This window comes from Amblyomma maculatum, chromosome 8, assembly GCF_055883805.1.
Source record: "Amblyomma maculatum isolate TAMU_Amacu chromosome 8, ASM5588380v1, whole genome shotgun sequence".
Classification (NCBI taxonomy): domain Eukaryota; kingdom Metazoa; phylum Arthropoda; class Arachnida; order Ixodida; family Ixodidae; genus Amblyomma; species Amblyomma maculatum.
The window spans coordinates 39879171-39951259 of NC_139351.1; the positions used below are offsets into that span (position 1 = coordinate 39879171).

General features: G+C 43.1%; 1 long non-coding RNA gene, 3 other non-coding genes and 1 pseudogene across 5 annotated transcripts; all 5 read left to right on the forward strand.

Moving 5' to 3' along the window:
• Positions 1 to 8134: 8134 nt before the first annotated feature.
• Positions 8135 to 8428, forward strand: LOC146181027 (signal recognition particle RNA). The gene has a single exon (XR_014700514.1).
• An 8893-nt stretch (positions 8429 to 17321) lies between these two features.
• Positions 17322 to 17620, forward strand: LOC146181028 (signal recognition particle RNA). The gene has a single exon (XR_014700467.1).
• Positions 17621 to 35120: 17500 nt separating this feature from the next.
• Positions 35121 to 35420, forward strand: LOC146181029 (signal recognition particle RNA). The gene has a single exon (XR_014700472.1).
• Positions 35421 to 44177: 8757 nt separating this feature from the next.
• Positions 44178 to 44428, forward strand: LOC146181030 (signal recognition particle RNA; annotated as a pseudogene).
• Positions 44429 to 59190: 14762 nt separating this feature from the next.
• LOC146181031 (uncharacterized) lies at positions 59191 to 71374 on the forward strand. 2 transcript variants are annotated; one of them, XR_014700406.1, is made up of 5 exons: positions 59191 to 59279; positions 60155 to 60243; positions 60954 to 61008; positions 64778 to 64869; positions 71267 to 71374. It is a non-coding gene; the product is annotated as an uncharacterized LOC146181031 (long non-coding RNA). The 2 variants fall into 2 exon arrangements; XR_014700405.1 differs by lacking the exon at positions 59191 to 59279 and having other exon boundaries at positions 60010 to 60243.
• The last annotated feature ends 715 nt before the right edge of the window (positions 71375 to 72089 follow it).

Genomic DNA, 72089 nt, shown 5'->3' on the forward strand with positions numbered 1-72089 from the left:
TTTTCGTGCTTTTGTCTTTAGGTGGACTGTATACGTTGTCAGTATAGAGGGCAGATTGTGGTCGTTTTTTTTTTGCTAAGATCTGTATGCTGTCGGCGACAATGCAACGGACCTACTGAGCGCAGCTTGTACGGTGTGGCATCGCCTGTACGATGCTATGAGGTGCTACTGATACGGGGCTGGACAACGGCCTACTCAGAAACAGCCTAATACGACGCAGACACGGCCGACAGTTTGCTTGCAAACAGCATAGATCTTGGAATCACAGTTTATCTTGTAGTTTAAACTCACACTTTATACATTCCTTTGCAGCGATGTGTGGTAGCTAATGTTGTGTTGTTGGCTGCACGAGTTATTAGACGGAAATCAACACAGATTTTGGCCACCGATTTCCTGATGAAGACGAACTTCGTGACTAATTGAATCGTGCGATCCGGCACCCCCTTCGTAACCAGTCGAATCCTGTATTCGACTCCTTACCTCCACTTGCGGAACCACGAGGACGATACCTTCGAGGTGACCCTCCGAAAAATTATGAAACGTGCCCTCGACCTCCCAATCTCCACCTCTAACAGTCGGCTCATGGCCATAGGGGTGGTGAACACTTTCGGGGAGCTTCGGGAGGCACATTTTATGAACCAATATACCCGTCTCACAGAGACAGTGTCGGGTCGCCGCCTTCTTGCCCGGCTGAACATTCAACATAAACAGTTCACAGAGGGGAGGCTCAGCATCCCAGAACTCTGGAGACGCGCCCTCAGAGTGCGGCCTCTCCCTGCCAACATGCACAAGAAGACCATAATGGGCGGCGCATGGCGCGGGCGGAAGCCTTGGCCCGCCATTATGGCAACATATCAGGTGTGTGCTACGTGGATGCCTCGGGCCCCCATCCGGGGGGCTGGTATACAGCCGCAGTCGTTCACAACGGGAACACTGTCGATGGCCTTACATCCAAGGCCAAATCTATAACACGCGCTGAAGAGGTAGCCATTGCACTCGCCGCCTCAGACCACACTTCTAAATATATCATCACCGACTCACGAGGGGCTTGTCGGAACGTCGCCAAGGGTGGACCATCTCCTTATCCTATAGAATATTTCAAAATTGCTGTCGGGAGACGGACCCCACGTGCCGATATCTTGTTTGGGCTCCTAGCCACCAGGGTCTTGAAGGGAACGACGCAGCCGCCCGCGCGCTTTCTCTCCGGGCAGTTTCCTCGGGACTCGAATCGGCTGAGGACATCGATTCCAATCCGGCCTACACATTCAACGATATTGTAATTTTAAAACTCGCATCGCAAATACCCTAACCCCTGCAAACGGTTGGGAAACGCGAACGAGAGGCTGCTCATGCGCCTCTTCACTAATACGATGCTGTGCCCGGCAGTACTTAAACATTTTGACACACTATTCACTGGCCAGTGTCAGTACTGTGGGGAAGTGGCTGACACCTACCACATGGTATGGGATTGCCAGCAAAACCCATCCCTTCCCCCATCCCTAACCCTTCCCGGGAGGACTGGGCGGCGACCCTGCTCGGCTGCTGCGACCTACAGGCCCAAAGGGCGTAAACGCGGCGTGCGCGGGCGGTGGCAACCGCCAATGGGGTCCCTGACTAGGGTCTCCACCCAGTATTGTAAGGCCGAAGCCCTTAAGGCTCCGCGGGAAACTTCCAAATATGCAATAAACGTTTTCACCACCACCACCACCCCCTCTGCACCTAAGAACACATGTATGCTCGTAACGTTTCACGCGGGCCTGCTGGCAACACAGGATGTTTCTCATAGAAGAGCTTGGCCTCGCGAGTGCTAAGCGATGGTTGTAATCGCATGCTGCGTCAACTAACAGTCCGCACACGACGTAAGCTAAACCGCCTGTCGCAGTGCACCCTGCCGGTACCGCGGATTATTTGCGAGCCACCGTCAGAAAACAAAGCATGCTAAAATCTGTTTACCGCCTAAATTATACGCGACTGTATACATTAATGGAAAAAAATTCCTAATGAGGATCACTGATCTGCAACGAGATTCTGGAAATAACCGTGATACAAGCGAATTTGTGTTCGCAGCTCCCAGCTGCCGGAATGTGGCTCACCTCATCCAATCACGTACTCGCTCAGCTGCTTATGCGTTTCTGAGAATACAAATTTCTTTTACTGAGACAGTTAGGTTGACAATAAGGCTGTTCCATACGGGACCATTTACTAAGGTCTAATCAATTCCGAAGCGCCGTTCACTGCGGCTTCGGGGTGAAAACGTTTAGGCCTAGCCACCATTAGCGCGCGGCGCGCACAGTTCAGTTGTCCGCCACTCTCGTGGGCAGCTTTGTTGCGGTAAGCTCGCTGCATTCAGTGTGGCAAATAGTTTGGTTTGGTTTGGTTTGTTGGGTTTAATGTCCCAAAGCGACTCAGGCTATGAGAGACGCTGTAGTAGAGGACTCCGGAAATTTCAACCACCTGGGGTTCTTTAACGTGCACTGACATCGCACAGCACATGAGTGCTTTGCTTTTCGCCTCCACCGAAAAGCGGCCGCCGAGGCCGGGATTCGATATCGCGTCCTTGGGAACTGTAGTCGAGCGCCGTAACCACTGCGCCACCCCGGCGGAGTGGTGTGGCAAATGTTTCGATAGTGTCTACTTTCTTGATGCTGCTGGGGTCGGTCATATTCGGGTGTACCGCTTAACATTTATTACGCCGAGTCAACGATCCTGCGAGGACGGAACGGGGCTACATTCTGCGCCATCGGCGCGTACGCTCGAAAGTTGTATCCGTCGGTCCACACTTCAGGCAATGCCTATATGATTTGTTGGTATTAAAATTTCTTTATTGTGCGAACTGCACGTAGTTCTGCAAATATTCTGCATCCGGGCTCGGCGCACCTTCCGTACCCTTCCGCAAACAAACACCGACACCGCCGTTGAGCTTCGTAATGGATAGTCGTGGTCAGCAGGTTGGTTAAGTATGGCATGTAAGGCGTCCACGGTAATTTGAACGCTCCTTTAGCTCAGAGCGCAGTCATTTTCGTAACATATCGAAGGCCTATAAAAGTTTGTGTACGCTCAAATTTTTATTCATTGCAATGGCCATTATTTGCAAAAGGCATTACTTGTGGTCCATACTCATATACGGCGGCGCGAATAGACACGGGCAAACTCCCAACAACAGGACAGGCGCTGACTACCAACAAAATTCATTGCAAGCGGGGAGCAGCTTATAAACGAAATTCATAATCCCCGTGACATCATGAGAACAAGAGGAACAAAATTATCAACCATGAAACGTCGTTCAGTAAAACACGTTGCTAGGCTAGTTGGTGCATTGCATGAAGAAAGACTAATCAGCCGAGAAAACGCACACAGGAAAAACCGACACAGGTAATGTGTCAGTTTTTCCTGTGTGAGTCTTCTCGGCTCGCTAGCCTTTCTTCAAACGTCATTCATCTGTTACATCTGAAGGACTTTGTCTGAAACTGTTCAAAATTGCTACACAGCTAAACATATCCTGAGGCGACGCACACAACGATAATAGAAATCAATTAATGGGACACTGCGATACCAACGATAACAAAAAGCAGCACAAGCGCTGTCGAGACCAACGAGCGAAGCGAAATCAGAGTCAAAAGTAAAAAACAAAAGAACTAACAAAGAAAAAACAAGACGGAGCGAAAGCTGAATCAAACCTAAAGGCACCGGATCAACAGCCACGGACACAATCAAACCATAAAACAACCAGCAAATCAAAAACAGAGTCAAAATTACAAAGCGGAAGTGGGATCCGCTCTAGCACCGTTCTAAAACGCCCAACTCCTTGTCAGGCATTAACACTGACTGTGTTGTGAGTGCATATGAGTGTTATTGTCTGACAAGGAGTTGTGCTTTTAGAGCGGGTGTTTTAGAACGGACAGCACATAGTATGTTTTACATGATGCCGTACGCGACAGCGATTGGCGCTCGCACACCTCGGCAGAACAGCAGCGGGTGCGTGCTGCGCGGCTGCAGGCCTGTGTCGCCTTCATGTGACGTCACGCAAGGCAGTGCGCAATGGGCCCCGCGCGGGAGTTTCCATTTTGTTTCAAATTTTTTTTTCTTATTTAAAATTATTGCTTGCGTATTGTAAACAATGCAATCGCTTATTTTGACGATCAAGCATTCAGTAATTATTAATCAATCATGAACTCAGCTTGGTCGAAAAATCGCATGAGTGGCCTTTAGTGCTCAGATTTTGCAAAACACTCATAAAGAAGCCATAATTAACCAAATTCTCCACAGTGAACAACCTAGAAGTTAATCAAACACAGAGAATTAGCACATATTCATGATTTTCTTAATACTGAAGGGACTCTGATACTGATGACACAATGCTACTAAATTGCAATATATGCTTGTGGTCGTCCAGTATTCTATTCTTTCTATTCCTAATTCATTACTGCATACACGATAAGCCCAATGTGACACAGCAGAGGATGAAGACAGAAAAGAAAATCAACTACTCAAGCTTGTCAGTTGGACATCTCCCTGTCTGTTACCTTTTGTTCTGTCGTGCCAGAAATTTGGTAGAGGTAAATGATCTACAGAGAGTGATAAGTACAAGTTTGTTTGCTATGAACGGCCGAGCAAACCAATAAACCTCGGCACAATAAAGCCTTGAACATTGAACAGTTCACCGCTTGTGGTGCCACACGTCATCGGCGGAAGTTGTAATGCCTTTCCTAGGATTGAAGGGCCAATGTTTAAACCTTTAGGATTGTTTCAGTTGCGTATTATGCCAGTTAAAGCATTATAGTGTGACTGAAGCATAAGACATCCTGCGAAGCACTGGAATCTTTCCCGAGTTGCTTGGTATTGAAATGAAAAAACCTCTCTCACAAGTGGATGTTCATAAAGAAAAAACAGCATCACATGAGCGCTAAACAGCTAACAAGTCATTTTTGTTATTTGTTAGCCATGGCTTCAGTTCCTTTATTGCTTTTAATTGTGCAGAAGGGATGGAATGAAAAGGATAACTACACTGAACCCAATACAAAACAACTTGGGAACGACGACAAAACAACGAGAGACTTGTGCAAGTTTCTGTGCATGATGATTTCATATTTCATTCACACTATAATTCTCTAACTTGTGTAATACGTAACTGAAACCAAGACAAAATTGTAAAATGCTCAATGAGAAAATATTTTATTTAGAATGAAAAAGATGGAGTCCCTTAGAGTTTTCCTCTGTCACGCCATACCACTGAAGCATTGTTAAATTAAAGAAGCTGCACTTGAACACATTTCCTCTTCGTGCGCACTGATGCACTTTTTCGGAATGGTCTGTTTAGTTAACGCAAAAATATCCTTCCTAATCATGGCACTGCATTTGTATTCCTTGCGGTATAAAGGGAAATTGTTTGATATCGCAGAGTATTTCTGCCTTCGGGAAACTCAAGGTGCTAAACTGACACAACTGCTCAACTCAATTTTTACACCTAATATATTCGCAGGTGAGCATCAAGGCTATAAATAATTTGTGAGAAGTATTTGATATCTTTTACAAAACTGACATAACTAATAGCTCTTCTATTTATTAATGCAAAGGTGATAATACTTTGGAAGCACGCATAACACGAATAACCTGAGAGGCAGAAAAGGCTTATTTCCTTCAACGAAACTTGGGGATTTACAATATTGTAAATTACTTACAGATTATCGAGCGGTGCTCTATCTCTTGCATTTCGAAATATTCAAACTGCGGTCTCGTCAAGAAGAAAATTCTTTCTAACGAGTACGTTTTAGGCTTTGCTTACGCACGTTCAACTATGTTCGCTTGAATAATTTTGAACAAAGCACGCGGGCGAGAGGATCGATCTCTGAGATGTTAAGTATGGCAGATTCTATACTGCCTTAAGTCCATTCAAAATATCGCGCTCACTACCTCGGCCTCCCATCTTTCGAACGGATATCGAAGCTCCAATTTAAGACCGATGTTGACGCCACCGAGCGAACGAGAGAGAAGGTTAGGTCTCTGCGCTTAGCGCGGCATCTGTTGAGCTCAATACAAAATGAGATGCCCTTGCGAAAGCGTATATTTCAGCACTATGACATTTTAGTTGTCAATCAGAAATGATCCCAGAAATTTCTTCATGCGAACATAAAAAGATATATGCGCAGCAGAGAGCATCCAGTTTAAAAAGAGGGATTGTAGCTGTGAGGGAATCAGGCTATTGTGCATATAAGAAGCGGCCGCATTGATCGCTTCTCCGCCGCTCCGCCGGTTGTTGTTGTTGTTCAAGACCATGGAGGAAGGAAACAACTAAGGAGAGGCCCTTGCCATTCCCAATGCATTGGAGAAAGTGTGGCGGAAGCGACGTCAAAATTTAGGGTTAGCCAAGTCGGGCCATTAGCAACGGCGATGCTGTTGCTATGAGAACTCGGGCCACTAGCAACAGCGTTGCTAAGGGCCCTAGGTATGTGAGCGTCGCGGAGAAAGGGTAAAGGAGGAGGAGAGCGTTGCAGCGTCCGGTCGCGGCGCGGCCGCGCCGGCTTCAAAAAAATGACGTCAGGGCCTCTCCTAAGCTTTCCCTCCTCCATGTTCAGCACATTTATTTATTCAAACGAGGGAGTAGATATGACGGCAGTCCTGGTGGCGCCCTCATTCCAGGGCACCAGTTGAGCGTGCAGCCAGCCGTGCCCGCACTATGAGCCTCTAATGGGCGGGCAGGCTGGAGTTGCAGAGCTGCTCTTCCCAGGTTCGGCTGATGTCGGGGGGAAGAGGAGGGAAGAGGAGGGAGGTTGGGATTCGAGGTGCAGGCCCATGTGCCATGGGCGAGGGTGGCGGGGCTGGTGCAGAAAGGGCAGGTGCGAGTGTAGCGAGTGGGGTACAAAAGGTGAAGACGCACAAGGCGTGGGACTGTATTTGCCTGGAGGTAGCGCCAGTCAGTAGAATCTTGGCGCGTGAGGCGAGAATGCGGAGGGGGATACAGAAGCCGAGAGGCTCGGAAGTAAGCGAGTGTGTCGGAGTATGTGGGTGGGACCGGGATTGGGGTGGGATCCGGTTCAGAGGAGGAGGAGGTCGGCGTTGCCCGGTAAGTATGCTCGCGGGCTAGAGCGTGAGCTCTGTTGTTGCCGGCCACCAACTCGTGACCCGAGGTCCACACGAGGTCGACCATGTGGTCAGGAGAGATAGTGGTCAGGATAAGGAGTGAAAGTGGGGAGATTCGGCCATCACGGAAGCGACGAAGGGCAAACTGCGAGTCCGAGAGAATGATGGAGTGCTCCGAGACGGAAGTAGCTATGGCGAGGGCAGTTGCAGTGTCTCTTCAGCAGTTGCAACCTCTTCAGCAGTTGCAGTGTCTGATGTGCGCACACTGGCGAGGGCCTGCGGCTGTAGGGAGGCATTTACCACGACAACGGTGTAAGCATGGTGGTCGGGGTGCGGGGTGGCATCAGTATAGCGGACTTCATCATTACGAGAGTAGTGGCGTTGAATGTATCGGGCGCGAGCTTGGCGGCGGCCCTTGTTGAGCGTAGGGTTCATGGCGCGGGGGATGGGAGCAACCACGATGCGATGGCGTAGCTCAGGGGGGAGCGGGACAGTTAAGTATGATTTGGGCACAGGGTACCGGAGTGCTTGGAGTAGGTGGCGGCCCTGCGGGGTCTGTCCAGGTCGTTCGCGTTGCGAGAGCAGGTGTGCCTCAATGTGCTCTTGGATTGTATTGTGAACGCCCATGGCGAGCAAACGTGAGGTAGCCGCGTACAATGGAATGCCCAGGGCTTGCTTGTAGGCCTTGCGGAAGATGACATTTAGGCGGTCAAGTTGCAGAAGAGTGAGAAGATGGTAGGGAAGAGCATAGAGAATTCGAGAGATGATGAGGGATTGGACAAGGACGATAGCGTCGGATTCTTTGAGGCCATGACGACGATTTGTGATATGGATTATCATGCGAAGAACTTGGTGCGCGGATTTGGTCAGTCGCTGCATTTGCGTGGCTCCCGAGCTGCGGTGATGGAGGTAGAAGCCGAGGATACGCATCTCCGTGACTTGGGGCAGCAACTGAGAGTCGATGAAAAGCGACACCGGTGGAGGAGGGCGAACGTGTCCGTGTTTTCAGATGATGGTCATCACGGCGGATTTGGACGGGGAACAAATTAAGTCACCGGCTTGGGTAGTGGCGTGCCCCTGTAATCCAGCTGCTTGGAGGCTCGCGTTAGAGGACGGGTTGAGGCTTAGAGGCCTTGCCCCACGTCTGCCCATGTTGATGGGTGTCCGCGCTAAGCTGGGCGCCGATATGGTGACCCCGGGGAAGCTCGGTGGCGGCCAGGTCTCCTAAGGAGGAGCGAACCCGCCCAGGGCGGAAACGCAGCAGGCAAAAGCTCCCGCGCTCTGCAGTGGCGGGATCGTACCTGTGAATGTGCGCACTAGGACCTAGCGCCTCTTTTTTAAAATTCGAGTTGCACAAATGGCTACAGCATAAATTTTCCCATTGATCAGACGTTTATGTCAAATGCTTTCAAAAAGGCGGTGGCACTGCGTTAAAGCAAGCAGCACGCGGTAGGAAGGTTCGTTTTGATTTCCGCTGCCCCATTTTTTTTTTCAGCGTCCGCGGTCTGATGCTTTGAAAGCGATGAGAAAGTGTCAGCGGCATTAGTGTGTTCTAGCGTTACAGTCGCATGCACATACACGAGTTTTTATCCTTTGAGTTTGCGCAAATTATCGCATAAGATATGAAATCTCCACATACACAAAGAAAAATAATTTATACTCTCTACTCTGATTTTTGAAGTCTGAAAAATTTTAATGACATCTATTCATCCGCCAGGATGGCTGAAATTAGGTAACCTAAAGTGAAGTCATTTAAACAATAGCACGAGAAATGCGCGTGAAGTTTGCCTATTCTTTTCTAGCTGATAAATATGCGCAGAGCAATAATATTGATACCTACTTGCGTATATATTTACCTGTGACTCCCAGATTTCAGCCGCAATTGTGACGAGTTCATCCATTTTTTAACTTGAGCTCTCTAACCACTGCGCCTCTAAATCTCGTTAAAATGCTTTGCCTGCGTAAAATATGAGAGACGCAATTAGTGGTCCTTATGCAATGCTGGCTACCGAAATGCAGGCTAATCGTCCGTAAAAAAGAAACAAATACATCAAACATACAGCGATCTTCTTGGCATAAAAGAATTCGCGCCAAATCAATCTGGCTCGAATTCTTTTATGCCAAGCAAATCGCTGTATGCTTGACGTATTTGTTTCCTTTTTCCGTTCATAATTATATCTCCCCAATTGCTGCTATCAATAATATTGATGATTACAAGATTTTCCTATCACTTGAGTTCATCAATTTTTTTTTAACTTGGATGCCATAAAGCACTGCGCTTTTAAAGGCCGCCCTAATGATTTATCTTAATTGTAAACTCCGTGAAGTACAACTTACTCTACAGTCTGAATGGCGGCTATTGAAATCCAGGCACATCGCCAGCTGATCCAGAAACTCACATTTGTCCAAACGTTTTTAGTTTGTGCCAGTAAGGCTACTTTTTGTGGGATGTCTACTGCGGTGCTATACCTGACGAAAATGAATATAAATGAATTTGTTTGCCACAGTCCATCATATTTGAAGGCGTTACTTTTTTTGCAAATATTTATCACGCGTAGCATTTTCTCTACCTGTTTGTCGATATATAGTCTGCTTGTACCTTGCGGGGAAAAGGTCGCTGGGGGAAAAGTCTGCGGTGAAATGCGGGGAAAAGTGCTAGTAAAAACAATGAAGATTTACTAGTGCTATAAATCATTACACTGAAATAATTGTCACCAGAAGCCCCGTTTGTACGGGGTCGGTATGGTACAGTTGAATAAGCGTCTTCTGTTTTATTGATGCCTTTCAGGGTCAGTTCTCAAAGTCATGTTAGTGTTGCGGATATTTTCGGTATGTGTAAGGACTAGTTGGTTGAAAGCATTTTTCTCTACCCCTAAGCGGGGCATTGAAGAAAGTTATCCCGAAAGCCGGGTTCAGTTTCGTTTTACAGGCGACAGATACCACCACAGGCGCCATTACCGCAAGGAATGCGCCTGGTGCACAACTTTTCAAATCAGTGCACTACGCTTTCAAGAAGAACTCAAAATAAAATTCGTGAATTACACAAGAGATGACTTGGCCGTAGTCGTCACTTGTGATATTGACGAATTGTATGAAATTCACTGAGCATCTCTACACGGTAGCGGCTACAAATTTTACAGCCTATGTTAAAATGCCTTGATGAATGGCGTTTAAGGCTGCCCAGAGTTTTAATATGAGCGGATGTGTCAACAAAGAGCTTAACACGTGAAAAACAAGAAACATACACAGAATCAAAATATAAAAATGACGCTAGTCTTTTGTTTTCCTCCCAAAACATACAATTGTCGGAAATGCAATTCTTAACATTGCTTCACATGGAGACTTGCGCATTTTTTATTTGTTAAGTATATTTTCAGGAATATTCTGTTGCTAGGACGCACGTAATATACCATCTTCCAATACAATGACTCTTTATCACAAACCAGATACGTAGCATTCAGAAGAAATCAGTTTTGCCATTAGTGGTAAGGCGAGATTGAAGCTTCGGACATAATGGTTCTATGTTGGTTCTTAAAAAAAAAACGAAAGCCACTTTCCTAACCTTAACCAGCACAAGGAAATCGCAGGAGGATTCCCTACAAAGGCGAACTCTGATCTTTAGATGCTCAGGAAGCATGATGGAAATACAACGCTCGCTGGCGAAGTGATCATGTGACTGCTCCGCCAAATTTGAATTGACTTGCGCTAGTGTATCTTGTCATGCCTATTCTAATGGTGTGTCTTTAACTGCATTTCTCTATTTTGTTGTGCCACAAAACGAAGCCAAATTTGTGGGGGCCATTAAGGGGGTCGTGTCTACAATTTATATATCTATAAAAAACGAGTTGTTAATTTTTCTTGCTTGGGAACATGCATGCAGTAAAGAAACTTCTCACCAAGTTTGGTAGTCATCTGTGCAGTAGAAAAGTATCATTTTTCCGAGAGGAGATGCACTAACCGCTGAAAGCGCCTATGAACGCCGATTTCAACACAGAAATCTAACGCGGCGTGCGTGCCCAATTAAGAATGCTAGTTTTTCGCGCTCTCTAGTCAAAAAGGACCTGCTATCGTGAGTCCAGCATGCAGCTAAAAAAGCAAAAAAAGAATAAAAATGGGGCAGAGGCAACAGCGGATGGGCTGGTGAACAGAAAGATAGCTTGGATTGGATAAAAAGCGCCACGTAACATTCGAACGCTCTTTGCTTGGCACTAACCAACCAGCACTAATCAGTATAACCAAAGTGCAAAGCAAGCAGGAGATGGAAATGAAGTCTACTCGAAGAGTCACGCCCGCAAGAAACAAAGGAAAGCATTTCACGAGCTCAGATAAGCAAGGACAGCTGTACAGCTGAAAAAAAAAAGAGGCAACGCTAATTAATCGCTACATTACAGTGTCGTGGTTAAAAGGATGGCCCAACATATGCACCAGGTCGCTTTGAGTTATTATTTTGGTCCTAAATTTGAATAACAAGTTCTCAAATCTCTGAACTCATTTTTCTCATTTTGCTATATTTGCAAGAACGCAACTGTGATAAAAGCGACTATTTCTGAACGTTTAAGCCAACGGCTGCTGTAAAGGCGGTTTCTGAACTAAACTTTTGTTGAGAACAAGATAAGGTACTTTCTTGATTCCAAATATCCTCTAAGAATAAAAAGTATTAAATATGTGCCGCATCGTGAAAAAAAAAAAAATGAAGTTCCTTATTAACGTGCTCAGATTTTACAAAAAGAACATAAAGAACACATATATAGCCTAATTCAGCACATTGAACTACCTGGAAGTTATCAAAACACAAAGGGTTAGCGCAACTTCGTGATTTTTGAAAAGTAGTTTTCCTATCCTGACAACACACCTAATTATTCGTTATGACATCTACAGCGCTTCTCTATTTGTTTTAAGGTGATGAAACAGAGTATATTCCAATGAGAGGAAGGTAAGCCACACCTAAAACGTTTATTGAAATTGGTGCAACAGCTCTAAAGTTGACCATTAAGCCCCCCACCCCTATTAAGCTCCCTTGACAAGACTGTAACCATACCGCGTCCCTTGGGGCTCCTTTCTACAAACACAGTCATCAGCGCAGTATCGGCAGGACCGACTATGCATGTAAAACACCACACTACATGGATAATAATCTCCGCTTGTTCCCAAGTCCTACAAGTGTGCTTTGTGTGAACTGTAGCGCGGCCGGCTCTCAAACCAAAATTCCTGAGTTTGAATCCCATCTCAACTTAAAACAATCCTTTATGCGAAATGGACGCATGTATTTTGTGATATAACTTAATCAATTAAGTTACATCCCACAATACATTCAGAAACCATTAAATTACCTCATTACGCCTAATTTTCGAACGAATATCACTTTACTCCTGACTCACATCTAACGGCGTTGAGGGGTGTTGAGGTACCTGCGTAATGGGACGTCCCGCACCTGTCAAAATATCAAAATATTTCGCTACACCAACCTCACCTGTTCTGTAAGTCGGAACCTTGGCACTATCTTGGGGCAAGAATGAAGACTGCGAGGCTCAAAATTCGATGCAGTTTGAGTTAAGAGCCTTAGGCATTAGCACGTGCCGTTAGCTGGAATCGCAACGTTATCAAAGCATTTGTAGTGGAACAGCTGCACAGACACTCCAAAGTGAAAAAAATAACAGTGCACAATCCCTGCTGGGCTTAGATGTCATACTTTGTCTATTTATGCAAGACATCTTCAGTGCCTTGATGGGTAATAGTGTAGGCCGATGGGATGGAAAGAATAACAGAAGAAAATACTGTAGTGATGTTCGAAATGTACAACAGTTTCATTTGTTCTTAACGTTGTTTTTCGTGTCTCGTGTCTGATGTTATTTTAACTCGGTTTTGTATAAATTTCGTGTTCCTTTATTGTATTTGACTTGTACCGCGTTCTTGTACGATATTCTTGTACCGATTTGCCCCCCTCACCCAATGCTCTTCGGGACCTGTGAGGTACTAATAAATAAATAAATAAAATAAAAAATGGCTAACAAATCAACCGTGAAAAATATCTAACCTTATACAGTCGTACTCTGTGATGTTTGCATATTTCAATACGACTGTAAAGCTGTGAGTAGAGTTAAGCGCAGCAGAAATAGAGGCAGTGATCAAAGTTATTCAAATATGTTTTGTTGCCATCGAAGAAAAGATGGAAGCTCTGTGACACTTTCCATTGGCTAAAATGAACCATGTAGTGACTTAAAAACGAAGCTAAATATAAGCTTTTCGTGTAAAAATCTGTATGCGGGGTGCCCCGCCGGGGTGGCGTAGTGGTAAGACGCCAGACTACAGTGCCGGAGTTCCCGGGTTCGAACCCGACCTCGGCGGTTGCGTTTCGATGGAGGCGAAACGAAGTGGCGTCCGTGTGCTGTGCGACGTCAGCGTACGTTAAAGATACCCAGGTGGTCGAAATTTCTCCGTAGCCCTCCACTACGGCTCCCCTTTATCTCATTCCACTTTCACTCCCACCTTCCTTCCTTCCCTTACGGCGCGGTTCAGGTGTCCACAGAGCAAGTGTGACCGATACTGCGCCTTTCCCTTCCTGTGAACCAACCAACCAACCAACCAACCATCTTTAACTTTTCCAGATATGTATCTTTATCGATGGTTGTTCTTGAGTTAAGGATAGTATCAAATAACGTAAAGTGCAAGTATTTTTCTTAATTTTGGTCATGCGTGGTGGCCACTCTTGACGTGAGGAAAATTCCAGTCTTATTGAAAAGTGACAGTCATCTGGGGTAAAACAAGGACAGGAGTAGTGAAGTGCCGTCGCGACTTGAATTGTTTTTTGTTTTTTTCTTGCGAGCCTGCCTGAGCTGAGTTGAAGGGTGAGAGAAGTAGCATCAGGTTTGATCGCCCATCTGTTCGGTGCTAATGAAGCTAGCTTATAGATGTTTCCATTGCGGAGAAGATGGAGCGGATACCTAATGCTCGTGTGCGTTTTATAAGTATTATATCTGCTTGTGCGCGCATTTATCTTTGCTTCCGCCCCGCCGGGGTGGTGCAGTGGTAAGACGCCCGACTACTGTGCCGGAGTTCCCGGGATCGAATCCCGGCCTCGGCGGCTGCGTTTCGATGGAGGCGAAACGAAGTGGCGTCCGTGTACTGTGCGATGTCAGCGCACGTTAAAGATCCCCTGGTGGTCGAAATTACTCCGTAGTCCTCCACTACGGCCCCCCTTTCTCGCTATCTACTTTCACTCCCACCTTCATCCCTTCCCTTACGGCGCGGTTCAGGTGTCCACAGAGCAAGTGTGACAGATACTGCGCCTTTCCCTTCCTATGAACCAATCAACCATCAACCAAGCACACACGTGCCGACCCTTCCTTTCGTGATAACCTTTCATTTCACTCTACCCTCTCGCCCAACGTGGCCTTATATACTATGCAATAAGCGCCTTCTAGATTTCGTTCCCTCGACACGTACTGGTGTTCGTGACTCTGTCAGACACGATGACTGATACAGTAAATAACTTTTAATGGTTAAGAACACCATGTTTCATATGCATGTAATAATTGCGTGATAGGTGTTATTTGAATTTGAACTAATATTGTCTTTTATTAGGAAATGTTCTGCATCGCCATGATGACAGCAGGTGCGGCGGCCGTAGACGTAGCGTCGTTTGTAGTCATTTGCTTGTACCGGCGTGGCTGCCGCTCCTCAGATCCAGCTTGTCACAGGGGATCGAATGGACTCACCTCCACCAAGACACAACTAACGTTAAAGGCAGCATCGATCTCACCACCCTCTGCATCGTCGTCTTCTGCGAGTCTGTCTTACTTCATCATCTTCAGCACGACCAGCGAATACCGCTAAGTAACAACAAAAAGCACCGTCGCTTACCTTTCGCAATGACAGACAATAACGCATGTGCAGAAATATCAAGGCAAGCTTCGTAAACGCAAGATTTGGTACTTTCCTGACCCACATCTAATTAGAAATTAGATTTAAAATTCACGTCAGGCACTACCGATGATGCTTACCTGCAGCTGCAAATTTTGGTAGAAGAGAATTTAATAGGCAGATGTTCCATGTGGCGTAAGCTCCTGCAACAAGAATGGCTGCATGATTACCAAATCTTCATATTTGTGAAATAGTGCCTTAACGCATATCAAACACACACTGAATACTGCGAAGCATGTAAAAAAGGAAATGAATTTCTTTTTGTGTAGTGCCGAGAGTAGTAAAATATTCAGCAAAAAAGTCATTTTGCCTGCATCTGCGAGAGGCTTGACGAAATATTTTCTTAGGGAAAGAATTATTTTCAGCAATATACTCCATGCCACAGCACTCTGGGTGACATATTATATTTAAAAAACTGGTTTAATTGCTCCACAGCCATTTATTATACCAGGGTAGGGCTTAGTTTTTAAAATGAAGAGATGTTTCTCCAAAACTGTCCAGCTCAATAATTGTCGTCTGAATTTGGTGCAGAAAACAAACTAGGTGCATTAGAAGGACAGGCAACTTGGTAGAAAAATCAACCACACATTTATCGCAATAAATAAAGGTGGAAGTAAGGAAATTGATCGAACAAGGGTGACAGTTCCGGCCCGTATGGATACACGGAACCACTGATTCGTCAGGTATGAATTCCATGGGAGATAAATGGGTCAAACAAATAAGTAATATGTGATTGGATATTCCGGATTCGCCGCTGAAGCGACAGGTCCGGCTAATTGTAAAGGAACGAATTTGTAAATTCGGTATTTCTTAGGAAAGCTATCGGTTTAAAGCTTCCTCCACTCCACCCGTTGCTGCGCGTTTGTTGAATTGCACGAAGTGGGCGGTAAGGTGAGAGGCGTCTCTTAATTTTGCAATCGTTACCGACTCGCTTTGTACTGAAATGAAACAAAATCTCTCACAGGTGAATGTTTATGAAGAAGACAGAAACAGCATGACATGAAGGCCCAGCCGCTAACAAGTAATTTTCGTCATGTTTTAGCCACTGCTTCAGGTTCTTTATTGCTTTTATTTGTGCAAAGAGAATGAAATAAAAGGATAACTGCACCGAATTCAATTTAAAGCAATTGGGAACGACGACAAAACAAAGAGAGACTCATGCAAGTGTTTTGTATGAAGTTTTTATATTTCAGTCGCACTCTAATGCCCCAACTTGTATAATATGTAACTGTAACAATGGCAAACATTTTAAATATTCAATGAGAAAATTTTTATTTGGAATGTAAAAGATGAAGTCCCTTAACGTTTTCTTCTGGCAGGCCGTACCACTGAAGCATTGGGCAATTAAAGAATCTGTACTTGAACACATTTACTCTTCGAGCGCACTGATGCACTTTTTTCGAAATCGTCTGTGTAGTGCACGGAAAAATTTCCTTCTTAATCATAGCACTGTTTCTTGCATCCATTGAGGTTTAAAGGTAAATTGTTTGCAATCGCAGAGTATTTCTTCCTTAGGGAAATTCAGGCTCCTCAAAAGTAACAATTTTTACACGTAATATATTTGCAGACGAGCAGCAAGGCTATATAATAAATAGTGAGAAATGTTTGAAATCTTTTAGAAAAATGAGGAACTCGCTTTTACATTTATTTATGCGAATGTGATAGTATTTGAAAGCACGCATAACACGCATAACCTGAGAGGCAGAAAGGACGTATTCCCTTCAGCGAAACATGAATATTTTACAATAATGTGAATACCTTGCATATTACCGACCGGTGCGCTATATCTGGCGTATAAAAATATTCGAACTGCTGTCTGGTAAAGAAGGAACTTCTTTCCACCGAGTATGTTTTAGGCTTTGCTTACGCACGTTCAACTAGGTTCGCTTGAATAATTTTGAACAAAGAGCAGGCGGTCTAGAGGATCAACTGCCTGAGATGTTAATTATGGCGGATTATATTCTGTGCTAAGGCCATTTAAAACATCGCGCTCATTGCCTCTGCCTCCCATCTTTCGAACGGGAATCGAAGCTCCGGTTCAGGACCGAGGTTGGCGCCACCGAGCGAATGAGAGAGGAGGTTAGGTTGCTGCGCTTAGCGCAGTCTCTCTTAGCTCAAAACAAAACCAAACGCCCTTGCGAAAGCGCATATTTAAGCAAGCTGGCATTTCAGCGATCAGCCAGAAATGATCCCAGAAATATCTTCATGAGAACATTAAAATATATCAGCACCCCGTACAGCATCCAGTAAAAAAAGAAGGATTGTAATTCTGAGGGAATTAGACTAAGGTGCATATAAAAACCGGCAGCATTGATCGCTTCTCCGCCGGGGGTAGTGGCGAGCCCCTGTAATCCAGCTGCTTGGAGGCTGGCGTTAGTGGACGGGTTGAGGCTGGGAGGCCTGCCCCACGTCTGCCCATGTTGATCGGGTGTCCGCGCTAAGCTGGGCGCCGATATGGTGGCCCCGGGGGAGCTCGGTGGCGGCCAGGTCGCCTAAGGAGGAGCGAACCGGCCCAGGGCGGAAACGCAGCAGGCAAAAGCTCCCGCGCTCTGCAGTAGCGGGATCGCACCTGTGAATGTGCGGCGTGGGGTAGCCCAGACAATACACTCGGACCTAGCGCCTTTTTTTTTAACTATACATTGTAATTGCACAAAGGGCTACTTCAAAATGTTCCACATCGATCGGCACTTTACGTCACATGCTTTCAAGAAGGCATTGACACTCCTGTATTCAAGCAAGCTGCAGGCGTTAGTGAGTTTCATTTTGATTTCCGCTGCCCCTTTTTTTTAAGCGTCCACGGTTACAGGCGTTGCCGTCTAATGTTTGAAAAGTCACGTTTATGAGAAGGTATCACCGGCATTAGTGTTTTCTAGTGTTACAGTGGCATGCACATGCACGAGGTTTATCCCATGAATTTGCGCAAGTTATCGCATAGGATCGGAAATATCAAAAACAAAATTGCTTGAGACTCGCTACGGTGATTTTCGAAGTCTAAAAAATTGTAATGACACCTATTTATCGGTTAGGAGGGCTCAAAATACGTAACCTAAAGTGAAGTTATTGACACAGGAGCAGTAGAAATGCGCGTGAAGTTTGCTTCTTTTTAAGCTGATAAATATTCGAGGAGCAATAATATTGATACCTACTTGCGTATATATTTACCTATGACTCCCAGATTTTAGTCGCAACTTCGAAGAGTTCATTCATTTTTAACTTTTTTTCTCACCACTGCGTCTCTAAAGGTCGTCCTAATGGTCTCACTTTTTAAAATTTCAGAGAGGCAAGTAGTGGGCCTGTCGCGATTCTGCCCATTGAAATGCAAGCTCATCGTCCGCTGAACCAGGCACTGATATTGGTGCAATTTCTTTCATGCCAAGCAAATAGATCTATGCTTTATGTATTTGTTCTTTTTGCCGTTCATAATTATATCTCCCCGTATGTTGGTATCAATAATATTGATGACTAATAATTTTCCTATGACTTGAGTTCATTCATTTTTTTTTTAATCTGAGTGTTATAAGCACTGCGCCTTTAAATGTTGCCTAATGATTGTCCTTATTCTAAACTCCGTGAGGTAAAATTTAAACTACATTCCGGATGGCAGCTATCGAAATAAAGGCACATCGTCAGCTGACCCAGACACTCAAATTTGTCCAGATTTTATGATTGGTTTGCGGGGAAGGCTGCTTTTTTGAGATGTCTACTGCGGTTCTTTACCTGACGAAAATGAAAAATAGAAATGATTTTTTTTTTGGCCATAGTGCATCATATTTGATGGCGTTATTTTTTTTTTTTTTTGCAAATATTTAGCACGTATATCATTTTTCGCTTACCTGCGTTGTATGTAGTGTGCTTGTACACTGCGGGGGAAAGCTCGCTGCCTCATTGTTTTACTAGCGCTATATTAAAAATAGACTGATGTAATTGTTACCCTTTAGATGGCATTTTCGAGGCGCTGCAGATGAAGTTATGTGATGTTAGGAAGATAGTGAGAGACCGGAAAGCGTGGCGTGATATGGTCCATAGGGTCACGAAGAGTCGGACGCGACTGAACGACTGAACTGAACTAAACTGAATTGTTACCCTAGAAGCTCCGGTTTGTACGGGATCAGTATGTTACGGTTGTATAAGAGTATTCGGTTTTATCAGTGCCTTTTGTTGTCAGTTCTCAAAGTAATGTTACTGCTACGGATACTTTCGGTATGTGTAAAGACTGGATCGTTGAAAGCATTTTTCTCTACCGCAATGCGCACGCACAAAAAAGTAAGCTTTCCCGGAAGCCATGTTCAGGTTCGTTTTACTGGTGATAGATGGCGCTACAGGGGCACTGACGGCAAGCAATGCGCCGGGAGCGCCAATTTTCAAATCACTGCATTACGCTTTCAAGGAAAACTCAAAATTAAAATTCGTGAATCTCACAAGTGACATCTATGGCCAGGAAGCTGCATAAGATAGCTGCTACAAATTTTACAGTCTATGAAAAAATGCCTCGATGATGGCGTTTGAGGCTGCCCAGAGTTGGAATATGCGCTCTTGTGTCAACACAGAAGTTGACACGTGAAAAACAGAACAAAATACACAGAATGAAAAAAATAAAAATGAAGGCAATTTTACGCATTCCTCCCAAAACCTATAATTGTCAGAAATGTGATTTTTAACATTTCTTCGCATGAAGAACTGTGCAATTTCGATTTGATAAATATATTTTCAGGAATATAATGTTGCCAAGATGCACGTAATTTGCCGTAATAAAAGCTTGCAATACGACTCTATATCAATAAACAAGCACGTAGCTTTCTGAATAAAACAATTTCGCCGTTAGTGTCAAAGACGAGATAGAAGATTTGGACGCAATATTTCCATATTGGTTTGTAAACTTTCATGCATCCCTTTGCAGCGATGTGTGGTAGCTAGTGTTGTGTTGTGGGCTGCACGAGTTATTCGATGAAAAACAACACAGTGATTGACCACCGATTTCCTGAGGAAAAAGAACTTCGCGACTAATTGAATCGTGCTATCCGGCACCCACTCTTTGCACCTGAGAACGCATGTATGCTCTGAAGATTTCACGCGGGCCTCCTACCAAGGCAATATGCGTTTTGATAGAAGAACTTGGCCTCGGGCGTACTATGCGACGTTTGTAATCGGATGCTGCGTGGAAGAACATTCCGCACACGACATAGGCTTAATCCCCTGTCGCAGTGCGCCGGTGCCGGCAAGCGGATTGTTTGCGAGCCACCGTCAGAAAAGAAAGCATCCTAAAATCTCTTAGTCGCCTAAATAATACGCGACTGGATACAATAATGAAAAAATACCCTTACTTAGAATCGCTGATGTGGAACGAAATTCTCGGGTTAACTACGACACAAGCGAACTTCTGCTCGCAGCTCCCAGCTGCCGAAATGTGTTTAACCTCATCCGATATTGTACTTGCTCCGCTGCTTATGTGTATCCGAGATTACAACTTTCGTTTACTCTGACATAGTTAAATTGACAATGAGGCGGCTCCATGAAGAGACCATTTACTATAGGCCGCCAGCAATGACGTTTGCTGTGTCGATCGACGCGCCATAACAGATGTACTAGCGGGAAGAGCAAATACTTTTCAGGCGTTTTTGTACGGCGTTTTCACGCCACCTGCATGAGCTTACAGGGATCAGATTGCGCGCTCTGTCGAAGCTTTGCATGGCCTGTGTTGGATAACAGGGCTACATCGAGAGCGCCTGGGCAAGGACGTTATCTGTCAAACGCCTATCTATGATGCTGCTGATTATGCTCGATCGTTTATCGCGACCCAAGCGTCTGAGGTCAGCATTTTGGAGGCGCGCTGGATGGATTGAATATAGGAGCGTCCGCTTTGAAACGGGGTTGTAGCAGTAGCTACCATGCTCATCTTTCTCCCTATATCTTAATTATTGATTTAGAACGGTTAACTAAACCATCATTCTATTTATTAAATTTTTGTTCCTACATTGCTAACATTATGTCACCTCTGCTTTTAAGCCACCAATCTTCCAGTCGTTTTTTGCTAGTTTCCACCACCGGTTTATTCACCCGACCACTGTTATCTCTAAACCCCAGAGCTTCAGGAACGGTGATTGCGCCTGCATCAACTTCCGGATGGATACCATTACGTTCGAGTATAATATGGTCAATTGTTTCACTGGAGTTACCACATACAGCACATGCATCATCTCCATTGTTCAGTTTCTTTCTGTAGCTGCGTGTTCTAAGACACCCTGATCTAGCTTCAAAACGTAGGGCACTGCCTCTTGAGTTATCAAAGAAATCTTCCGTCCTGATCTGCATTTCCCACTTTCGGTATAATTCCACATTCTGTTTCTTTTCCATTGAATTTATCCAATTTTTACTTTCTGTGTTTTTCACCTGTAGCTTAATGCTCTTTATTTCTCCGTCCTTGTGACTAGCATACTTACTAGTTAGTTTCCTAGTCCTTTTCCTCCATTATGAGTCAACGCTTTTTAAGTACAGGTATTTAAATACTTTAGCTGCCCATCTGTTACTGTCCAATTTCCTCAGGCGTTCCTCATATAATATTTTACTTTGAGCTTCCCGTACTTCGAAAGATGCCCAGCCCATATCTCCCTGTACCGCCTCATTTGTAGTTTTCCCGTGGGCACCTAGCGCTGATCGTCGAACAAATCTCTGATTTATATCTAATGTCGACTGTACCTCTGATTTTAGGCACAAAACCGCATTTCCGAAAGTAAGTCCGGGCACCATAATTCCTTTCCAAGTACCCCTCAAAACCTCATACCTATTGTATCCCCACAATGCCTTATGCTTCATTATCCCGGCATTCCTTCGCCCTTCGGCCTTAAGTGATTGCGCATGCTTTCCAATGTATGCCAATCCTTCGTTGACCCATACCCCCAGATATTTATATTCTGCTACTATAGGTATTTCATGGCCTTGTATTTTAACACCCTGATCAGTTGAGCCGTTGAAAATTTTCAAACCCGACTTAACTGCGCTGCAACTGAAGCCTAGAGCGTCGCCTTCGTCTCCGCAATACTTAACTAGAGTTTGCAATTCTTCCAGACTCTCAGCTAGCAGCACAATTTCGTCTGCATACTTCAAACCGGGGAGGCGCTGCTCTACCTCCTTTCCACTTAATCAATTTGACAGGTTAAAACCTAGGTTACTGTCTTGTATGCTCCGTTCCAGGTTTGTCATATAAAGCATGAATAGCCCCGGTGATCGAGGACAGCCTTGTCTTAATCCTTTGCATACTTTGACATCCTCCGTACTTCTTATCTCTTCCCACGTAATTTTTACTTTGTTATTCCGATATATTTCCTGTAGAAACTCTATTATCTCATAAACGATACCTTCTTCTTTTAATATGTTCCACAGGAGTTTCCTGCTTACGTTGTCGTACGCCCGGTTTATGTCCAGGAAGGCCAAATACAAAGGTCTATTTTCCACTCTAGATATTTTGATGCATTGGGTAAGCACGAAACGGCTATCATCTAAGCGTCTGCAATTTCTAAAGCCGTTCAGAAGTTCTCCGAGTATCTTGTTGCTTTCTACCCATGCTTGCACCTTTAATTTCACCGCCTGCATGGCTAACCTGTACATAACAAATGTTATGGTAATCGGCCTGTAGGATTTTATGTGCATCCTCTCTCCTTTCCCTTTATAAATCAAATTCATTTTACTCTGCCGCCAGCTGTCCGGAATTTGCTTATTCGTTATGACTGTTTCCAGAGCTTTTAACAACGTTTCCTTACTTTTTGGACCGAGTTCATTAATCAGCTTGATCGGAATTCCATCTATTCCTGTAGATGTGCTTTTAGGAATATTTTTTTCTGCCTTTTTCCTGTTTAGATTCGTCAGTTCTAAGCTGCTTTGTATTATGCTACCTTGTGTTGCTTCCTGATTTGCGGAGATTACCCTATCGTCGCTCTTAAATGACTCGGCTATAACTGATCTAATGTAGTTCACTGCGTTGTCTCCCTTTAAACAATTTCCCTTGTTATCTTGAATCCGCTCCTGCTTTCTTCGATTCTTCGTCCCTAGCCAGCTTATATGGTTCCAGAATTTTCTTGCTCCGCCTCTAGAGGCATCGTGTACGTCAGCCATCCAGCGATCGGTGGACTGCCTTATTTTACTTTGTACGAAGGCCTGCTCCTGAAGTTTCTGCGCTGTGAAACAATTGCAGCGCTACCTGGGCATTGCAGGTTGCCTATACCGCTGATCAATTCCGAAGCGCCGTTCGCTGCGGTTTTGGTTGGTTGGTTTGGTTTGGTTTCTGGGGTTTAACGTCCCAAAGCAACTCAGGCTATGAGAGACGCCGTAGTGGAGGACTCCAGAACTTTCGACCACCTGGGGTTCTTTAACGTGCACTGACATCGCACAGCACACGGGCGCCTTGCTTTTCGCCATCATGGAAAAGCTGCCGCCGAGGCCGGGATTCGATCCCGCGTCCTTGGGGACAGTAGTCGAGCGCCGTAACCACTGCGCCACCCCGGCGGGGTCCGGTTTTGGTGTGGAAGAGTTTAGGTCCAGCCACGACTAGGGCGCAGCGCATGGTCAGAGTGCCGTTGAACCCCACTCTCGTGGGCAGCAACTTTGCGGTAAGCGCGCTGCATTCAGTATGGCAAGTGTTGCGAATTTGTCTACTTTCTTGATGCTGCTGGGGTCGGTCATATTGGGATGTACCGCTTAACATTTATTACGCCGAGTCGACAATCCTGCGAGGACGGAACGGGGCTACATGCTGCGCCATCGGGCGCGTGCGCTTGAGAATGTATCCCTGGTTCGCCACACCAGAGGCAATGCCTATATGATTTGTTGGTATTGAAACTTGCTTTGGTTTGCGACGTGCACGTAGTTGAAACGGAAGGACCAGCTCGTGCGAATAAATATTCTACATCCAGGCTCGGTACATCTTCCGTACCCTTCCGTAAACAAACGCTGACACCGCCACTGAGCTTCGTAATGGATACAAGGTATATGTTGGACAGTCGTAGTCAGGAGATTGGTTAAGTATGGCATGTAAGATGTCCACGGTAATGTGAAAGCTACTTTCGATCAGAGCGCAGCCATTTTCGTAACATATCGAAGGCCTATAAAATTTTGTGTACGCTCCAATCTTTCTCCGTGGTAATCGCCATTATTTGCAAAAATTAATTACTTTTGATTCATACTAATATGCGGCGGCGCGAATAGACACGGGCAAACTCACAACAACAGGACAGGCGCTGACTACCAACAGAATTCATTGCAAGCGTGGAGCCGCTTATAAACGCAATCCATATCCCAAGTGACATCATGAGAACAAGAGGAACAAAATTATCAATCATGAAACGTCATTCTTTTATTGCATCTAAAGTCCCTTGTCTGAAACGGTTTAAAATTGCTACACAACTAAACGTATCCTGAGGCGACGAACACAACGCACACAAAGAGTATACGTTTGCGCGAAACAAAACAAAACTACTGGTGCTCTGTGGAGAGCCTTTTTTTTTTTAAACGGAGACCTGCAAAGCAGATAAAAAACGTTCCCTTAGCCGATTTGGCACATATAAAAAAATAACTATTCACTGTCAAGAACCGCAAAATACCAAAATAAATAAACACATGCATATCTTTGGTGAAATATTTTCCGTAATCTAACTTTAATATGTTTTCTGTAATTAATAAAAAATATCGCCAGAACAGAGCACATAAGCGTGGCATTCCAACTCTTCTATTATGTTAATTGCTAGTGCTTCCAAAAAATTATGATGTGGAAACCCAACTGCGAATTGCTCTCCTTCCCAGTTATCGGGCAATATTATATAAAAATTTGATGAGATGTTTACCAGTCATCTTTATTCAACACTATGTGGAATTACCCGCGAAGTTAGCATGGTGATTGTCACCATGATGATGAGCGTATGGTGCGTGCGACTCCATGCGTTCCCCGACCTTGCCATACAAATCAATACCAAGGATATGCCACCGAGGGCTGTCACTGCAGGCCGCAAACCCTAATTGAAAAACTACAGTGCAGGTCTGAAATCAAACTTCTTCATCACTAATACATGGCAACGCAAATGATTAACGACGAGCTTGAATTATTTTCTTTTTTTTTTTATTTAGGAACATGCGTGCACCTCATGCGGTCCGTCATTGTACCACAGGGTGACCATCCCAGGGAAAACTGTTTGTGGCACCATATGAACCGGGAATAAAGTTTTATAATATTCAGCCCTAGATTTTTATCCAACTGCTCTAAGCTTTCTCGCTTAAGATAATGGTTTGAGCTGACGCTCCTGGAACTATCGTCTAAAACATATAGCGCGTCATAACACACAGGAGCAGGATAAACTTGTATTTAATTCCGAATTGTTACACGTTTTTTCCTGAGCAGTAGATGGGCACAGTAAGGATAGGTAGGCTCGCATGCAAACGCAAATAGAAATAGATTGCGAAAGAAAACAGTCTTATCGGCTTCCCCGTCTTGGGGACCTGCATCCAAAGCGGGAAAAGCACGCCGTGCCCTTGAAATACAAACTGCCTGTTTTATTTTTATCTCAACGCGATTGCCGCGCCGATTATAATTTACCACTATCAAAGAGTTGCGTCTTATCAGTTACAGAGCCAAGCAAATTGGTTTCCAGCATTTTTCGGCTAGGGTTACAAGGCAGCTCTCTCGTAAATAACTTATTTCGCACACTACTTGAAAAAAATTCTGTCATCCATAAGCGTATGACGAGTACTATAATTTCAACAAACTTCTACGAAAACTGTTGCAAGGCGCCAAAAGAAGGTCTCAAAAGGCGCGCTGAAAACTTGCGTCAATAACAAAAGTGACTGAATTGCAATGCAATCTTTCTTTGCGCAATATAAGATGTTGTTTGGCAATAGATTTGAGATCTTAAAAATATAATAAAAATACAGGGATCTTCCGCTCTTACGAGAACGATTTAACAATGGTCTATGAGCTGAAGAAATTAACATGCATTGTTTGAAATGACCCAGTATATATTTTTCAAATACTGTTTGGCAGAAGCGCATAGCAAGACCCTAGGTCCCAGTGTATGTTCTAGACTATTCCGTTCCTGCCCTTCTCAGCTGCGATAGCACTGATGCAGAGCGCGGGAACTTGTGCCTACTTGGCTTCCACCTTGAACCCGAACTATCCCAAGCAGATGACACGGTCTCCTCCTCCCAGAAGTCCCCTACATCGTAGCCTAGCTTACCCAAAACTAGCCTCTGGTTATGGGTCCTAGAGCATTGTGCGTATTGTATGTTCGTAAATGGATTTTTGTTTGTTTGTTTGAATAAAAACAGACACCCAATCCACATGGGGAGATATTAATCAGTAAGCATTGTATGGTTATGTAGGCGGGTTTCACTTGGGCGTGACTTTTTCGGAGCTGTTAAAGAGGGACTAGCGGCTACATCGGAAAACGAATGGTATCATAGGGTAAATTTTCAAGGAAAGGTGGGCTAGCGTGAGAATGTTTGATGCGTTGTAATTTTGTAAATACGTTGAGCCAATGAAGTTCTTAAAGGGCAGCCAATATGGCGCCAGCCAACTTTCTTTTCCGGTTCTCAGCTTAAGGTCATGTGTCTTAGTGGATTTCACGTATCTGAGTAAAACGCCCGTTGTCGGTTCTTTGATCACATCAAAGTTCACCGGCATTCTATAATCGGTTTACAGGAAATGGAGGGTGCAGTATCTTTCACTCGCGGAATTCCGTTTACACATCTCGCTGACAACACAGCAAAGATCAGGCTGACGCATTTCTCCACTGCAGATTTTGCTGTGATCTTGTAAAGTTATTAAACAGTTTCCAGCCCCAACTCATCCCCTATAGCAGCCTGCAGCAGCTGGCTATCAATTCCGAAATGCTACTTATGATCAAATTCGAATGCGAAAAATTCATAGAAGCGGTCTTTGGAATTATGCGAGTCAAATTCGAAAGCTTTTCGTGCAGCCAATAATTTGCAAATGATTTTTGACTACTCCTGGCAAACACATCCCGGTACGCAAACCGCACCACTGACAATAGTGGCGCTCCTGGGCGCCGGCTCATTGGACTCTTAAAAGCTACGCAAAAGGGACAGGAGTGGTGGAGTGCCGTCGCGACTTGTTTTTTTTTTCTTTTCTTTTGACCCTGCCTGGACTGAGCTGAAGGGGGAGAGAAGTAGCATCATTTAGGTCGCCCATCTGTTCGGTGCTAATGAAGCTAGCTTATAGATGTTTCCATTGCGGAGAAGATGGAGCGGATACCTAACGTGCGTTTTATAAATTTAGTAAATAACTTTTAATATTCCCTTTAAGAACACCACATTTCATATCCATATATATATAGTGGGCATGAGAGCTCTGCCACGATGGTTACTACAAACCCGTTTCATCCCTACCTTTTGCAGCTATCAACCCTACTCAACGCATGCGCTGTTACGACGCCTTATCGATGCTTCAGCGACGATACGTGCTCTGTGTTCCAAGAAACCGTACCTGATATCTGCCCCAGTACCGTTTTGGATGCTGTTCCGATGCAAGTCCTTGTGGCTCCCTATGGATCGTCCGCTTCATCAACATGGACATCAGCGTCCCCGCCCTGCTTAAATGCCTTCCACCGTCCTCACGACTTCAGTGGGCATGGGAGCTCTGCCACAATGGTTACTACAAACCCGTTTCATCTCTACCCTTTGCAGGTTGGTGATGTGTCTTCGAAACGTTCGAAAGATGTTTTCCTTATTTTGCTCTTATGCCCACAACTGCTTTTTGACTATGCTTACGAGTGTTTTTCTGTGCGAACGCTATTGTTATCAGGAGATGTAGAATTGAATTCGGGAACTAATCATAGCAAAAACACCCGAGCTAACACGCAGAATGACGCCCCGCCGGAGTCTGAGAATAATGACATTCTTTCACTGCTTCGCGAACTCAAAGAACAAACGTCTAATATTGAAGAAAGCCAAGCCCGTATCCTCGACTTAATTAGAACCCTTAGAGATAATCAGGATGAATTAAAAAATAAAACAACAGGCATTCATAGCAGACTAGATTTTGTGGAAATCAAGCTGGATACAATAGAATACTGCCGTAATGACTTACCCTCAGTAAAGGAATCCACCAATAGGCTAATCAAGGAGAACGAGACACTCAGGGCACGTTTGGATGATCTAGAAGATAGGTCCCGCAGGGATAATCTAGTATTCTACAATATTGCAGATGAACCAAGTGAGACCTGGGCTGAATCAAAAGAGAAAGTAAAAGATACAATAATAAATAAAATGTCAATAAGTGTACTAGATGCAGATTTTGTTCGGGCGCACAGGATTGGCGCAATAGTTTCTGAAAAACCGAGGCCTATAATAGTCAAATTTGCCAGTTATAAAGTGAATGATAACGTATTCAGTGCCAGAACCAGCTTGAACGGGTCAGGCATCGCGGTATCTGAAGATTTCTGCCCAGCTACCAGGCATGCGCAAAAAAAGCTGATCGATTTCGCCAAAGAAACAGCACCCAATGAAAAGTTTAGTCTAAGCTATAATAAGCTGGTTCTAAAAATAAATGTTTCTTGTACTGCACAAACACTGATAATGTCCAGGAGATTGAAGGTGCACGTAATGCTACGAATGAAGTAAAGTCATGTTCCTCAAGTTCCTCTCCATAGGTAACCGGCCTTCCGCGTAGATGCACGCAAATGCCCCAGAGTATCTCGGTCTTATTTACTAATATAGGCAGTGTCATTCGTAACCGTGATTCCTTATCCTGTGCAGCTGATACTACATCATCTGACATAATTGTGTTAACAGAAACTTGGCTGCATAGTTCTGTATGCGACAGTGAACGTTTTTCCTCCCAAGAAAACTACAGTGTTTTGAGATGTGATCGCTCTACCGGCCGTGGTGGCGGCGTTTTAATAGCAGTGTCTGAACGTATTGAATCCTACCATGTTAAACTTGCCACTTCATTAGAACGTATTTGCGTGCAGGTAACACTTAACCATCAAAAACTTTTATTTTTCTCCTGCTATCGCGCACCATCTGCACCCATTGCATTCTGTCGTGATCTTCATGATGCCCTCAATGTTATATGCTAGTTTTCCCAACATTCCAGTTTTTTTATTTGGTGATTTCCATTTTCCTGATATCGACTGGTCGTGCACCAGTATTGCGAATAACGGGACATCAGAGTCATCAAATTTTGCAGAGCTTTCTTCTATTTTTTTATTATTTCAGGTGATTACTGAACCAACGAGAGTTACATCTACTTCCAACTTGTTGGATTTGTTATTAACCACCGTTCCAGATTTTGTTTCGGGTGTTAGTTATATGCCTAGAATAAGGGACCATTTACTGTTGCACATTACATTGAACTTACCAGTGTCTACATCGAGCAACAAAACTAAAACTGGCTACATTTATTCTAGGGCAAATTTCACTGCGTTCAATCAGGCTTTAGAGGTTTTTCTGAACCACTTCATTCATAGATTTGAAGAGCGATCGGTAAATGAGAATTGGGTGCTGTTTAAAAGCGAACTTCATGAGTTAATTGATTTGTACATTCCTCGTAAAACCATTTTGACCAATCGACACGCACCGGGGTAGAACCAGACACTAAAACGCCTCGTCAACAAAAAAAGACTATTTTCTAAAATGAAACACTCAAAAACACATGAGCTGTGCTCAACGCTAAAAGTAACTGTTAGAGCTTATAAAAATGCCTCGAAAGAAGCGAAACAAATTTTTTTAATTTCACACTGCCGTCGCTTTTGTTAAATAATCCAAAAAAATTTTGGACCATTATACACGAGCCCAGCCAGTCAGCAATATCGCTTGTTTATTCTAAGTCTAACCCCATTTCTGTGAGCAACAGCGCTAACATTCTGAATCAGACCTTTGCTCAAGCATTTTCAAGCGACCGTAGTTCCCCTCTTCCTGTTTACAAAGGTTCTTCTGAATTTCCAATGGATCCCATTAGATTTGACTATGATGGGTTATTTAGTATAATTGAGCGTTTGAAACTGTCTTCTTCTTGTGGGCCCGATTACATCAATACCAAAGTACTAAAAAAACACTAAAACCTATTCTGCGATTATATTGTCTAAAATATTCGAACAGTCACTACAACATGGGATTTTGCCTGACGACTGGAAAATAGGCAGCGTAGTTCCACTTCAATAAATCAGGCGACAAGCATGCGGCTAACAACTATCGACCAATATCTCTAACTTCTGTATCTTGCAAAATCATGGAACACGTCATTTTTTCACACCTAGCCACCTTTTTAGAATCTTCATTTTTTTCACCTCTTCAACATGGTTTTAGAAAACATTTCTCATGTGAAACACAGTTAGTGGCATCCATAAATGATATACATTCTTCACTTGACAGTGGGTATGAAATTGAATGCATATATTTAGATTTTTGTCGTGCTTTCGATAAAGCGTTTCACAGGCTACTTCTTTATAAATTGAGCATGCTTAATATTGACAACAACTTACTAAAATGGATTGAACGCTTTTTAACTAACCGCTCGCAGTTTTTCCGCTGTAATGGCTACCTGTCCTCGTCAGTCCTTGTAACTTCAGGTGTCCCGCAAGGATCTGTGCTTGGCCCTCTTTTATGTCTGATTTACATAAACGATCTGCCTAATAACATTAAATCAACAGTCAAACTCTTTGCCGATGATTGTGTCATATATCGCTCAGTAAAAACTACTAATGATATAAGTGGGCTTCAAGCTGACCTGGATGCTGTTTCTGATTGGTGCTTTGCATGGAATATGACACTTAACACGACTAAATGGAAAGTAATGCGCTTTTCTCGTCGCGGAATTTATTGTCCTATTTTATATAACCTTAAAGGGGCATCATTAACATCAGTAAAATCATATAAATATCTTGGCATTATTGCCGCATCAAACCTAACTTGGAATGAGCACATTACTTCCATTATCACAAATGCTAACCGCATGCTAGGCTATATTAAACGTAATTTTTCTATGGAACCATCATCTGTGAAACTACTTCTTTATAAATCACTCGTCCGTTCAAAAGTGAAGTATGCTGCGTCAGTATGGGACCCCCACACAGATTTATTAACTAATGCTCTAGAGTCCCTTCAAAATCGCGCTGCACGTTTCATTCTTGGTGACTATGGGCGTTTATCAAGTGTAACACTCATGAAGCACACATTGTCATTAGAACCTTTGTCGCGACGCAAAAAAATCTCCCGCTTGTGCCTTTTCTTTAAAATGTATCACAATAATCTAACGCTGAAAACTTCACTTATAACATCACCGGCATACGTCTCATCACGCATCGATAACTCTTGTAAAGTAGGAATAGCTCATTTTCGAACTGCACCTTATCAATATTCATTTTTACCCAAAACAGCAACGGAGTGTAACTGCCTGCCTGAAACGCTGGTGCTTGCTGACAATGTCGATGAATTTAAAATAAAGCTGTGTGTACTGTGCAGCAACGATTGATAGGAATATTTATTTTAGTTCCATAGCTTTATAGGTCAAGTTGTGCACTTTGGCCTTCCAGCGATCATACGCGTTGTACGCGACTTCTTATCTGCTTCCCTTTTTTTTTTATCGAGTGCTGCTGTTTGTATGCGATATCGTGTCCGTCATTGTTGTTTTTTTCCACCCTATCCTCTAATTTTGCATTCAATAATTCGCAACATGTATAATTTGGTTTGTTTGCTGTTATTATTTTATTTTTTGATTTCTGCATTGTAAACATTATTTGCCTTCATAACCTACAATGCCATGTACCCATGTTCTTTCCTCCTCTCCTTTTTTTTTGCCAAGTCCCACTCCCCTCTATAATGCCCACTGGGCCAAGAGGGTAACAGAAATAAATAAAATAATTAATTATTTGCGTAATAGGCGTCATTTGAATTAGAAGTAATTTTGTCTTTTAATAAGAAATGTTCTGCATCGCAACTGAATATATTTAAAAAAAAAAAACATGTTACAAGAATCTGCAAAGAGCAGACTGCGAAAGCACTATTGACCAAAATCACAGTGGCTTACCTTTCGCAAAGACAGACATCAACGCATATGCAGGAATATCAAGGTAAGCTTCCTAAACGCAAGATTTGGTACTTTCCTGACACACATTTAATAAGATATTAGATTTAAAATTCACGACTGGCACAAGTGATTATGCTTACCTGCAGCTGCAAATTTTGGTAAAGGAAAATTAATTGGCAGATGTTGCATGTGGCGCAAGCTTCTGCAACAAGATTGGCTGCATAATTACAAATTCTTAATAGTTGTGAACTAGCGCCTTGACGCATATCAAGCACTCACTGAATACAGCGAAGCATGTAAAAAAGTAAATGAATTTATTTTTTTTTGTAGTACGGAGTAGTAAAACAATCAGCAAATAAATCATTTTGCCTTGCATCTCAGAGAGCCTTGATGAAATATTTTCTCGGGTAAAGAACTGTTTCTAGCAATATACTCCATGCTGCAGCGCTCTGGATGACATATTATATTTAAAAAAGTGGTTTAATTGCACCACAGCCATTTATTATACCAGGGTAGGGCTTAGTTTTTAAAATGAAGGGATGTTTCTCCAAAACTGTCCAGCTCAATAATTGTCGTCTGAATTTGGTGCAGAAAACTGAAACTAGGTGCATTAGACGGACAGGCAACTTGGTAGAAAAATCAACTACACATTTATCGCAATAAATAAAGTTGGAAGTAAGGAAATTGATCGAACAAGGGTGACAGTTCCGGCCAGTATGGGTACACGGAACCAGTGATTCGTCAGGTATGCATTCCATAGGAGATAAATGGGCCGAACAAGTAAGTAATATGTGATTTGATATTGCGGATTCGCCGCTGAAGTGACAGGTTTGGCTAATTGTAAAGGAACGAATTTGTAAATTCGGTATTTCGTAGGAAAGCTATCGGTTTAGAGCTTCCTCCACTCCACCCGTTGCTGCGTGTTTAGTGAATTGCACCAAGTGGGAGGTAAGGTGAGAGGCGTCTCTTATTTTTGCAATCGTTACCGACTCGCTTTGTACTGAAATGAAACAAAATCTCTCAAAGGTGAATGTTTATGAAGAGTGAAACAGCATGACATGAAGGCCCAGCAGCTAACAAGTAATTTTCGTCATGTTTTAGCCACTGCTTCAGTTTCTTTATTGCTTTTATTTGTGCAGAGAGAATGAAATAAAAGGATAACTGCATCGAATTCAGAGAGAGACTCATGCAAGTGTTTTGTATGAAGTTTTTATATTTCAGTCGCACTCTAATGCCCAAACTTGTATAATCACTGTAATCCAACTGTAACAATTACAAACATTTTAAATATTTAATGAGAAAATTTTTATTTGGAATGGAAAAGATGAGGGCCAAAGCTTAAATTTTTGGCTTAGTTTTTGTTGTGTATATTATCCCCGTTAGAGCATTAGAATGTGAATGAACTTAAGACATCGTACGAAACACTGGAAAGCGTCTCTTTTTTTTTTTGCAATCATTCCCAAGTTGCTTTGTATTCAAATGTAACAAAAAAATCTCTCACAAATGAATATTAATGAAGAAGAGAGAAACAGCATGACATGAAGGCTCAGCAGCTAACAAGTCATTTTTGTTATTTTTTAGCCACGGCTTCAGTTCGTTTATTGATTTTATTTCTGCAGAAAGGATGAAATGAAAAGGATAACTGCACCGAATTCAATACAAAGCTACTTGAGAATGACAACAAAACAAAGAGAGACACTTTCAAATGTTTTTATGAATTTTTCGTATTTCATTCACACTACAATACTCCAACTTGTATGAAACGTAATTGTTAAAAAGACAAACATTTAAGGTGTTACATGAGAAATTTTTTTGTTTGGATTGTAAAAGATGGAGTCCCTTAACATATTCCTCTGGCAGGCCATACTACTGAATTATTGTGCAATGAAAGAAACTGTACTTGAACACATTTCCCCTTCGAGCGCACTGATGCACGTTTTTCGAAATGGTCTGTGTAGTGCACGCAAAAATATCCTTCCTAATCACGGCATTGTTTCTTGCATCCGTTGCGGTTGAAAGGAAAATTGTTTGCCATCGCACAGTATTTCTTCCTTTGGGAAATTCAGCCTCTTTAAAAGTAACATAGTTTACACGTAATATATTTGCAGACGAGCAGCAAGCCTATGTAATAATTATAATATATACATATCCAGAAATGGGTATGGGCAGGACATGTAGCGCGAAGAAAGGATAAGCGATGATCGCTTATGGCAAGCAACTGGATTCCAAGGGAAGGAATGAGTAGCAGAGGGCGACAGAAAATTAGGTGGGAGGAGGAGGTTAAGAAGTTTGCAGGGGTCAAGTGGATGCAGCTCGCACAGAACCGGGTTAATTGGAGGAATATGGGAAAGGCCTTCACCCTGCAGTGGGTATAGTCAGGCTGAGGATAAAGATGAATTGAAGTCTTTAAGAAAAATGAGAAAGCCGCTTTTATATTTATTTATGGAAAGGTGATAGTGATTTGGAAACACCCATAACGCGCATAGCCTGAAAGGCAGAAAAGACGTATTCCCTTCGACGAAACATGGGTGAGTTACAATAATGTGAATTCCTTGCAAATTACCGAGCGGTGCTCTATATCTTGCATATCGAAATATTCAAACTGCGGTCTCATCAAGAAGAAACTTCTTTCCACCGAGTATAATATATGCTTTTGATTTCGATTATGATTTTGAATAAAGAGCAGGCGGTAAAGAGGGTCAACTGTGTGAGATGTTAATTATTGCGGATTATATTCTGTGCTAAGGTCATTTAAAACATCGCGCTCATTGCCTCGGCCTCCCATCTTTCGAACGGGAATCGAAGCTCCGGTTTACGACCGAGGTTGGCGCCACGGAGCGAACGAGAGAGGAGGTTAGGTCGCTGCGCTTGGCGCGGCCTCTCTTGAGCTGCAAACAAAACCAGACGCCCTTGCGGAAGCGTATATTTCAGCATGCTGACATTTTAGCTCTCAACCAGAAATGATCCCAGACATTTCTTCATTAAATCATGAAACTATATCTGCTCAGCACAGAGCATCCAGTTAAAAAAAGTTGGTTTGTAACTAGGAGGGAATTAGACTATTGTGCATATAAGAAGCGGCCGCATTGATCGCTTCTCCGCCGGGGGTAGTGGCGTGCCCCTGTAATCCAGCTGTTTGGAGGCTGGCGTTAGAGGACGGGTTGAGGCTGGGAGGCCTTGCCCCACGTCTGCCCATGTTGATCGGGTGTCCGCGCTAAGCTGGGCGCCGATATGGTGGCCCCGGGGGAGCTCGGTGGCGACCAGGTCGCCTAAGGAGGAGCGAACCGGCCCAGGACGGAAACGCAGCAGGCAAAAGCTCCCGCGCTCTGCAGTAGCGGGATCGCACCTGTGAATGTGCGGCGTGGGGTAGCCCAGACAATACACTCGGACCTAACGCTCTTTTTTTTTTTCAAAGTAGCCCTTGGAATTGCACAAAAGACTAGTCTGGGCTCCTTCCTACTTGGGGCCAGGTGGAAACGAGGCAGCAGATGCCGCCGCCCGCGGGCTTTGTAACCGGGCAACGTCGTCCCCCTCCTCCTCAGAAGAATTATTCCTTATAGTCACTTGGTTGTAGCCAACCAATGGGGGCTAACTGCCAGCAATTCTTCGGGCGGGCTATTCTGCCGGCTGCCGGCATAATAGGCGCTTCAACAATTAACCACTCGATTGCAAATACACTTCTTCGTTTCGCACACGCACTTCGCACACGGTTTTCAAACGTCCGTTCTCCGTGCTGACAAACCGCACCGCTCACTCCCTCGCACATTTCTTCACGCGTCCGCTCTCATTGTCGATGCACCGCGCACTGCTCTTCGGTACCCCATGATTGCACTCTGTCGCACCAAAACATCGACACAAAATTTTACCCATCGATCGGCACTTTGTCACATGCTTTCAAAAGGGCATTGACACTGCTGCATTCAAGCAAGCTGCACGCGTTTGAATTTCATTTTGGTTTCGATTGCCCTATTTTTTTTCAGCGTCCACGGTTACAGGTGTTGCCATCTAATCTTTGGAAAGTCATGTTTATGAGAAAGTATTGCCGGCATTAATGTGTTCTAGCGCTTCAGTGGTAGCACATGCGCGAGTTTTTTTCCCGTGAGTTTGCCCAAATTATCGCATAGGATTGGAAATTTCCTAAAACAAAAATTGCTTTAGACTCTCTACTGTGATCTTCGCAGTCTGAAAATTTATAATGACACCTATTTATCGTTTAGGATGGCTTTAATTACCTAACCTAGGGTGAAGTTATTGACACATTAGCACGAGAAATGCGCACGAAGTTTGCCTCTTATTAAGCTGATAAGTATTCGCGGAGCAATAATATTGATACCTACTTGCGTATATATTTACCAATGACTCCCACACTTCAGCGGCAACTGCGACGAGTTCATCCATTTTTTTAATTTAAGCTCTTTAACCACTGCGCTTCTAAAGGTCGTCCTAATGTTTGGTCTTTTTAAAATTTCAGAGACACAAGTAGTGGTCCTGTCACCCTAGAATTGTCACTCTAGAAGCCCCGATTTGTACGGGACCAGTATGGTACGGTTGAATAAGCGTATTCGATTTTATTTATGCCTTTTAGTGTCAGTTCTCAAAGTGATGTTAGTGCTACGAATACTTTCTTTATGTGTAACCACTAGTTCATTGAAAGCATTTTTTTCTACCCCAAAGCGGGGCACGCAAGAAAGTGAGCTTTCCTGTAAGCCGGGTTCAGTTGCTTTTACTTGCGATAGATGACGCCACAGGCGCACTGACGGCAGGAATGCGCCGGGAGCGCCAATGTTCAAATCCCTGCACTACGCTTTCAAGAAGAACACGAAATTAAAATTCGTGAATTTTACAAGGGACGTCTACGGCCAGGCAGCTGCATAGGATAGCGGCTAAAAATTGTACAGCCTATGTGAAAATGCCTTGATGTATGGCGTTTGAAGCTGCCCAGAGTTTGAATATGCACTCGTGTGTCAACACCGAACTTGACACGAGAAAAACAAATGATACAAAGAATCAAACGTAAAAATGAAAGCAATTTTTAGTTTTCCTCCTAAAACCTGAAATTGTTGGAACTGTGATTTTTTACATTTCTTCATAAGGAGGCTTGCACAATTTCAGTTTAGTAACTACATTTTCATTAGCATACTGTTGCTAAGACGCAAGTAATTTGTCGTAAAAAAGGCTTGCAATACATTGACTCTCTATCAGTAGACAAATAAGTAGCTGTCTGATGAAATCATTTTTGCCGTTATTGTCAAAGGCGAGGTAGAAGCTTTGGACACAATATATTTCGATATTGGTTTTTAAAATGAAAGAACGAAAGCCATTTCCCTAACACTCTTCGGGACAAGGTAATCTTCCGATGATTCCCTACAAAGGAGAAGTCTGATTTTTAGACGCTCAGGAAGCATCATGAAAATACAACGCTCGCTGTCGAAGCGATCATGTGACTGTTGCGCCAAATTTAAAATGCCCTTGTGCTAGTGTATGTTTATATAGACCGACATGGACCTCTGTGCAGGGGCTCAGCCAGAGGGAGGGTCTCCTCTTTTCCGGCTCTGCTGAGCCGTGGCCGCAGAGAAGGTCTTGGAGTGCGCCTCCTCCGCTAGGCGTAGGATGATCTTTAGCATGTTTTTTTTCCTGATGGCGGCTAGCAAACAGCTTGGCCTCGCGAGTGCTAAGCGACGGTTGTGATCGGGTGCTGCGTCGACAATCATTCTGCACACGACATAGGCTAAAACGCCTGCCACAGTGTGCCGGTGCCGGCAGCGCGGATGTCGCTGTAAATAAAGTCCCCTCTCTCTCTCTCTCTTGTCGTGCCTATTCTATTCGTCTGTCTTTTACTGCAAACCTTCTTTTCGTTGTGCCACACGACGAAGCCAAAATTATTTTGACAATTAAGGAGGAATGAGGGGCTAAAATCGCAATATCTATAAAAAGCGTGCTGGCAAGTTTTTTTTTTTTTTTGCTTGGGATTATGCACATGTAATAAACAAACTTTCCATCAAGTTTGATTGCTTTCTGCGCAGCAGAAAACTAGTTTTTTCCTAGAGGTTATGCACTCACCGCCGAAAAACCTATGAACGCTGATTTGAATAGTAGAAATTGAAAATGGGCTGTATGCCCAGGTTACGATGCTTGTTTTTCGCTCTCTCTAGTAAAAAAGGACCTGCTGGCGAGAGTACAGCAGAGAGCTAAAAAGAAGTGTAGAAAAAATATATTTTTTTTGATGCGGCAGTAGCGGATAGCCTGGTAAACAGAAATATAAGCTTTGATGCATTAAACCGCGGCACGTAGCGTTCGAACGCTCTTGTCGCACTACTGGAAGCCAGAATAACCAAGTGCTTACCAAGCAGGAGATAAAAATGAAGCCTAGACGGAGAGTCACGCCCAGCAAGCAACAAACGAGAGCATTTCACGAACGCAGACAAGGGCGCCGGACAGCTGTACAGCTGAAGCAAAAAGAGGCACCTCGGATTAGTAGCTAAATAAAAGTGTATTGAAAGGGATGCCCAACGTATGCACCAGGTCGCCTTGATTTACTAATTTGGTTATAAATTTGAATAGCTAGTTCTGAAACATCTGACATCATCTTCCTCAGTTTGCCCCTTTTTGCAACAGCACGATTGTAAGGAAAATCACCATTGCCAAACGCTTCAGCCAAAGGCTGCTTTCAAGGCGGTTTCCGAAATAAATTTGGTTGGGAACAAGATAAGGTGCTCTTTGGATTCTTAATTATCCTCTAAGAAAAACAAGTATGAAATACATGGCACCCCGCCGGGGGGGCGCAATGGTTACGGCGCTCCACTACTGTTCCCAAGAATGCGGGATTAAATCCCGGCCTCGGTGGCCACTTTTCGATGCAGGCGAAAAGCAAGGCGCCCGTGTGCTGTGCGATGTCAGTGCACGTTAAAGAACCCCAGGTGGTCGAAATTTCCGGAGTCCTCCACTACGACGTCTCTCATAGTTGAGTTGCTTTGGGACGTTAAACCCCAGAAGCCAACCAATACATGACATATAATGGAAAAACGAATTAAATTCCTTGTTAAAGGTCAATTCCGGCGATTTTTCGATGTTTACAGATATCCACGAAAATTGCATCAGACGTTCTTCTCAACGTCAAAATTGCGTCTTCCAAAAAGCACAGTTGAGGACGGTTTAGTTTTTCTCATAAGTAATTTTAAACACAGCGCCCCGGCTCCCGCGACTCGCACAGCCAGACATAAAATGTTTACGGCCAACAGTGTGAATAATGACGTCACAGTCGTGCAAGGGTTTTCGAGCAGGCGACGGCGACAATGCAATAGCCCTACTGGGCGCGGCTTGTACGGTGTGGCACCGCTTGTGCGATTCTATATGAGATGCTACTAGGACGGGGTAGAACGATGATGGCCTACTCAGAAACACACGGCCGACAGCTTGCATGGAAACAGCATATTATCTTGGTATCACAGTCTCACTGCCTTGTAGATTCAGCTCTCATTTTAATGCATTCCTTGCAGCGGTAGGTGAAAGCTAGTGCTGTGTGTTTGGCTGCATGAGTTATTCTACGAAAAACAACACAGCGATTGACTACCGATTTCCTGAGCAAAAAGAACTTGGCGACTAATTGAATCTTGCGATCCGGCGTCCCTTCTGCATTTGAGAGCGTATGTATGCTCGGAACATTTCACGCGGACCTGCTACCGGCACAGGACGGTTCTGATAGAAGAGCTTGGCCTCGCAGTTGTAAGCGCCGGTTGTACAATTATATGCTGCGTAGACGATCATTCCGCACACGACATAGGCTAAATCGCCGGTTGCAGTGCGCCGGTGCCGGCACCGGGGATTGTTTTGCGAGCCACCGTCAGACAAAAAAAGAATGCGAGTATCTTTCGATGGCCTAAATAATACGCGACTGGATACATTAATGAAAAACGAAAGCCTTACTGAAGATTGCTGATCTGCAACAAGATTCTGGGGATAATTGCGATGCAAGCGAATTTCTGCTCGCAGCTCCCAGCTGCCTAAATGTCGGTCACTACATCCGATCTCGTACTCGCTCCACTACTTAGGCGTCTCGCAGATTACAAATTTATGTTACTCTGAGACAATTAGGCTGAAAATAAGGCTGTTCCACGACCAGACCATATACCATTGGCTGCCAGCAATGAAGTTTGCTGTGTCGATCGACGCGCCGTAAAACATATCCTAGCGACAAGAGCAAATACTTTTTAGGCGCTTTCATAGGGTGTTTTCAATGTCACCTGCATAAGCTTAAAGGAATCAGATTGCACGCTCTGTAGAAGCTTTGTATGTCCTCTGTTGTATAACTGGGCTGCATCAAGAGCGCCTGGGCAATGACGTTATCTGTCACATGCGTATCTATAATGGTGGTGAATATATGCTCGGTCGTTTGTGGCGACCCAAGCGGCTAACAACATTTTAGAGCCGCGCTGTGGCACAATTCCAGCGCTGCCTGGGCAGTGCAGGTTGCCTATAGCACTGATCAATTCCGAAGCGCCGTTCGCTGCGGTTTTGGTGTGAAAGAGTTTAAACCCAGCCACGACTAGGACGGAGCGCACGGTCAGAGTGCCATTGTCCACCACTATCGTGGGCAGCAACACTGCGGTAAGCTCGCTGCATTCAGTATGGCAAATGTTGCGAATTTTTCTGGTTTCTTGATGCGGCTCGGGCGGTCATATTTTGATTTACCGCTTCACATTTATTACGCCAAGCAAACGATCCTGCTAGGACAGAACGGGGCTACATGCTCCGCCATCGGGCGTGTACTTTCGAACGTTGTCTCTGTCGGTCGCCACACTAGATAATACCTATATCTTTTGTTGGATGAAGTTATGTGATGTTAGGAAGATAGTGAGAGACCGGAAAGCGTGGCGTGACATGGTCCATAGGGTCACGAAGAGTCGGATACGACTGAACGCTGAACTGAACTGAACTTGTTGGTATTGAAACTTGCTTAAGTTTGCGAACTGCGCGTAGTCGAAAACTAAATGACCAGCCCATGCGCTTAAATATTCTGCATCCAGGCTCGGTTCACCTTCCGTACCCTCCCGTAAACAAACGCCGACACCACCGCTGAGCTTCGTAATGAATACAGGGTATATGTTGGATAGTCGTGATCAGCAGGTGGCATGTAAGACGTCAACGCTAATTTGAAAGCTACTTTCGCTCAGAGAGCAGTCATTTTTGTAACATATCGAAGGCCTATAAATTCTGTGTACGCTTCATTGTTTATCGATCAAAATGGCCATTATTTGCGAAAGTTTTACTTTTGGTCCATACTAATAAGCCGCAGCGCGCATAGACACGGATAAACACACAACAACAGGACAGGCGCTGACTGCCAGCAGAATTGATTGTAAGCGGGGAGAAGCTTATAAACGCAATCTATATTCCTCCTCGCATCATGAGAACAAGAGGAATAAAATTATCAAGCATGTAACGTCACTCTTCTATTACAACTAAAGGCCCTTATCTGAAACGGTTTAAAATCGCTACAGCTAAAAGTATCCTGAGGCGACGCACAAAACGATAATAGATATCAATGAATCGAAAACCGCGATACCTACGGTAACAAAAAACAGCACAATGATCGAAGCAAAAGCAGAGTCAAAAGTAAAAAACAACAAAACTAACATAGGAAAAACCAGACGGAGCGAAAGCCGAGTCAAACCTAAAGTCTATGGATCAACAGCCACGGACAGTTATACCATAAAACAACCAGTAACGCAAAAACAATGTAAAAACTACAAAGCACGGTCAGCTCTAGCACCGTTCTAAAAAGCCCGACTGCTTGTCAGACAACACTCACTGTGTTGTGAGTGCATATCAATGTTATTGTCTGACAAGGAGTTGTGTTTTTTAGAACAAGTTTTTTAGAAGCGACATTACATAGTATGTTTTACATGATGCCGTACGTGACAGCGATTGACGCTCGCACACTTCGGTATAGAACGGCAGCGGGTGCGTGCTGCGCGGCTGCAGGCCTGTGTCGCCTTCATGTGACGTCACGCAAGGCAGTGCTCTCCGGGCCCCGCGCGGGAGTTTCCATTTTGTTTCAAGTTTTTTTTTCTTATTTAAAATTGTCGCTTGAGTACAGTAAACAATGTAATCACCTATTTTGATAACCAAACGTTCAGCAATATAAATCAATCATGAACTCAGTATTAACACTTCTTTCTGGGCGAGTTGGTTCATTTTTGGAAAACTTAGTTAGCACATATTCATGATTTTCATAATACTGAAGGCACTCTTATACAGATGACATAATTGTCTGACAATGAGACTAAATTGCAATACATGCTTGCGGTCGTCGAGTATTATATTCTTCCTATTTCTAGCTTATTATTGCATAGTCGATAATCACAATGTCACACAGCAGAGGATGACGAGAGAAAAGGCAATCAACGACTCAAGCTTGTCAGTTGGTCGTCTTCCTGTCGGTTACCTTTTGTTCTGTCGTGCCAGAGATTTTGTATAGGCAAATCTTATACAGAGGGCGGTAAGTACAAGTTTGTTTGCTATGAAGGGCTGAGAAAATGAATAATACTCGGCAGAGAAAAGCCTTGTGCATTGAACTGTTCACCGTTTGTGGTGCCACACGTCATTCCTTTTCCTTTTCCTAAATTGCAGGGCCAAAGCTTAACTTTTTGGCTTAGTTTTTGTTGCGTATATTATCCCCGTTAGAGCGTTAGAGTGTGAATGAAATTAAGAATTCCTACGAAACACTGAAAAGCGTCTCTATTTTTTTTTTTTTTGCAATCATTCCCAAGTTGCTTTGTATTGAAATGTAACAAAATCTCTCACAAATGAATGTTAATGAAGAAGAGAGAAACAGCATCACATGAGCGCTCAGCAGCTAACAAGTCATTTTAGTTATTTATTAGCCACGGCTTCAGTTCCTTTATTGCTTTTATTTGTGCAGAAGAAATGGAATGAAAACAATAACTGCACCGAATTCAATACAAAGCTACCTGGGAACGACGCCAAAAGAGAGAGAGAGAGAGAGAGACTCGTGCAAGTGTTTTTGTATGATGTTTTCATATTTCATTCACACTATAATGCTCCAACTTGTATAATACGTAACTGAAGCAAAAACAAACATTTAAAAAGTTCAATGAGAAATTGTTTTATTTGGAATGTAAAACCCTTTACGTTTTCATCTTCCATGTCATTGCACTGAAGCATTGTTCAGTTAAAGAAACTGTACTTGAACACATTGCCCCTTGGAGCGCACTGAGGCACTTTTTTCGAATGGTCTGTTTAGTGCACGCAAAAATATCCTTGTTAATCATGGCACTGTTCTTGCATCCGTTGCGGTTTAAAGGCAAATTATTTGCAATCACAGGGTATTCTTTTGAGAAATTCACGCTACTCAACAGTAACAATTCTTACACGTAATATATTCGCGGGGGAGCAGCAAGGCTATATAACAATTTGTGAGATCTATATGATATCTTTTAAAAAATGTGAAAATTAATCGCTTTTCATTGCAGACATGTAAAGGTGATAATACTTTGTAACCACGCATAACCCGAATAACCTGACAGGCAGAAAAGGCGTATTTTCTTCTACGAAACTTGGGTGATTTACGATAATGTGAATTCCTTGCAGATTGCCGAGCGGTACTCTGTCTTGCATATCGAAATATTCAAACTGGGGCCTCGTCAAGAAGAAACTTCTTTCCACCGAGTATGATTTGGGCTTTGCTCACGCACGTTCAACAGTGTTCGCTTTTATAATTTCGAACAAAGAGCAGGCGGTCTAAGGATAGATTATCTGAGATGTTAAGTGTGGCGGATTATATACTGTTCTTAGGCAATTTAGGATATCGCGCTCACTGCCTCGGCCTCCCATCTTTCGAACGGTTATCGAAGCTCCGGTTTAGGACCGACATTGGCGCCACCGAGCGAACGAGACAGGAGGTTAGGTCGCTGCGCTTAGCGCGGCATCTGTAGAGCTCAAAAGAAAATCAGACGCGGAAGTGTATATTCAAACATGCTATTTTAGTTGTCAAGCAGACAGTATCCCAAAAATTTCTTCATGGAAACATGAAACGATATTTGCGCACCAGACAGCATCCAGTTGAAAAACGTAGGTTTGTAACTAGGAGGGAATTCGGCTATTGTGCATATAAGAAGCGGCCATTGATCGCGTCTCCGCCGGGGGTAGTGGCGTGCCCCTGTAATCCAGCTGCATGGAGGCTGGCAGGCCTGCCCCACATCTGCCCATGTTGATCGGGTGTCCGCGCTGAGCTGGGCGCCGATATGGTGGCCCTCGGGAAGCTCGGTGGCGGCCAGGTCGCCTAAGGAGGAGCGAACCGGCCCAGGGCGGAAACGCAGCAGGCAAAACTTCCGCGCTCTGCCCTTAGCAAAAAGAAGTACGTTTGGAATACACAGTGGCATATTTTTTACGCATTTTAAATGTAATTTGTATTCACGAATGTGCTCAAAATATGTCTGAAATATATTCATCAAATTCCTTGCTGAATATTCAAAATGTATTTTTAAAATGTGTCAAAAATATCGTATCTCAAAGTACATTCGAGTATAGCTCAAATAGGTGAAAAAATATGTAGGCATTTTTTACATACTTAAAATGAATTACATATGTACTTTTGCAAATATGAAATAAATTTGTCTGAAGTACACTTCAGGTATAGTAAATGGGTGGCCCTTGAAGATATATTTGCAGCACCCTTCAAGCATACTTAGAAAAACCATGCTTAAAATCATATTTGGGGCAGCATCTTGAAAATGAATTTAAAATGTACTTTTGTAAATGTGAAAGCAATGTGCCTAAAGTATACTTCAATTATGAAAATGGATAGTCCTTGAAAATATATTTGAAGCACACTTCAAGCTGCCTTCAAAGATCAGTGCTCAAAATCATATTTGGGGTAGCATATTGGCAATGAACTAAAAATGTATTTCTGCAAATGTGTATTTAATTTGTCAAAAGTACAATTTTAATAAATGAACACTGGGGACTAAATTTAATGATCATTAAACCTTGTGCAAATGAAAATGCATTGTAACGATGTGGATGACAGCTCGTGCGGATTGGCCACACGTGCGCATCCGAACAGTGAGGCCGTTAGCTGGAACGGTCAGGTAACGTGGCCGCGTGAGACTGGCATTTGGCAACGCATTATGGTACCCTGCCAGCCGCCAGCCCGTATGTTATCTGACGCAAGCGCTCAACGCTCCAAGCCACATGCAGGCGACGCACGCTGCTGTCCCACACCTCGCTGCCAGCCATTGGCATTAAACAATGCCGTTCATGTAGGATGCTCTTTTTGTTTTATTGTTTTCCTGTCATTTTCATTGCCGTCCGTGGGTCCACTACATTGCCATGTGTGTTCAAGCTGTCTCTGGCTCCTGGTGGACCATGGGGCCACTAACTACCTATTACCGCGCGAGCTTTTTTAAACACATAAAACAGTGCTTCGAATAGTGTGCAGAACATATATTCATTGCTCAACCCTTAATTCCTTCTGTGATTTTTTCAAAGGTAATAAAAATATTTTTTTGCATGTGCAACAAAGCTACTTTCACAGAAAGAGTGCTCAACAGTTTCTGAAATTTTAATCCAGCAGAAAAATTGACACACACATAGACACTATTGCACTGTATGGTGACAAGCAAAAGACATAATGTTACATTTCAAGAAGAGGGCTTTGTCGGGCTGGTTGGTTCATGTTGAATGGAAGGAAGGAAAAACTCAAACAGACGGGACGTGTAGGAAGGCGATACAGACACATGAGCTACTCATGTGCCTGTCTCGCCTTCCTACGTCCGGTCCGTTTGAGCTGTTCCTTCCTTCCATTCAATGTTGCATTTACCCACAAGCTCCTGTTCCAAGAAACTGCCAGAAAGTTCTTGCACAAAGTGAGACCGAGCAGGTCGGACTTGCATAAAATAACTATTTTGCACTTTTTACTCATTCTGGAACACACTTTTTTTCCAACTTTTGCATGGTTTTAAATATTGATAATGTCAAACTGAGCTACATTCATCAAACTGACCATCTTTCCCAATATTTTTTCATTTAAAAGGGATTTCTTGCTACTGCGGGTCTTAATCTCTGGCCATTAATGAGCTGGTGGCCAAGCAGCGCTGAATTAAGATGTGGGCTAAGGAGGCTGCGGCCCAGGATCTTATCTCCGAAGGTAGGAGGAGAGGGCCAATTTATTCTAACCTGCTTCATATATAGGACAGCAAATAACGTAACTTATGAGCAACAGGTATGAAGAGGAAAACTAAGAATGAGACGGGATCCCTGCTTAATCCGACTGATTTGTTTAGCAACAGGGGAGACCCTGTCGAGCTGCAAAAGCAGGGATTCCCCACCATTCTCGGAGGCCCCTTTCATGTGAGGTGATCTGCACCTGCTTATATTATCACAGAAGTTTTAATAGTTTCCCCTCCATCCTGTGACATATATTATGTTCAGGCATGCAAAAGGAAATAAAATAAAGAGCCTCTGCCCGTGCCACAAAGTATAACGGGCTTCCATCCTGTGACAGTCGACTACATGAAAAAAAATGTAATTGAAAGAACTGATGCAAGTAATTTTTTTTTTACACCGCCACCTTCATCCCTATCACTATCGCCTTTCATCTCTCAAATAGTTCTGTCTGTTCTTTTCTGCTTCTTTAGGGGAGGAAAATGGGCTGTATCAGAGTGAGTGCTGGACTAGTCATGTCTGACTGTTAATGGCTTTGCTTCTGTTCTGTGTGGTGCCAGACTAATGCATCACTCTCGCACTAATCGCAATAATCACATCTTATCCTTCTTAAGTTTAATATAGATAGAATAAAATGGGGCATATTGCAGAAGTGTAGTATAAAAGTGAGTAAGGACCCAAAAAAAAAGGGGGGGGGGGTGTATATGTAAGCGCTTTAGCCCACGGCTATTTTTTAACTCTGCAAAAGACATTAGAAAATTAACGCTCAAAATCCAGTCAGGCTGAGCAAAATGTGGTTATTTTCATCATGGTAAAAGAAAACAGCTTTTCTTTATGCCCTCTAACTTTCCAAACAAGTGTTTGTTGCAATCGATAGTTGTTCCTTTCTGTGCAAAAAAAAAAAGAAAATCTCTTATCTGGCATCTTTATTTTAATGAATCTGCAAAAAGCTATGAAGTTTCGAGCCCTAGACTGGCTGCTTCATCAAGTAGGCATGGCTGAAATCATATTTAAACAATGTGTTGAAACTTTACAGATATATGGAAGCACAAATCATGACTCATGTGTCCCTTTGCAACTTATGAGCTGCTCTCAGTGACGTATGTATCATTGTAGGACAATAATCACGAAGGTTGGAAGATATTCAAAAATTTATTACACATTTTAAACCAACAAAGAATGGTGACTGCACAAAGAAAATAATAGAATAAAAATATAACAGCACCTGTTCTACAAAATGAAATTAGTGAGAATACGAGCCATCCATTAGAATCAGCAAGTGACACCCGAAGAGCAATGGAGTCAAAACAATAAGCTTAGCCCATTCACGAAGCCAGAGACAACCACGGCTTCATCTTGCGTTATGAGCCTTTGTTTTCGCCATTCTGTGTAGTTGCCTGTAACCCAGTTGTTTGAGCATCAAAAAAAAAAATTTAACACAGTTAAATCGAGTAGGACATCGAAAGCTTTTGTGCACAGGTGGCAGTTGATGGAGATGAGGACATCCAGTGCACAGTGCAAGAGTGTGTTGCAGTCTGCACATGGGGGGATCCACTGCAGTTATAGCTACAGCACTTCATACTTGCTTCCCATGAGTAATTCCTGGGTTTGAATCCACTATGTCCCCATTGTTTCTTTTTAGTGTGAAAGCACTACAAGCAGACACACAAGCATTAGACAATTTGGCTATGCCCTGAACCGCTGGATTAGTGCTAAATACATTCATGCTCACATAAGGCACAATAAAAGACACTAACTTCAAAGCATCCTGCCCATTCGTAGCTGACCATATTTGCAAAAAGCCTAGACAGTCAAAGCCTAAGAAGCTGATGCCCACCTGCCCCCTTTGCCCCATTATTGCTGCCATAACACTCAACAAATTGGAGGAAGCCGCTGGCTTGGTAATCGCTGAACAATTTTGTTATGAAGACGAAATTATCTACAGTATTTTTACTGATATTGCCACCAACTGACCTTGCCACTCTGTCACTGACACAACAGCTCTAGCCAACTCTGGCACCGACCCTGCCCAGAACATACAAGTTCCAACTGTCGACTTTCAGAATCGGCAAGCCTCGCTGCCTCAAGCATTCACAAGAGCAGTGAATGTTATATGACCTTGCTGGACTCCCTGATTGTGACTTTCAATGGCAACAGAAAGCTATTAATGAATAGATGTCAAGATGATCATAAGTATACCCAACAGCTTGCCTTTTCAGATCACTTGCCCCCCTCTCTCCCGTTTTATATCACCCTTTCAAAACATGATGCTCCAAGCCTTCATTACCATTTCAAAAGCTGATCAGAGTGGAAGCAAGTGCTTATAGTGCAGTTTGGCAAGCAACTTTTTCTTATAAAGGCAAGATCTTGTCAATGTGGCTGAGTAAGCCAGCAGCGAGGAATTCACTTCACCAAGGACAAGATATCTGGAACGTGCCCACTCTCATTAACTGACAAAGATATATTAGTAGCAGATTTAGGAGGAGGAACAACTTTTATTTCATTTATCTCTTTCTTCCCAAGTGGAGCCCTGTGTTCAGTGCTCCATGTGCCACCACTTTCCTCCAGGCCCGTTAGACAACAATTGTAAGAGGTGCAAAAGAAAAAAAAATGAAAAAGGCCAGAAAGTGAAAAAAAAAAACAGAGACAAAAAATAATGGGAAAAAGAAGATGCACAGAGAACACATCCTTCACTACATCAGATTTAAACTGTACCCAAATACTCGCCAAGCAGGCAAAATTGGGAAAGATGTATGAAAGGGTAAATGAAGCACTACTATAAATACATACCTCATAGAAGCCACATGACCAGAAAAAAAAACAAGCTTACTTGTAACAATGGCAGAAAACTTAGCAGGGAGAAGTAAAATGTACATATATATATATATATGTATGTATACAATTGGGAAAAGAATTAGCAAAAATGACAAATGTAAAAGTAAAGGCAATAAAATCTCAGTAAGCATCCATGACTGGAAAACTTCCAAAATGCATAAAGCTGCACAAGTGGAAACAAGGAGTGAAAGAGGAAACCGACACTTACTAAAGGTAATGCCTATTGCACCAATACTGCAGGCTTCTAGAGCTCAAAAAAAAGCCTCAGTGAATAACAGTGCACCACAGAGGAGTTATGAAATGTATCGACACAACTCGTGTAACTATTGTTAAAGCATCTAGCAGAGCTGGTTCAGTCTAAAGGAGTAAGTCAGACCTGCACATCGCAGCACCTCCAGCAAAAAAATAATAATAATAAATAAAAGAATAATAATAAAAAGAAAGAAGTGGTATGCCCGAAGTAACTATTTGCTCGACAAAGAAGCAGGAGCCCTCCTCTCTACAGAGCATGGTAGGTGGTCTGCAGGGGGTCTGACACCTTCCAATTACCTAGCTCAGTCTTCAAACCTCATTGGGGTGCAGGTGATCTCTATCGGAGGTGAGATGGTCAACACCAGGCTATTTAGCTGAGTCAATTTGTTTCTTTTCTACCAAGGGCAGTCATACTCGCTTTCTAGCCACAGTTTGAGTAACTGTCACATGACACCAAAGCAGGCACAATGTTGGTAATCAGGGATGAAACCATCCACCACATCAAAACGAGGTCACGGCAGGTCCCTTGACTCTATTAATAAATAGGCACTTAAGGTGTGCCTTTTCTAGCCACTTCAATATGCTTCACAGCAGTCCTGCACACTGGAGCAGGATCTCAATATTCATATGAAGAGCCCCCGGGGTAGTAACACCAGCCACACCCATAAAAACCATTAAATTGTTTATAGTTTCTGACTGTTGAACGAATGACATCCACTGAATACGCAGCTGCAAATACCCTTATTTGGACCTGTTCTCCATGTTTAACTAATGGAAATCCTAAGGAAAGCTTCTGTAGCTCCTTTGCAAAGGGTGTAAAAAGAGTGGTCATGTTTGGCTTTGAAAAACCAAAACAAATAGCAGGCATAAGCATGTTCTGCTTTCAGACTGCAAGGTCCAGCTCAAGAATATCGCACTGAACTGGCCAGATGTCAAAAGGTAATTTTTAAAACACTTTAATTCTATCTGTATTCCACAATAGTGAAATATTGTGAGTTTAAAAATCAGCCGACATGCCTGGCATGTTCTATGCCATCAACTACGTCATCACACTTCCTCTGATTCTTTGCGGAAGCAACTTCAAGTTTTGCTGCCCAAGAATTCGTTGAAGCTGCTCTTTCAAAGGAATTACAAGGAAGGAAGAGCAAAAGGCTATGTCAATATCCCATTCACAGTTCTCGCAGTGAATCTCAATCTGAGCTGTACTACCCAAGTACCTGGTACAATCAAGACAATAGAAGTGGTTCTCAGCTTCAGGAATGTGTACACCCAAAGCTTTGAAAAGCAAGTATATATCAATTTTTGGAGCTTTTCCTGGGTACTAGATGATATTCAGCATGTCCAGCGGGTCTGTCATCCCCCTGGTCGCTGACTTTATGGCGCATCACATAGGACATGAGAAGGGCTGCAACTTGTGTCCTCTCAACAGCAACTTGCAAAGTACAGTACTCACGGATTGAAATAGGACACTCGGAGCGCGTGGCCGCCGCTGCATGCAAGGCAGTGTGGTAAACAACAGGCCGGCTTATTGGCGACCGGAAGGAGCAGTTCTGCTTTATAGATGTTCTCCCCCTCGCGCTATACCACAATGCAGCACCTTGGTTCCATGAGCATCCACGGGCGGCGCTGCATGCAGCGACGGCCACACGCTCCGAGTGTCCTATTTCAATCCGTGAGTACTGTACTTTGTTGAGCTCTGCAGTCAGCATCTTAAAATAAATGAGATATTCCACAAATATTAATTGGAGGAAAATGTTAGTTCACATCAAATTTTCCTACAGTCCACTTATACATAAGTGCCAAATAGCAGAGTCTAAATGGTACAGTGACAGGTGTATTTTACTGACAAACAGTGCGATATGGTTCCTTGCATGATAAATTCCATTTTTTCCCATTTGTTAGGGTCAGCATAAAGGTGAGCATGTACTGAATATGCAAGCCAGAGAAAGGTTATCTGCCCAAAATGCTTAACATTTGCACTTCATTCAAAGCTTTTGGTGTCAAGATGGAATTATCCTTTACAATTATATACACATAATAAACTCAATTTTGAACTACAATTAATGTATACTGAAAGTTGCATCCTTCTAATTTATGTTTTATATGGCATTTAAATCTTCAGCATTTCAGAAAAAAAGAAACATGCTCACTTGAGGACCTCAGTCTTCATCAGAACCTGAGCTGTCTGCATCATTTGGCACAGGATAAGGTACTGGCACTTATTCCTGCTTTGATAAGAAAAAAATGTTGTGAGTCCAGAGGAGAAAATCTTGCCTCACTCAATAAGAACTTAGCCCAGCTTTCCTTTCTGAAATTATTGAAGCTTAAAATATTTATATCATGGTAAGCTTCATGAACAGCACTGCACGCCACTTACAACTATTAAAGGACAGTAGCATATTAATCAATGTTGCATGGCAGTTTCAATAAACCAAGGAGGGGGAGCAGAAAAGTGGAGACAACAGATCCAATTCTTTAAAAAAAGAGAGGATGGCCACTACATGCAATTCATTTTTATAATCAGTTTATGAGGCTCGATAAACATTTAAAGAGACAATAGCTATCCCTGCTAGTTTCCTATTTAACTAAAATTGGTTCAATTACTTTTTAAATCTTCACATAAAGGCTGGTTCACATGCAAGCAATTGAGTGAACTCAGTGGTGAGCGGCATCGACACAGCAAAAAATTTCCAACAGGTTGGAACTGGAGAGCTAGAGCTGCCGTGACAGCTCAAAATAAGTTTTTTAGTTACTCCGGCAGAAATTGCTGGAGTTTTCACTTGCATGTAAAACAGGCTTAAGCGCTCATATGGCAATTAGAATTTTAAAAGCAACTGTTATAACTGAAATTGATTGAAACGCCCACCTAAAGCCGTATATGTAAACACTTTGGATGTTAAGGGGTATCAATGGAAGGAAAAGGAGAAATGCTACATGGTGAACGCTGGAAGGCCAAGTTTGCTACTTGGCCGCTTGCCAACTGCAAGCCAAAAAGTGTTCGTAATTTCAGTATCTGGAACGATATTCAGCCAGGAAGAGCACCTTTTTTAGTAGTCTTGGCGGCATTAGAGTTAAAATCAGCAATTCTCCAGAACTAAACATTTAAATAACTAAATGTACATTGAAAAAATGTAAATCTTAAGCGACTACATTGCCATAGGTCAAGCACTCATCTTTTATGTCTTTTATCATAACCTGAGTCTCCTAACATTGTGGCATCCTATGGCAGACACGAGTAATTGTGTGCAGCGGGGGGTAATTATGGCGTGCTCTTGTTGCAGCAAAAACATGAAGATGCACGTGGTAGCACTGACTGACCATGATTTTCCTTCTTCCAGAGCCACACATGGCTCCTCCTAATGGTCAAGCTAGATACGTACATATATCTGATTCTGCTAAGCAATATTTAAGTATATATTTAGCAATTTTTTGCTTCCACCTTGCGCAGCTGCTAAATTAGAGGAGAAAAGAGTAATTCAGGCCCCACCAACCTTGATGCATAGAAGGTGACAAAGCCCTGACTAAACCTTGAAGCATATTTTTGTTTATCCGCTTCCCTCCAAAATCACAGTGACATACCTTTAAGTCACTGAACTGCTTTTTGCATAATTATCGCAGGCATTACTGATCACAGAATCTCACTCTTGGTAGCGCGAGTAACACTCAAGCTGAAAGAAAACTAAAAAGCCTTCAGCGTGGTGCATATCAAGGTCACATCCTTGTTTATGCAACAATGTGACCAGGGCTTAAAGTGCTGTTTTGTGATATGGGTCAGGTATTAAAAGGTGGGAAAGAAAAAAATAAAAAGTATCTGAAGAGCCACTGACTTTTCAGTAAATCCATACAACTATAGGTGTCATTGGCATTAAAATTATGATCTTAAAGTCATCAATAAAGCTTGACAGAAGCAAATTAACAGGCTTTAGTGAGTGACTTTATATTTATTGATGACCAACCTCAGATAGGGTGTCCCCTAAGCATGGTAAACACACTTGATAACACTGTGTATTTTGGAAACTGCAACTTGGTGACATTGGAAACCCTGTCCTCCTACAGGTGCTCTCATTTTTCAGCTTTTGTCAAGCCATTTCCTTGCTTTAGCAGCAACTCGGCCACTAATTCCTGTTTCTTGCCGACAGCCAACTGGCACTGAGGCTATCAGCGTTCAGAGCGATAAATGGATTTCAATCCTGCACGGTCCTTTCTCCATGAATATGAACATAATGCTACGCTTTCATAAATAGTCATCTTAATTACTGCATTACGACTTGGGATTTCACATATCCTTCACACGTGACATCACACCACTACAACACGTACAAAACCAAGCTTTACGTATATTTACATTCAGCCCATACCGTGCCAATATTCCCAAGTTTTTTCAGCAACTTAACATTCTTCCCATCTCTGCCTTACTCACGTATAACTTAGGCACTTTCACATATTGTTTTGTTAGTGACAACAACCTTCTCTAGTTTATATATCGTCAAGATCTTACTGACCCCAATACCACTAGATTTTCATCAAGAAGTAATTTTCTCCTGCCAAGAGTGAGCACTAATTACCGTAGTTGGATTCACATCAGTCAAAGCATGGAATAACATACCTCCGGACATCAAATCAAGTCTTTTGCTACATTTGTTTAATGGCGCTCATTTTGTTCTTCAATTCTTCAATCATTCAGTGCCACCAACTAATGAAATACTTCATACACACTTCATAAAAAGTTACTTTTAAAACTTTTTTTGCCCATGTTCACTTGTTTGTATTAATATTTGAATAATGGACACTTGTATTTTCTTGTATTACTTTACGCTATGCTGCTGTTCTTCCTTTCATTTTTTTTATGATATGATACTACTTGTCGTGTCTACGGTTACTTCTATGTGGGGTATTCTATAATTTAAGAATGAATTTTTTTCCTTGCCTCTATAACATTTATTTGTTATAAAGGCAAGGGAGAAAAAATTATTATTGTTATAACATACTATATTTTTACTTTGTACATTTGCTGTTACCACTGCTCCCTTTCATAACTCGTTTTAATTAGCTGAGGAGGTCCCAGTACAGTACATTTCACTATGGGACTCCTTTTGTATTTATTTATTATGTATGTAATGCTATCATATATGAAGTGCAATAAACTTGAAACTTGACAAAAAAAAATTGAAATCTTAGACCCTGGTTGCAGTTTTAGTTTGAATCTTTAGACCTCAATCTTCTTTTTTTTCTACTTGCAGCACAGTAGGTTGCAAATAAAAAACAAGCACAAGAGCTACTGTAACGTTTCCATAACAAATTCTGGGACAGGCCAAACTAAAATGTTACAATTTTACCTGCGCTGTTGCCGGCTGCTCCATGAGACTGTCATGCACATCTGTGCCTACTAGCAAGCAATATCTTGCTTTGGCCTGGTGTAAGAAAGGCAGGGTTATTGGTTATCACGTTTATCACTTTTTAGCGGCAGCTCTAATAGGACACCAAGTTTCTCAGCAGAGAAATAAAAGGTATTTTGAAACATCTCAAAATAAAGACCATCAAGGAAAGAATGCAGTGTGAGATGTCATGTGTAAACTATGCTAACTGTGCTTAGTTTGAATTGTGCTGAAAATTAGATACCAGATTATAAATCAAGAAACTTCGTACTGTGCAAATATGAAGTTAATTGTAGTGGGAGCAACTGAAACAAATATATAATTAAACACTGACAACTTTGTGCCATGAGCATTCTCTTTCTCTGCCAAAAGCCTTTTTCATACCTGGCATCAATCCAGGGGCACCTCTCTGTCCTCGTCTTCATCAATGCTCTGTGTAACCTGGTAACAAAGAGCATAGATGTTAGACAATAAATCAGCCGACTTTCATGAAACATCGGGCACACCGTTAACATACATTCAAGTAAAGCTTCGAATACAGAGCTCTATGCAACATGCTGAAGAGCATGTACCCCCCACCCTTACACACACACATACACACACACACACACACACACACAGTGGCCCTTCCTACTATGGTATATACCTAATAATGTAAATAATATATCCTGGTTCATATGTTAACTGCATGGAACTAAAATAGTAGAGTTAGGGCAAGGGTGATGCATTAGTTTTTCAGCTCACAGAATCCAAGCACAAGCTATTTAACAATCAGACGTGGAGGTAATGCATAAAAGACTAGTCCTGGACTCACACTGATATGGCCTGTTTTCCTCCTCCAAAGCGGCAGAAAAACATTGATGGAACTATTTGAGAGATGTAGGGTAATTGTGATGGTGGTGGCAGAAAAATATTTTCCTCATTATCTCATTTATTGTGCAGTTCCATTTTTTTTCAATGTTGTCTATCACCACACGACTGTGAGATTCACAGTAAACCATTAAAATCACTTCTCCAGTCACTAAGCAAGTGCAGATCACCTCACAAAAAGGGACCTCCTAGAAATCCTGTTTTTGCATCTCGACAAGGTCTCTCAACAGCTAAACAAAGATTATGCGGGGACCCCGTCTCCTCGTTTTGGTTTTCTGTCTAAGTGCCTGTTGCTGGAAGTTCCATTATTTGTGATTGCATATATGATGCAGCTTAAAACAAAGTCCCTCCCCCCCCTCCCCCCCCCTCCCCCCCTCCTACTCTCATAGGTTGCAGCCCACTGGGAGCAGAGAGCTTATTTAAGATGACACTTAGTCTATGAAGGTGCTGTACGGAATACCGTGCCAATTACTGTAAAAGGTCAGTAAACATGGCGTCAGTGTAATGTCCAGCCCCCAGGCAGTGAGAGATTCAAAGTAGCAACTTCCGAGATGTTTGGCGTACTTATAACCCCCCCCCCCCTCCCGCAACTTTTTTTTTTTTTTACGGGATCTCGACTGCGCACACACTTATGCAAATGAGACGCTCCTCAAAGACCGCGCTTTCCGACTCCAGAACAATTATTAGACTCGGCTCTATGTTTTCAAATAAAATGAATTAACACCATGATCTTCACTGGTTAGAGATTGAACAGCAAGCCCAGATTTGAGTAAAGTCTGTCCGCGCGTCTTTAGCCAACCGAGTTCGAACGTATCTATTTACCTCTCCGGCCGCCTTGTACTACTGCAGAGTTGTCGGTAGAATTGTCGTCGTCGTAGATCTCGCCAAACTGGGGGCGTTGAAGTCAGAAGTTCCACCGCTCGAAGAGGCATGAGAGGTCTCGGCAGCCATGTGCATTCTGAACCGCCGATTTTCCGTTTTTCTGTGCATGAGCACATATCTTGCTCAAGGTGGCGTTTGCACCTTAAATGCATAGCGCGCGTCGTTCCACTGGTTCCACAGTCCCCCTTTTGACACAGAACGCACATGACGAATCAGTCCAATAAAACGTAACCAGAAATCGTCCTGCCTTTACAGCTAGGCCTAGGCCTTCCCTTGGCAAAGTGGTGTGTGTTTGTCGATTAATTCTATGGGTCTATGGTTTGGTGTGGTGATTAAATAGATAACTGCCACATATCTGGCAAATAGTGTAGATCATGAACGTAAATGTACATACCACTGAAATTAAGTGGTACTATGCGCCACCTGCCTTTTGTATTTTGTGAAAACTACCTTGCAACAGTAGCCCTTAAGCCACAGAATCCTTGGCCTACATCGTTTTAATTCACTCGTTTTCATTCTCGGGATAAAAATTCAAACGCTGAAGAGCGTGAAAGACTGTCCGTTGAACATGCATGGGTACATGAGCGCAGCCGCGGTATCCAAGTTGAAACGGACGTTCAGGGCACAAGATTAATTCCCGGGTCGCTCGAAATTGAATTTGGCTTTCCTACAGTAACGCACTTGCACAATTGAACCGCTGAACAATTATGTTCTAATTGCCATAGTTTTTTTCTTCAAGGACCATATATAGTTATTTGATACTGCCCATGGTATCTGGTCTAATTGCATGGTCTAATTGTTTATAGAACTTAATTCCCAGTTGATATATCTGGCTGGCTTATAGAAATTTCTTGCAAAAAGGGTCTTGGGTTCGCGCTGCAAGCTTTCATGCTCTACGTGCTTCCAGCATTAACACACGCTCGACCCCATGACTAGAGCACTGCACCTGATTTTCCGGTCCGGGCCCGGCCCATGCCCATCATTTAAAGGCCGAGCCCAGCCCGGGCCCATAATTCCAAGCCCGGGACTGGCCCTGGCCCATGCACACATGAACCAGGCGCGTACCTGGCCCGCGTTTCCGCTAGGCCCGCCCCAGGCCCGACAAAGTCTGCATGCGCAGACGCCTTAAAAATATACTGCTTACCGCCAGTACATAAAAATAAGCCAAGATGAGACAAAAAAAAAAGAAAGAAACTTACAGTAATAATATTCTCAACAGAGAATTAATTGCAGTAGTATCTGTAGAAGCAAAGGTTTCATCAAGAGAGTTTTGGGAAGACATTTTACTCCTCTGTCTACAATACGCTTTCTTTTATTCGGCGTCAAATAAATCACTGGACCAAATTCAGCGGCAGGTTTCCTTCATTTCCGAAAGAAGCTGTATACACAGAAAGCTCCGGCCCGCGGCCCGTTCCCGTGCAGTGTTCTACCGACCCCCTGCCCCAATCCCGATTACGTATATAACACAAGCAAATATACGGGACGTCGTGTCAGACACGTATGGCGAGCTTAGGACGAATCACACATATGCTCTTTCACATATGTACTACAATCAGCTGAATACGGCAGCGACGATGTCTTGCGATGTGTTTGCTAACACGTTGAAATGGCCACAGAGCGTAGCGTGGCGGAACGTCCGTGGCCACGATGGCCACGATGCCGATCTTCTGTCTCTTACTCAAGTGATTAAGAGGGACTCACGTATACCACTTTCAGAACTAGATCATACCTCCTAAACCTCCTGCGTCCCTTTTGTTTTCCTGAATACATTCGAGGGGTGCACATACATCATGACTGATGTTTTGTGGTCATGTGCGCCAATCAGCTAGCAGTTCTAGTGAAATGATGCCGAGACAGCGAGAAAGCCGAATTGTTATCCTTTCGAACAATCGTCTTCATAACGCTGCGGACGAGTTCTTCGTTAACTTCCGGGCAAAAGGAGCAACATGCAGTGCGACTTGTCTGACGACGGCCACCGCTAATTGACAAAAAAAAGAAATAAAATAAGAATGGAGTTGATAATGAAATTGCTACGCCTTTGTATATGAAGCTGTACACATTATGGTGCGTTACAAAACCTAAGCAGACACAAAAGCAGATGCAGAAGGAGCTGTGTAAGAACATTGTGTGTGTCAATGTCAAGCGAGACAAAAATGTGTCGTGTAGGCCTATAAAATTTGAAAAATAAATATATAAAAAAGTTGCTTGTATTACGGCCTCCGAGATCACGAAACGCGCGCGTTTGGTGATCTCTGAGGCCATGCTTGTATACATGGTAAAAGCAACGTTTATAGATACTTTTTTCTATAAACGTTGGGTAAAAAGATGTCATAAGTGAAAAAAAAATAAATGAGGAAAAATATTGTTAAAATAGAATAACAAGGGCTAGATTTGGGGCTAAATGGTGTGAGTTACTACTAAAAGAAGAGACAGAAACATTATTTACTTCTTATAGGTGGCGGGTGCGACACACGTGCGATTAGGCCATTTTGGGATCCATTGGTGACATGTGACACCTTGTTCAAGTTCGCGCTGTTCCAATTTCCCGATGAGTCTTTTCCTGTAGAGTATGTGAATGTAATTCAGGGGCACGACGCAGTCGTCAAACGTAACTCAAAAACCTTGCCGACGTTCAGCGGCCCTTCACAGAAGGTCAATCGGATAAACGTTGCCTGGCCCGAGAGGCCCGAGGCTGTGACGGTATGCATGCATGTTTATCAAGAAGGAGGAATAGACTTCGCGTATCTCCTCCACCCGCGTCTGGCGCTTCGCCTCGGATGCTGGCTGGTGCGCGTTGTTCTTCGGTCAGGTTGATCGCGCCCAGCTGGGTCTCAGGGTCAGAGCTGTGCAGGGTCTCCCAGGTTCTTTGGTTATTTATATTTGCGGCCCTCCTTGGGGAGAAGGGGCATGCACGTAGTACTCAACATGTCGACAGTGCAGTAATTTTTTTTCCCCAACGTTGGTATTAAGGGAGAAAAAAATACGATGTCACGCCACAGAAAGACTTTTGGCACATATCGCAGTGTCCAGATTTTGCAGTGACGTAAACAAGTGGAGCCATGGTTAAAATACTTTGTGCTTGTTTCTGTACTCTGAAGGGACGGAAGAGGAAAGTTTTTCGTCGAGAACTGGTCCTAGATACCAAAAACCGGCGTTATTGGGTTTTTCAGATGCCGTAATTTTTTTTACCGGCGAATGTTTATCAATGTTTTTTGGTTAGAACCGGAAAGTACATTGCCTGCTTGTGCCGTCTGTTTTTTTTTAACGATATTTACTGCCTAAGGGCATCAGTAGGGTATGGGATGAAGAATGAAGAAATGATTAAATTAATGGAAAAAGGTTGGGTGATTTTATGAAGTCAAGGAGTGAGCAATGATGTCCCTCCGTCCAGGTGATATACGAGGCAGGATTGTTTGCTGGTAGGCTAGCTATCGCCAAGTGCCGGATTCGTGTCAATTTCAGTGCTGGGCAGTCCCACAGCAAGTGGTGAATGTCGGCTTCAACATTTTTGTTCTTGCATATCGGACACCGTGGGTGGGGATATAAGTGTCCCCGCCCAGGGTGTTCGATATGTCAAAGCAAATATGAACGTAGTCATTGCTTTTTCAGAGCAAGAGCTCAATTTTGAACTGTGCCATTTGTATGTTAAGGCAAGTGATGTCATTCACAAGCCATAATATAGAGTGAAGCAAAGACGGGTATGAGAATGTCTGCTAATAGGTTTTCTTCTTCCTAGCTGTGCGCAGCAATCTGGAAATATTACTGAATGCAATGCTTGAGGAAGAGGAGGGATATGGTGATGCCCATCGACTGAAGACCAGCAAGGTTTCTGTCTTCTGTACCTTCCATTCGTGTGCTATAGGCCATAATGAGAAAATGTTTTGTATTGCTTTTTAGATTTCTGTAAAAATGTATTGTTTTCCTTCTTTGACAACACCATAAAATGCTTACGTTTGCAATATAATCCCTGAGACAGAGTCAGAAATTAAATAGATCTGCAGGCCATTAAGATATGTTTTAAGATCATCATGTAGCAACTTCCTTATTCGAGTTACCAGTGTGCTGCAGAAGCCTGTTTGAGCCAGAAATCCTGTACAGTGTGGTCGTGAACCCCATGTGTATCGGCCAGCTCCACAGCATCTTGGAGCTGGTAGATTGTCAAATTATTCAGCAGAAAGCTTTTTATGTTATTCAGTAAGTCTGGCGCACCAATTTCAGCGAGTTTAACATGCAGTACATTGGCAAAAGAAATTATTTTTCTGAGCCTTAATGGGCAGCTTGGTGGCATCACCTGTTGCCTTAGTGTTGATGCTAAGCTTTCACTATTCTCTTAAGTACCACAGCTTGCTATTGAAAATAATGCTCAAATTGCATTCTTCATTATACCATTAGTCTCTTACATTCCTCCAGGCCTCTTATTGATGAATGACTGCTGCTTGTTAAAAGCTAGGAATCAGTTCTAAATTGTTTGTGTTTAAGCAGCTAAACCTCATTTTTGAAAAAAAAAGTTATGGCGTTTCTTTTTTGTATAATAGAAGCCAGGAAAACGAAAGGGGGAGACAGCATCTTAGGCTGGAATTAGATCAAAAGGTAAGCAACTACATGTTTTTGGCTATGTTGAAGTAGTTAGAAAGCTTATCTATGCATAACTCATATTGAATAAAAAATTGTCATTGGCAATTTAAATACACTTTTGCAATATTATGATCCTCCACATAAATAAGAGTTAAAATCAGTCAAAAATTTTTCATATTGTGTCGACTGGAGAAAGGAATGGCTTGTTTGCAATTTTAATGGCCTTGGAATGCAGCATCATATTATGCATGTAGTGATCACACAGCCTCAGCTCTCTGTGTCAATTTCTACAGGTCATGTTACAGCTAATGATTACTTTTGTAAATGGGGAAGGATTTTCACGGTACAATTGAGTGTCACAATCAAAGGCCTGTGATCAATCATTACATGGCACTCTCTGGCACATTAAATGATTGGCATGGTGCATGTGCAGAATTAGACATATGATGAATGTTTTTCAATGCCTGTCCCAGTCCTATCTGCCATCACTGCAAATTTGTGACTGCCTACAACCCAGTATTGATTTCAAAGCTCTGGCTTGACTTAGAAAGGGGTCCATTCACAGCTGGTTCATTTATTGCTATGTCTTGAAGCCGGTTAACCATTGGAGGGCCTGTCTAAGAGTCCACTGTCTTAGCTCAGCGAAACTAACAATAAACGAACACGCAGCGCAGTGCTAATACAGTGGAACCCCACTATAGTAAACTCGGATATAGTAAAATGAAACTGAAGTCCCAGTTCCTCTTCCCTAAGTGACATCTTTTGCCTAAATGGTAAAAACATTTTTGGTAACAATCAGTTGTCGTAAAGTGCACCTGGCCACGGGGATGTACTTCCCTTGAAATTACATCACTGCACACGTACTACTTAGAATCGAAGGGCAGATATAAAAAAAAACAAAAAACGCAAAACTGCTTTTTTAATGGCTTTACCATCAGGCTCACCAACACTAAGGAGCCAACTTTACATAAGCCTTAGAACCGTGAAGGAAAGAATGCAGTGCATAGGATAAAAAAGTAAAGTTGGCTATGAATATGGAAGGAAGGTGGTGCAGTTCACTCAGAAGTAAAAGAGCAGAAAAGCGTAGCAAGAAGTAGGGAAAGAAAGAAATTTCCGAGCTACAGGGCGAAACACAAGGGAGTGATGGCAAGAAATGTAGGCGCAGGATGTTCAGTTTTGCTGTGCTTGACTGTCACATACATTTCTCATCTATTGCCTTTTAAATGCCCTAAACAGTGGAACGCAATGCCGTATACATTCAAGGCTTTGGTTTTCACATGAAATCACTCAGTTGAACAATAATAGAGTAGAACGTTGAGCTAGTTGGTGTAACATCTTGGAAGGAGGCAGCAGAGCAGGGGAACAAAACCGAAGAAGCGTACACAGACACAAGGACAACGCTGCACTGACAACTATATTGATCCGAACCCGCGCATCTTTTCTCCCTTCACTTTACCTCCGCAGCTAACTTAATCCTTATCTTTAACATCCTGCCAACGAGCGTAATCTAATTCCTTTTTCAACAGTACCACTGAAGGCGTGGTAACACACTGGTCTTCCGAGCTCCTGATTGCACGTGCTTCGAAAATTTTCCTTGTTAACCTGTCCTTCTCAAAACCTTCACATTGTGAAGGTCAGCTGGACATTTTTGGTCTTTGCAAATACAAATAAAGCAGCCTCTGCAGTGCACTGCGAGTTTGGTGTCTGACTTCTCCGATATTGCTGCAGCGTACTCTCTAATTTTGTTATTAATGAATCTTCCTGTTTGTCCAATGTACTGCTTGATGTAGGATTTTTTTTTTTTGCGCAAACAAAGACAAAGACAAGAAAGGCGAGACGTTTGCGCTAAAAAAAAAAAAAAAACCCTACATCAAGATGAACTACCAACTCGCCCAGCAGGAAGTTTTAATCAATGTATTGCTTCCCACAATGTAAGGGAATCTGGTAGACAATCCCCTGGATACAATCGGAGTACCTTGTCCGGTGCGCAGTTTGGCATCTAGACTTAAACTCCTGGTTATTCACTCGAGCAAACTTGCCTTTGGCTCTGTTTTATGTCGCAGGACACAATCCGAATGCCATGTCTGTGTCCAATCTTCATCAAATTATGGGTCAATCCATGAGTATATGGTACCACTGACCACTTATTTCTTTGTTTAAAGAAATAATGTAAAGGGCATCCTCGGAAAGAGGAGCCGTCCAAGCTTACTTTGCGTGCGCCTTTACTGCTGATTCTGATCACATGTCGGTGGCAGCACTTTGCAAAGTGTGGAGGCCACGTGCTCCTGTGTTCTCTCTTATATTGCTTCTAGCTGTACTATGTCGCATACTTACATGCAAAAGTTATTGGCACGAGCGCAAGACTGCCTGTCTTGTTTGCTTGATAGAAAAAGTTATGCGTTCACATAACCTTTACTGTGTTGAAGAGCTGGAAAGGAGCAGACATTTTCTGCCAGCCAAATAGTCTGTCTCATCATCATTATCATCATCCTTTTCTATCCCTTAAAGGCCCCAAGTGGGGTATTACATTGGGGGGGGGGGGGGGGGGAGGATCGATAACATATGTATCAGCGGTCAGGAAATGAAAAACGAGAACAGGCACTACAATGCAGTAATACAACAGCAATACAAGAATACTATAAATTGTACCTGAGCACAATTCAAAAACTCCTAAAACAGACTATGGCAGTATAAGAGCAAAAACAAATGCAACATAGACCACAATCACATAAACTCGAAAGAATCGGCAGTCAGTATAGCCGTAAATTTAAATGTCGTGGTTGGAGGCTATTGATTCGGATAATTTATTCCATGCTGCAATTGGTCTAGGAAACAAGGACCTGTTGAAAGCATCAGTGTGACCCTGAAGACGCTGAACGCTCATTGAATTATAATGGTAACGAGAAGTGCGTAGTGGCAACTCTAAGAGCAAGTTTGGTTAATGAGGACAAAGTTGTGCAATTTTCCATCGGAATTTCCAGTGGGTGAAGGTCTAGGGAGGTTTTGATACCAGTTATGTAATCCAAATAATGTGCGCTAAAATGTTATGTGAGCACTGTTGCGATGCAGTGCTCGTCGTTCAGACTTAGCACTGTATGCGACTACTCTTTTAGAGTACAAACATTTTCGTTGAATTGGGAACCAGAAATCTTGCATCTAGAAAGAAAAGTGCAAATTTTCTTGGGCTCACTCATTCAGAATGCACCTTGAATATTTTAATCTGAGTGCTCGCTTTGTCTGTTTCATCTGAGGCAGTTGAGACCATTGCGCATTATTTAGAGCAAGTGAGTCCCTTTAACCGAGCAGCTGGCGGGTGTGTATGTAGGCACACCTTCTTCCTGTAGGTATTGCTTTATGTACACTGGAATATGGACACTGCCTCCTTGCATTCCAATCTTATAGTTGGTGCTGTGCAGTGGTAGCTCAATCGGTGTTGGTTGTACAATACATAGCTGCCTTTTGTGGTGCCACCTCAAGGACGATTTCTAAACTCTGCAAGTGATACCTTTCTGATTATGTCTGCAGACCTTGTGCAGGAGCAAATGAAAAAAAAAAAGAAACGGTTATTTTGTAAGGCCCAGACAAAGGCAAATAAGGTTTACTCAGTAGCATTGTTGGTTGCTGCACGACATAGTGCAAATGATTTCTAGCTGAGTAGCATCTTTGTGTTGCTCTGTGCTGTCGGTAGCTAAATAAGTTTGGGAAATTTAAACTTCACCCATCTGGAGCTCCGATGTGCAGTGTTGCTCATGCTTTCTTTCTGTAATGTTCTGTTGTTTTATAGAGTTGCCAGAACTTGTTGACGTCTTCAATACTTCTGGTATGGCTGGTGCAGCAGCAGGAAATACTGGAGGTACTGAGTGTTTTGGCTGTCCTGTAAGTGTTGATCAACTGTTGCAATGAAAATTAAGTTAACCTGTAGCCATTTATAAGAGGCACCTATTCTGCATTATTTTTTTATACCCGTTGCTAAGCATGATTCTCTCAGAAAGTACTGTGTGTCAAGCTGGGTAGTGTAAATGCCTCATTGGGGCACTGAAAATTGACCTGACAGAGCTGCACAGTCTAAGCAGTAAGAAATCTAATCTTCCCAGATACACCTTCAGTTTTACTACGAACAGAAGAGTTTAACATCAAGTCTAAACAATGTTTGTTGCGCTGTTGGGACCATGAAGGTGGCACATCTATTAGATCAAAGTAGGGAATTCGCTTGTAGGATGAAAGAGCACTGAACAAGTGTAGAGGGGGAGCCTCAGTAAGCAAGCCGAGCCAACATTTCGACTAGGGGACTTGTCTTCGTCTGGGCAGCACAATTACTGGTGGAGGTTTTAAATACGGTTTTGCTTCCGAAGAAGAAAAGCTAGGGAGGGGGGGGGGGGAGAAAGAAGCAGGGCGAGAAGTGAAAGAATGTTTCCTTGGGTATGAATTTCTATGAGCATGGAACCAGTGCTTTCATCATCACATGAAAAAAAGAAAAAGAAAAGCAGCAGCAGCAAGAAAATCTAATATGCGAAGTAGACGATTGTCAGCACCTAAAGCAGGTTCGATGCTGACACGTGTTTCTTGAAAGGGGACAGGTAGAACGAAAGGAAGATGGTTTACCCGGTATGAAGAAGTGCTGAACAAGGGTAAAAGGGGTACGCCTCAGTTCACAGGTCGAGCCGACGTTTCGACAAGTGGACTTGTTTTCGTCTGAGCAAAGTGATTATCACTGGCAAGGGTTTCAATATGCTTTTGCTTCCGAAGAAGGAAAGTTTAGGAGGGGAAAGTGGGTGAGAAGAAAGTAGGTGAAGGAGTGTGGAGGGGAGGATGGGTGAGAAGGAAGTAGGTCATGCAGTGAAAAAATAAATAAATCTTCAGTATGTATTTCTCAGCCTGGAACCAGGGATCTTGTGGTGGCCTGCAAAAGTGGCCTGCAGCATACCAGGAAAAACTACAATACCGGGTAGATGATTTGTCACCACTTAAGAGGGTTTGGTGCAGATACACCTCACAAAGGGACAGGCTTTGCAAAGGGTCCTGATAAGGAATCTATCTAAGGGGGCCAATTCTTAAAACTTCCTGCAAAGCTGGTGGTGGTGGTGGGGGGGGGGGGGGAGAAGGAGGTCAGTACAAAGTCACAGGATAATAACTGCACAGTGAACCACAAATGACATGCAAAAGAAAAAGTTTGAGGACAAACTCAAGCAACAAGTGATAAGGGGGAAATGTGTTTGGAGAACCATGTACAGCTTATGCTATTGCAGAAGGGAATAGAGTACATGCGTTGTGAATAAACTGTACAATTAACGCTATGTGGGATTGTTTCCCCGAATAGTTATGTTGCATAGGGAATATACTTAAGGGATTCTCTTAAGTGGTGACTAATCATCTACCCGGTATTGTAGTTTTTCCTGGTATGCTGCTTTTACTTCTTTTGCTGGCCACAGGATCCCTGGTTCCAGGCTGAGAAATACATACTGAAGATGTTTTTTTTTTGTTCGCTCCATGACCTACTTTCTTCTCATCTTCTCACCCATCCTCCCCTCCCCACTCCTTCACCTGCTTTATTTTCACCCACTTTCACCTCCACAGCTTTTCTTCTTTGGAAGCAAAAGCGTATTTAAACCCCTGCCACTGATGATCGCTTTGCCCAGACGAAGACAAGTCCACTTGTCGAAACGTTGGCTCGACCTGCAAACTGAGATGTACATCTTTTACATTTTAGGAAACGTAGCGCAAAGAAGACAAGGACAAATGCAAATGCACCAAATCACCCAATTCAACATTCTTGTACCCCTTTTACCCTTGTTCAGTGCTCCTTCATACATTGAAAGGGACAAGCATTCCAAAGGGACCTGATGAGCAATACAGCTAGCTGCATGGGAACAGCTATCAAGAGGTTTTGGAAAGGGGAGAGAAGGACAAAAGAAATTAAAATAACAACAAATCAGAGTTTACTATACCTGCCAAGCATGGAATTATCTGAAACGATTCAAGGGGGAACGAAAGTAAGAAGTAATGAGAAACGAACATGTTTGAAAAAACACTTGGAGCTTTTGCTATTACAGGAGGGGTGCGGGGATACAGAGTATGTACATATGCTATGAATAAAGTGTACTATTTACACTTTATGGGATTGTTGTCATGACTAGTTGTGGCAGAGAGGAAATATATTTAAGGAATACTAATGCTTCTTTCAAGATATTGTTGCAAGATAACGACAACGAAGTGTTTCCTTCACTTGCCTCTTGGAAAGGACAAGGAGATGACAACAAAGTGGACCTGGTTTTATGTTGCTGCTCGAGGCTATGCTCGTTGAGGCTGTTGTAAATATACTGTAAATACATAGTGTTTCCACGTAACAATATTTGCTCCTGTTGGTTCCAATCTTCTAAATTTATGGATTAGATATGCCACCCTATATTTTGTGTCCCTTGAAGATTTAAAGCCCTACATGGAGAATAAATAAATAAATTTCAATAACCTTACAGCCCATCTGATTGAAATGCTGGGAAGCTGCTTTTGGGAGGTTTTTGCCTGTGTCTGCCCGATGTTCATTTACCCTTCTGTTCATTGATTGCCCAGTCTCTTTCGGACAAGTTCGGAGCCATAATTGAAAACCTGCTTGAAAAGCCATGCCCTTTACTGACTGCAAATATCGCTCTGTAGGATGAGCAAATGAATGCGCTTCCTCGACTGCGATGGGCAAGGCACTGATGCGTGGGGTGCAGCACAGATGTCCGCACAGCTTCTCCGCACCTCCAGTTCCCCCAATTTACTGCATGTAACACACTGCTCCCCTGCAAGTTCATCGTCGTCTGGGGAAGCCATCGCGCAGGGCAAGAAACGAAACTTTCGCTTACCAGTGACGACTTGAAATGTGCCCATGCCACAAAAGTGTAATGCGATGATCAATTACAGTACTGGTACCGGCAGCTGATCAGAGTTATCAAAGCTTATGCTACGCCGCACGTTCAGACTATAAGGATGGTCGACTCTAGCAAAAAAAAAGAAAGGAAAAAAAAACAGATCTGCCGCTCCAAGCGGCCTGGAGTAGAAGTTGCAGTGAAGGCATGTCGTGAATGTGGCAGTTAGTCTTACCGCCATATTCACGACTGCGCCTTCACTCTAACTTCTACTCCAAGCGGCCCCCGAGGCCCGTTTTTCGTTTCAGAAAACAACCTCCACTCGAATAACTCCCACAGTGGTAGAGAGAACTCGAGTTTTCTCAAGAATCTCTAGTCCGCAGTGCCGCTGCCTTGGCGCCGCTCCTCGACGACTCCACTTGTAAACACTGAGGACATCACATCATTTGCTCGCTGTGTGGACTTTGTTCTACCGGTATACCAAACTTCACGAAAGTGGATATGACGAGGATGCACCAAACCTTTCTCTAAAGCATTGGCTGAAAGTGACAGCGACCCAGGCCATCAGGCACGTTATAGTTTTACAGGTGTGGCCGTAGCCTCTTGCTGCCCATGCCGAGCTTTTATAACTGTGATTAGCCGCCGGTACCAGTACTGTAATTGATTATCGCATTATGCGTCTGTGGTGTGGGTACATTTCAAGTCGTTGCCGATGAAGTGAACAACTTTTCGGAGCCTGCTGAGTGCAGAGTTGAGGCGCGCATTTCACGGTTAATGGTGAGCTTGCTTGCAGGTGGACTCGAGCTGTGGGGGAGGCGCACTCCTTCCATAGCTCGCCTTGTCTGATGAACGGCGGCACGCTTGTCGTGGGGGAACAGCATGTCGCATGCAGTAAGCTGGGGTGCACCGAAGGCGCGGTGGGGCTGTGCGGACATCTGTGCTGCACCCCACATATCAATGGCTTGCCTGTCACCTGAGGGTACGTAGTGCTTCTTCGGACGCGCGGCACTGTCGAGGGAGTGCATTGGTGTGCTTGTCCTACGCAAGGATATTCGCTGCCAGCGAAGGCATTCTTTTCAAGCACATTTTCAGTTAGGGCTCCGAATTCAGTGTGTATGCGCTGGAACGCACTGTGAAGCAGCATGTAGGTTCTCACCGTTTGCCCCCGAGCCCTCTGAAGGCCAAAGCCATGTTCATAGAAAGTGCCGGCTTTTACTTTTTTTTTCTTCAAATGTATTTTGATGTCTGTCAAAGCATGGCAATAAAAAGAAAGGCAAAGCAGCAAAGGGCCAGAACATCTCACACCAAACAAATAAACTGAAGTATTTACACCATTTCTCAAAGCATATGTCATGTACTGAGTAAACTCTATGTCACCAGCAGCGACTGTTGCCAGGCGCAAAAGCATTTTTGGTCGTTTTTCACAGCCACCCTTTTCAACTAGCCCGCAAAACAAGTTCCACTATGCTCTTAACATCGAACTTGCTTGCGAAGGTTGTTGAAGACTCAACATGAAAAACTAAGCGTGCTACTTTAGCACACAGTTTTCGGGCCAAAAGTACGCCTTAATTTCATCCCCATACGCCATTTGCGCTGCTTCGAGTGGAGAGAGAACTTGTCAGAGGAAATGCCGAGTTGGATTCATGAATCCTAATTGGCCCTGAAGTGGAGGAGTGGCTGTGTTCTCCACTCCAAGCACTGGTGGTAGAGCGTCGAGTCGAGGCACGTTTACAATATGGGCGCTAGTTTGCATTCATGTGAGAAAACCATCGAGAACTTACAGTACAAGAATCAAACTGAACTTGGTGGTCTATATTGCTGAGACTTTCAGTTTGCACATCCCATTCCTATTATACCTGCAATGCAGTTGCAGGCTTTCAGGCACCGTTAAAACATTCACAGCGCCAATTGGTTTCGTATTGAGTGGGAGCACCCATTTCATGGCAGTTGTATCAACACATGAAGCTCATGATAATTTTTGATGGCAATGTTTGTACCTCCAGCCGTCAGTCAGGATTTTAATTGAGATGTCCCAAGTTTGGTCGAAAGGTTTTCTGTGGGTAAAATTAATGGTAGAGCACCTGTTGGGAGCAGCTTGGCTCCACAGAAAATTTCAACTGTACTGATATTTTAAGGTATGCAATTGTATGTTACCAAAGCTTTACTTGTTTCGTTTGCTGTTTCTTCCAAATTCGCTTGTATTATAGTCACAAATGCATGCATTCAAGATTAAGCGGAAAGGGAAGGGTTCGAAAACTTGGGTTGTGTATTTTCTACACCGCTGAAAGACAAACTGTTCATGCAGTGAAGTTTGTAATATAACAGTGTTTTTTTTATATAAATGCTGCTGTGTTACAACAAAATTTCGTTGTAAATTAGGATGAATTAGGGCGGACGTTAAGAAGCGGCAGATGTTTTCTTTTTGTTGTTTTTTTGCCAGAGTCGACCGTCCTTGTCGTCTGAACGTGCGGAGTAGCATAAGCTATGGTGGATGCGAATGTTAAGAAGCGGCACATTTATCTTTTTTTTTTGCTAGAGTTGTCCATTCTTGCATTTATAAATCAACGAAAGCATGCGGTCAGCTGTGATCATGACACCGGCTTTTAGAAGGGCGGTACTGGTATATCTAACCTGGCCAGATTCAGGCTGCATTTGAGAATTTTATTAACTTATTTTGCGTTAATAGGGGCTGCCATATTTGTTACAGCTTACAGTATTTATTATTTTGTTACAGTATTTGATTGTTTTAAATGTTAAAAAGAGGGCTTTAATTTGTGTCTTGTTTCCTTCCTCTTCAGTTCATGCGATGTCAAAATTTCCCCACCTACCTTACTCTATGGTCCAGAGTTTTTTGCGACACAAATTCAACAATGCAGCGAGTGCATTGAAGAAAGCAAGTAAAGAATCATAAACAGGAAGGGTCAGGGTTCGGGCTACTGGGTAATCTACATGAGGTTCCATAGCGCACATTAAAGAAGGGACAGAACACGAGTGCTCGTGTTCGGTCCTTTCTTTGATGCACGCTATGGAACCTCATGCATAAACGGGAAGTATGTTTCATTTCTCATTCTCTGATAAAAAAGAAAAAAATATGCTTCCAAGATTCTAACCCGCACTCCTTTGTTCTTAAAAATGGAACTATTATATTCATGTCAGGATCAGATAAAAAAACAGAATGCCCCATTGTGGTTTCCATTACAGGTTGGTGGCTTTGCCATAGTCTACATTTCAAATACGGCGTTTCAGACATTGCGGTTTCCAACTCCAGCTCAGCTTTTTTACTTTTGTTTTGTCATCATTCATAACCATGTTAAGAAGGAACGAACCACCTGGTTTCTAAAGCTAGTTCTTGTAGCAGTATATGATTGTTAGTTGGAATGTTAAAAAGCCTACTTTAATTTGTGTCTTGTTTTCTTCCTTTTCAGTCCACGTTGCGTCCAAAGTTTGGAACCTATCCAGATCTGCGGTCCGGACTTTCTACTTGCTTTCGTTTAGCACGAGATCAGTGTTTTGTTACTCTATATATTGGTGTATTGTAGCCCTGTTTCTTGAAAATTAAACTCTGTAAATAGATATTGAGTGGCAGAGGCATATTTCTTTTCCATGGACTGTATTGTGATTTAATGTGTGATATGATATGGCCGAAATTGTTTGCTGCGAGTACTATGAAAGACCCCATAGTGGAGGGCTTTGGAAATTTCGACCACCTGGGGTTCTTTAATGTGCACTGACATTGCACAGCACTCAGGCGCCTTGCTTTCCACCTCCATCGAAAAGTTGCTGCTGCGGCCTGGATTCGATCCCACATCCTCGGGCACAGAAGTCTTGCACCCTAACCACAGCACCACCACGGTGGGTCATTGTACTCAAATGCTTCAAATAAAGATATAAAGGAAGTAGTGTCACATATATATGGGTGGGTAAAATACAGGGACGGAAATAACGGTAAGTTAGCTTAAGTAACATTGACTTTTGAAAACTGTCAACCAAGGAGCATGAAAAAGGGTCATGACAATGGACACAAATGTCGCATTGAGGTGTTTGTCGGTATTGCCCTTCATTTATGTTTCTCGGTAGCTAGTTTTCAAAATGTCGGACGTATTTTCAGCATTTGGCAGCTATATTTTTGGTGCATTTTTGCAACATTTTTGTAATGCATCAAAAATATGAGCGCATCACATTTTTTATGTATTTTTAGTGCATTCCAAGAACGGTATAAATTTATGCTTTTAGTATATTATTAGTATA